The sequence below is a fragment of the Chiloscyllium punctatum genome, chromosome 43 (genome assembly GCF_047496795.1).
Source record: "Chiloscyllium punctatum isolate Juve2018m chromosome 43, sChiPun1.3, whole genome shotgun sequence".
Classification (NCBI taxonomy): Eukaryota; Metazoa; Chordata; class Chondrichthyes; order Orectolobiformes; family Hemiscylliidae; genus Chiloscyllium; species Chiloscyllium punctatum.
In genome coordinates this window covers 32,545,681-32,617,769 of record NC_092781.1, presented here as the reverse complement: position 1 = coordinate 32,617,769, position 72,089 = coordinate 32,545,681, and positions in this window count along the sequence as shown.

Genomic DNA, 72,089 nt, shown 5'->3' with positions numbered 1-72,089 from the left:
CGTGCAAAATTCTGTTTTTAGTACTGAATGACGTAGTTATAGCTGGGGGCAGGGAAATTATGATGCGGTGAGGAATGACTTAGGATGTGTGGATTCGAAAAATAGGCTTCAAGGGAAGGACACAAATGATATGTGGAGCTTTTTCAACGAGCAGCTATTGGGTGTCCTTGATAAGTATGTACCAGTCAGGCAGGGAGGAAAGGGTCTTGTGAGGTAGCCGTGGTTTAATAAGGAATTGGAATCCCTTGTAAAAGGGAAGAGGGCGGCCTATATAAAGATGAGGCATGAAGGTTCAGTTGGGGCGATTGAGAGTTATAAGCTAGCCAGGAAGGATCTAAAGAGAGGGGTAAGCGCATCGAGAAGGGGACATGAAAAGTCCTTGGTTGGTAGTATTAGGGAAAACCCTAAGGCTTTCTATAGGTATGTCAGGAATAAAAGGATTACTATTGTAGGTATCGGTCCAGTCAAAGATAGTAGTGGGAAGTTGTGCGTGGAGGCAGACGAGATTGGAGAGACACTAAATCAATATCTTTCGTCAGTATTCACTCAGGAACAGGACGTTGTTGCTGATGTGAATATTGAGTCACAAGTGATTAGAATGGATGGCTTTGAGGTATGTAGGGAAGAGGTCCCGGGAATACTGGAAAGGGAGAAAATAGATAAGTCCCCTGGGCCTGATGGCATTTACCTTGGATCCTCTGGGAAGCTAGCGAGGAGATAGCGGAGCCATTGGCCTTGATTTTTATGTCGTCGTTGTCTGCAGGAATAGTGCCAGCAGACTGGAGGATAGCGAATGTGGTCCCCTTGTTCAAGAAGGGGAGCAGGGACAGCCCTAGTAACTATAGGCCAGTGAGTCTCACTTCTGTTGTGGGCAAAGTCTTAGAGAGAATTGTAAGGGATAGGATTTATGAACATCTGGATAGGAAAAATGTGATCAAAGACAGTCAGCATGGTTTTGTGAAGGGCAGGTCGTGCCTCACAAACCTTATTCAGTTCTTTGAGAAGGTGACCAAGGAAGTGGACGAGGGTAAAGCAGTAGATGTGGTGTATATGGATTTTAGCAAGGCGTTCGATAAGGTACCCCATGGCAGGGTACTGCAAAAATTACGGAGGTATGGCATTGAGGGTGCATTAGAGGTTTGGATTAGGAACTGGCTGCCTGGAAGGAGACAGAGGGTAGTAGTTGATGGTAAAGTTTCATCTTGGAGTGCAGTTACTCGTGGTTTTCCACAAGGATCTGTTTTGGGACCATTGCTGTTTGTAATTTTTATAAATGACCTGGAGGAGGGGCTTGAAGGCTGGGTGAGCAAGTTTGCAGATGATACGAAGGTCGGTGGAGTGGTGGACTGCGCAGAAGGATGTGACAGGTTACAGCGGGATATAGATAAGTTGCAGATCTGGGCAGAAAGGTGGCAAATGGAGTTCAATGTAGCTAAGTGTGAAGTCATTCACTTTGGTAGGAGTAACAAGAAGATGGATTACTGGGCTAATTGTAGGCTACTTGGTAGTGTGGATGAGCAGAGGGATCTTGGTGTCCATGTACACAAATCTCTGAAAGTTGCCACCCAGGTAAATAGTGCTGTGAAGAAGGCATATGGCGTATTGGGCTTTATTGGTCGAGGAATTGAGTTCCGGAGTCCTGAGGTCATGCTGCAGTTGTATAAGACTCTGGTGTGGCCTTATCTGGAGAATTGTGTACAGTTTTGGTCGCCATACTATCGGAAGGATGTGGAGGCATTGGAACGGGTGCAGAGGAGGTTTACCAGGATGTTCCCTGGCATGGTAGGAAGATCGTATGAGGAAAGGCTGAGGCACTTGGGGGGGGCTGTTCTCATTGGAGAAAAGAAGGTTTAGGGGAGATTTGATAGAGGTGTACAAGATGATTAGGGGTTGAGATAGGGTTGACAGTGAGAACCTTTTTCCGCGTATGGAGTCAGCTGTTACTAGGGGACACAGCTTTGAATTAAGGGGAGCTTCGTATAGGACACATGTTAGGGGTAGATTCTTTACTCAGCGAGTCGTGAGTTGATGGAATGCCCTGCCAGTAGCAGTGGTGGACTCTCCCTCTTTATGGTCATTTAAGCGGGCAATGGATAAGCATATGGAGGTTATTGTACTCGTGTAGGTAAGTTAGGCTTCGGTCGGCGCAACATCGAGGGCTGAAGGGCCTGTACTGCGCTGTATTTTTCTATGTTCTATGTTCTATGTTCTAAGTATCAAATTATTCATATTTCTCAACAGAATGTGCACGTACAGATATCGGACCAGCAACAAACCTGGATAATCTCCATGAGTCAGATAACAGAGGAATAATGATATTTTGAGTTCTCCAAACTTGACTACAAACAAATACCAATTTGGAGGCACATTTTCTTTGCAATTTTAAAACCTTACACCACTGGAAATGGGTGCTCCCTCTGGGTCTCTGTAATTTCTCACAGCTCCCTATGTTCACCTGATTTTGGCGGCTGAGGTAGATGCAAGATTGATATGATAGTTACTTTGCCGATTAGATTCCATCCAGTATGCAAACAGGCCCTCCAGCCCAACAAGTCCATACTGACCCATTCCCCGACCTTGCATTTATCCCTGAGTAATGCACCTAACATGACCAACTCAACTGACCTGCACACCTCAGGATTGTGGGAGGAGCCCCACGCAGACACAGGGGGAATTTGCCAGTCTGTCTAATGCAGGAATCAAACCCGGGGGCCGTGGCACTGTGAGGCAGCTGTGCTCACCACTGAGGTACCATGCTGCCGTTGTTCAGATAGCGATAATCATGCCATTGAATGAGGAAGGAAGGCAAAAAAAAATCTGGCTCTTATTGCAGAAACTATTCATTTGCTAATTCTGTGCCAGGAGTATTACTTCCCATTTGTCAAACCAATCCTGACTGTCATCCAGGGCTTTCTCACATGGTTGAACACAACTGTTCACAGGAAACAATGCTAGGAAACTGTTACAATCATAGTCTGGAGTTGAAATCAGTGTCCTCCAATACAATGACCATGAGCCTTTGCGCAAGGTGTGAGGCAACAAGTAAAATATTTTCCAGTAAAAACGACTGTCATTGAAATAAACCACAACTTTGAATGATGAACAAATTCGGCTCGAAGACCACTTCTGTTCTTCACTGTATCCCTCCTGTTCAAAATGGCACAAAAACTGCTTGTTGTGCACAAAACAGCTCGGAGCGATCGTTAAGGACAGATCATGTGAAAGGGCGAAATGGCCTATTTTGGGTCATATCTTTCCAGAAGACGTTTACTCATCCACACTCATTGTAGATCAGGATACGGTAGTGTGACCGCTTTCCGGATTCAAAATACTGGGAATCCCATTTCTAAGGAGATCGTTGCCTTCTCATTCTCAATGTTTATCTTCCATTCAACACTCCGATCGGTATTCTTTATGAAAACTCACTAAGCTCATGGAGAAGGGAACCGGGGTGTATGGTTCCAAATATCTCCTAAAACCGTTGATGGACAAAGGCCCTCAGGCCCAACAGGCGATATGGGAATCCTGTGTCAAAATATGTCATGGGTTATCAAATTTGGTAAAATACAGAAAGAGATACAGGAACAGGATACAGTAAAGCCACATGTAATATAATTCCAGTTTGGGACATTTCATGCTGACTGTAGTTTTACACAGGTCTGGATTAATAAAATTCAAATAATCTGAACTGGTTTTGATCCAATTCATTTACTGGTTCCATCCGAAGTTTGTTTAAAACAGGCAGTCACCTGCAAACTAATTAACATTGCGGAAATCTTAATAAAATTAATTTCAGTTATGTAAATCAGAATGTTTGGTTTCAGCCATTTATTTGGAATTTTATCTTGTGATAAACTAAAGTTCTGAATCTGGGGAACACGATTCACAATTTATTGGATTATTCTTCAATTAGATTACTTTATGCGTGGAAACAGGCCCTTCGGCCCAACAAGTCCACACCACCCCACCGAATCGCAACCCACCCATACCCCTACCCCTACATCTACCCCTTACTGAACACCACGGGCAATTTAGCATGGCCAATTCACCTGACCTGCACATCTTGGACTGTGGGAGGAAACCGGAGCATGCAGAGGAAAACCACGCAGACACGGGGAGAATGTGCAAACTCCGCACAGTCAGTCGCCTGAGGCGGGAATTGAACCCGGGTCTCTGGCGCTGTAACGCAGCAGAGCTCACCACTGTGCCACCGTGCCGCCCCCCAAGTATCCTCAAGTATTTTATGTATAATCGACATAAGATTCATGCAGTATCTCTTGTTTGCCCGAAATACGTGGGAGTTTAATTATTTCATCAAATGAACCCGCTGATCATTGTTGCGTGTCAATTTTAGACAGAGAATCCGAATATCATGTGTTACTCTCTGCACATTTTGGCAGGACCCTCATATATATGAAAAACATATGTCTGTGCATCTGCTATTTCAAAGTGACAAAACTTTGGGTCAGATATATTTGGTCCTGCCCTTCGGATAAAGGGGGGAGATGTCAAAATAGAGAATTGCAACAATTTTTTTATTCACTTCCAGAATGTGAGTTTCTCTAGCCATGCCAGCATTTATTGCACATCTGTATTTGCCCAGAGATTGAGTCAATTGGCAACAACATTTTTGTGGGTCTGCAATTACATGCAGAACAAACCAGGTAAAGGATGACAGATTTCCTTTCCGAAAGGGCATGGGTAAATCAGATGAGTTCTTTTTCCAAATTTCTACAACGAATTCATCTTTGTCAATCGGCTCTCAATTGCAGGTTCGTTATTGAACACAAAACTAGCCATCTGCCATGGCGGGATATGAACCCACATCCCAACAACATCAGCTGAGTTTCGAGATTAATAGTCTAGCGATAATACCACTCGGTTATGGACTTCTTGAATTGACATTAGGTCTGCGCCATGGATATTGGTGATTCAGCTCAAAATTTCTTCGTGTAGCTGTATTTGAACCATACAGATGTACAGCACAGACACAGACACTTCTGTCTAACTTATCCATGTTGACGAGATATCTTGAATAAATCTCAACCCGTTTGCCAGCATTTGACCCATATCCCTCTTAACCACCATTTCAATTCAGATTTCCGTTCAGATGCCTATTAAATGTTGCAATTGTACCAGCCTCCACCACTTCCTCTGGCAGCTCATTCTATACATGCATGAAAAAGGGACCTCTGATGTCCTTTTTAAATTCTTCCAGTCTCATCTCAAATCTATGCCCCCTATATCTGGATTGCCCCACCCCAGGGAGAATACTTTGGTTATTTATCCCATCCATGCCTCTCATGATTTTATAAACCTCCACATGGTCATCCCTCAACCTTCGCCATTCCAGGGAAAACCGCCCCAGTCTATCCAAACACTCCAGATAGCACAGACCCACCATTCATAGCAATGTCCTTGTATTTTTTTTTCTGAACTCTTTCAAGTTTCACAACATCCTTCCTCGAGCAGGGAGAACAGAATTGCACCCAGTATTCCAAAAGAGGCATAACAAACGTCCTGTACAGCCGCAAGATGACCTCCCAATTCCTATACTCAATGCACTGACCAATAAAGGCAAGCATACAGAGCACCTTCTTCAATATCTTGTCTATCTGCCACTCTTCTTTCAAGGAGCGAAGAAACTGCACTCCAACATCACTTAGTTCAGGAGCATGTCCCAGGAAGTTAGAATATTCCCATGGAGCCAACTTTCATCCATGTATTCATCTGACCAATTCCATTCGGAGTAATTTCCACATTCTAAATCTCTCTGGGTAAAGATGTTTCACCTGCATTGTCTATAGTTTTCATTTCTGACCACCACTGTTTCCAAATAAATGTCAATACAACTCCACTCTCCCATCTCATCAGTGCAGTAAGATATTCATGATTTGAAATAGCTTTAGTATGTGAAACTTTCCCTTATTTCTTCTGGAGTCAGATTATTCCTGGCCTATTGAGTCTTCCATGATGTTGTAACGTCCACTTACGCTCGTATGTTTTGGACCATATTTCTTTTGTGCTCATTCAATGGAAACTGGAACGTTATTGTAATCCATTTCAACTCTTTTCTAATCTAATAATTTATTAACAGTAAGAGGGACAGTAACATTTTTGTAGAAATTTCCATGTTCAGAAATGCCAAAATTGGAAGAATTGATTTTATTTTCAAATGTTCTTCACTTTCAAGTTGCAATTTCACGAAGATGTTTAGTTTATACACCAACCTATATTGGATCGGTGCACTCAACGCCAAATTACACTGTCTAATGAAAGCTGATTTAGACTTAAATTTATTTTTCTTCGACATTTCTGTAAGTAACTTTGAGAACCACTGTCTATCCGTTCCAATTGGAAATGTTCAGCACGGACAGAAGGAGATGAGTGTCCAAGCTGAAACACTTAGAGCATTATCCGAATAAAGGAGAAAGTGAAGGTTTTCCAGTTGATTCATCGACATTCTGAAAGAGCGATCAATTCTACTGTCCAAGAGTGGACACTTGTCGAACATAACTGCTGGCAACAGGAGGAGGTCTTGAAGACTGGGGAGGGAAACATATCTGTCATCAACTAGAGAAAAATAATCCGAACTGATCAATTTTTTTTTTGTAACTTTTCTCACACAAAATCTAAGTCTGGGAGATCAGTAGCAGTGAATGGAATACTGGGGATTTCAAAAACAACAATTGGACAAAATATAGCTCGAACTGGACGACTGGAAAAATGCACCCGCAGTTTCTGTTTGTTTCCAGTTTTAAATCCAGGGATTTAAACGCGACTAAATAGCGAATAAAACTGAAAAAGCCTAATACTGGATCATTGGCCTCGCTTTGGGATTGTTCTTGGGGAAATCTGCAAATAAAATAACATACTGTTTATATGCCAATGGTTTGAATGAATTCAAACGTAGTATTGATTTTGCTTTTCATCAGAGGAATACAGACCCTCATGTCACGTACCCGATCCTGAACGCTTGTGTGCAGTGTCTGATTTTGTGTGCAGTTTAATCCAGCACAAGCTGCTCCCAGGATGCTCAGTGCAGGTGAGAAGCTGTTCCGCTGCTGCATTCCATTCACTGGAAAAGGCTGGTATCAGTGTCTGGAAAAATATCCTGGGATGTGTTGGCGATGAATGGAGGAGCATTCTAACAGGTTCCTTGAGAGTCGGAAAGTGGCAGCAGCTGTTTTCAAACACGTGGAGGGGAACGAGACACTGTACACCATGTGATACCACGCTTCGTATTCCTGGGTCCACTTTCTGTCACTGGGCCCCTTTTTCACGAAAAAAGACAGAAAACAGCAGCAAGCTCCCAAGACCACCCCTCCAGCTGTATTCCTACTATATCTATAACATTGTGAAAAACCATGGCTGAGAGTTTGAAGACCTCCTTGATGTTTTACGAAAACTTGGTGAGCTGGCTTTAATGGAGTCTCTAAGAAGAGGATTATGATTTGGAATGGAGATTTACTTCTGAGCTTTACCTCTGTTGTAGGAAAGGTTTTGTAAAGAGATATATGATTTCGTCAAGAACCGGTCGTGTCTCACAAACCACCTTGAGTTTTTTTGAGAAGGTTAGCATGTAGATGAGGGTAGGGCAGTTGAGGTGGTTTACATGAACTCTACTAAAGCCTTTGATCAGATTCCACATGGTAGGCTGTTGGAGAAAATGCAGAATCATGGATTGAGGGTGATTTCGCAGTTTGGATTAGAACCTAGCTTTCTGAAAAAAGGCAGCGAGTGGTGGTTGATGGTGAATATTCAGCTTGGAGTCCGATGACGAGCGCTATTCCACAATGATCTGTTTTGGGACCACTGTTGTTTGTCATTTTTATAAATGACGTGGACAGAGCGGAGGCGGATTGAAATTACATTTGCAGATGACACTAAAGTCGGTGAAGTCAGTGGACAGTGTGGGAGAATGTTACATGTTTCAGGCGGTTTTGGATAAACTGCGGAACTGGGCTGAGAGGTGGCAAATGGAGTTCAATGCAGCTATTTGTGAGGTGATGTACTTTGGGAAGAATAAGAGGAAGGCACAGTGCTGGGGCAATGGAAAGATTACTGGTAGTGTGGAGAAACAGAGGGAACTTGGAAGCCATGTACATTGATCCCAGAAAGTTGCCACCCAGATTGATAATGTTGTTAAGAAGGCATACATTATGTCAGGTTTCATTGGTAATGGAATTGAGTTCTGGAGTCGCAATACCATGCTGCAAACATACAAAAAGCTAATGCAGCCACACTTAGAATAAGGTGTACAGTTCTGTACGCTATATTTCGGGACGGAGGTGAAAGTATTGGAAAAAGGTGCAGAGGAAATTTACGAGGATGTTGCCTGGTCTGGAGTGAGAATCTCATGAGGGAAGGCTGAGAGACTTAGGTCTGTACGCATTGGAAAGAAGCAGGCGACGAGGGGATTTGATAGGCATAAAAAGGTGATCAGATGATTAGATAGGGTTGGCAATGAGGTCTATTCCGAGGATGATGACGTCAGCTTATACGAGTGGGCATGACTACAAATTAAGGGATGATGGATTTAAGAAAGCTGACAGAAGCAAGTTCTTTACTCAGAGAATGGTAAAGGCGTGGAATTCGCTAACTGCCAATGTAGTTAACTCAGCCACATTTGGGAGAGTTTCACAATCCTTTGGTAAGCACATGGATGATGATAGGATAGTGAAGTTGGACGAGCTGAGAATAGTTCACAGGTTGGCGCAACATCGAGGGCTGCAGGGCCCGTTCTGTTTTGTATTAGTCTATGTTCTATTTCTGGCGGCTGATTTTTGTTGGTGACGTGATGCACTGGATGTGGGCAGGGACCTTCAGCTTTTGTAGATAAGTTTGTCATGTGGTGCTGATTATTAGTTGTAGCATTTTGACGATGAGTGTGACGTCTTCTGTGATACGGGGTGTTGAGTTGGTGTCATTGTATGGTATGATGTTCAGTGTGAGCTATTGCGTTTCTGATTGTATGTGTGATATAGTTCTGGTTGGAGGCTGCTTAATTTAGTTAATGTGAGTGTTATACCATGGAAAAAAATACGCTATTTTTCCTGTCAATTTATCTACCTGTTCTTCATGATTTGCTAAGGCTGACCATACTTCTTGTTACTGTCCTGTTTGGAAAATGTAATCCCCACGTTACCAATAATCAGGATTCACTTTTCTTAATCTATTCCATCACTTGAAGCAGCTTTGACTTTCATTAGTTTATTGAGGGTAACGTGAAACCTTCGTTTTCTTCACTCTCTTCATGGTCATTTCGAATATGAAATTGAAATTACTTAGACTGCTGAAAAGTCATACCGATATTTTCTTGTGTCAGTACTGTCCAAACAAAACAATGTCGGGGTCAACATAACGCATTATGTGGGAAAACACCAGGGAACTAATAACAGGGAACGATGAACATCCTTGAACCAAAAGCAGACAAGTGAGCAACAGTGACAAAGACCTCAATCAATCCTGTAAAAAGACAGGAGCTGCAGAAAGGTAGTCAAACATCTGAGAGTGTAACTAATGCCTGACAGATCAGAAAATTAAATTTATAGAGATGTTTTCAAGGACATGCTAAATTGCTGTGAAAAGTATTTTATTGTAAAAAGCAACAAACGTTATCGAAATATCTGAAGAGAAGGTTGCAATTAATGTTGTGTTATCTGACTTATTTTGAAGTAAACAAGCTATTTAAGTTGTTGTTCTCTTTGTGTCTTTTTGCGTTCAGTGAACTGTGAGCGATGTGGAGAACGACTTAACTCAAAGGAGCTTCGAAGTTCCCGTTCTTGTGTAAGGACGAAATGTCTTTGGACGTGTAAAACCGTGTGTGTCAACAGTCATAAGGCACCTTCAGAGAAGATGGCACAAGCTACAATAATACAAATTCGAAAGATTTCTAATATTCTTTCATCGTTTTCGGTAAACCAGGTGAGGTGTTACTTATTGTGTTCGCTTTTAGAAATATATTTAGTTTGGAGCTAGCAATCACCTTTATTTCATCCAACCAAAGTTCCCAGAATGTTGATATTTATTCAAGAAAAGAAAGTGTCACCTTTTCCTCAATTACGCTGCTGTCCAGTTTTACTTGTCCTCAAGTGTCTACATTCTATTTTACCATCACGTCTGCGAGTACCAGTCGTCATTAGGTTTTACTACATTAAAACAAAATCATCATGCCGTACATATTTCAGGATTGGTTTGGTGTTTGAGTTATCCAGGGTATCTGAGATTGTCATGATTTGAGCGATTGGTTGTGTTGCAGTGTGTTGAAATTCCACAGACAACATCTTTCAAATACCTGCCATGTACCGTCGTATCTATCTACATCACATATCATAAGGATCGTTTGAAGAATGCACCTTAGTTAAAAATCCTTACAAGCCGGTAATCTGAAATCTCTACATTGACCTTATTGGGCAATATCGTCTGCTTTCTGGTCCCATCATGGATTTGAAAAGACATTACCTGTGAAGGATGCAATTATTTATTTTGTGTTACGTGTTCCTTCCCATTAGAGTTTCTCATGGCCCAGGTACATTTTGCTACATTTCTGAAAGAATCGGAACAGCAAAGATTTGGACAGAAAAACCTTAATTCCACGTTCAAAAAGGATGCAAGAAATGCAATCCAAATGTAAGACAAAGAGGTAAAAACAATGACTGCAGATGCTGGAAACCAGATTCTGGATTAGTGGTGCTGGAAGAGCACAGCAGTTCAGGCAGCATCCAAGTAGCTTCGAAATCGACGTTTTGGGCAAAAGCTCTTCATCAGGAATAAAGGCAGTGAGCCTGAAGCGTGGCGAGATAAGCTCGAGGAGGGTGGGGGTGGGGAGAAAGTAGCATTGAGTAAATGACCAAGGAGTTGAAGTGGGAGAGGGACTCCCTGAGATTCTTGTAGAGAGAGGAGGAAAACCTCTTAAAGGCAGGCATCCTTGCAAGAGGATTCGCAGTAGGGTTAAAATCAACGAGGTAAAAACAACGACTGCAGATGCTGGAAACCAGATTCTGGATTAGTGGTGCTGGAAGAGCACAGCAGTTTTTACCTCGTTGATTTTAACCCGACTGCGAATCCTCTTGTAAAGATGCCTGCCTTGAAGAGGTTTTCCTCCTCTCTCTACAAGAATCTCAGGGAATCCCTCTCCCACTGCAACTCCCTGGTCATTTACTCTATGCTACTTTCTCCCCACCCCCACCCACGTCGAGCTTATCTCTCCACGCTTCAGGCTCACTGTCTTTATTCCTGATGAAGGGCTTTTGCCCGAAACGTCGATTTCGAAGCTACTTAGATGCTGCCTGAACTGCTGTGCTCTTCCAGCACCACTCATCCAGAGGCAGAGAATACAGTCTAGTTCCCGCCACTCGCAGACAGGAGAAAGTACAATCAGTGCGAATTAACTAATTTCAGTCGAAATATAGGGAAATGACGTACAAGGGATCATTAAAATCTGGTGTCACATGTAGAGGAGAAAGTGAGGACTGCAGATGCTGGAGATCAGAGCTGAAAATGTGTTGCTGGAAAAGCGCAGCAGGTCAGGCAGCATCCAAGGAGCAGGAGAATCGACGTTTCGGGCATAAGCCCTGAAGAAGATTCTCCTGCTCCTTGGATGCTGCCTGACCTGCTGCGCTTTTCCAGCAGCACATTTTCAGCTCACACGTAGATGCAATTGTACGCATAAGGAAGGCACAAACACGCTAATAGAGCATTGTTACCTCGATATTCATGAACACCGCACACATTGCAATCGAATTTAATTCTGTGAGCTTATTATTTTTAAACCAATAAGAGTGAGTTGCTTTTTTGAACGTTTCCAGCCCACCTGGGGATTGGATACACCGGTGATGCTGCATTGGAAGGAGTCGGAAAATTCTGAAACAGTATAGAGTGGAGCAGTTGTGAAGTGTTTGCAGGATGGTGTGCATTCAGTGATGGGAGTCGTGGTCCTCCGAATCACCTTCGGACCTGTTCATCAGGGGATTCGAGCTTGTGGGCTTTGTTCATACACTTGAAAAGGACTGATGAGTTTTTGGAAGACACCTGAAACCTGGTCCACACTGTTGTATCATTCTGCGTTAGCAGTGGCTGAATTGCATTTCCCAACTGTTGAATGGGATGCGAAAGGAAGCACGCTGCTGTTTCTATAACGGTTTGAACTCTCTGTCTGCCACTGTATGACAAAGTACACATGGATGGATTCCAACTCTAAAACATTCTGCTCCATCAACCAACGATTTGCTTTGTTCAGTCACATGAAGTTCCAAGGTTGAAACTACACAAACACTCATCTATTTTCCCCTACATTGACTGCTGATCTCAACAGGGGTTAATGTGCGGCACAGAGAATGCATGGTCATTCTGGCTCAGGACGAAGGTATTTTGCGATTGCAAACGGAGGACTGGCAATGATGGATTTTATAAACCTGTATTACATGGTATTACTAGTGGACATACAGGTGTGAACCTCAACAATTGAAACGCCAAATTCTGAACGAATTACTGGATTCATCAGGACTTCCATATTTGCATTGTATATGAGTATTGTGTTCCAGGTCATACCCATTTCCGACATGAAATTACTCCTTTGCATCACTCCATTCTCTCAACAGATCTCCTGCAAAACCTGGAATCATTTTATGTTCAGCTGATGAGTGTACTTTTCATTACCCCAACATATACATTTTGCAACCAGGTCTATCACAGCTCTCCTCTGTTTCCTTTGCAACAAGGAGAACAATCTCAGTTTCTCTAAATGACTGACATCTTAATATCTGATTGCTATCGATAAGGTAAACATCTTGCTGGTCATGTGACGTTGTCAACCTTCCTGCATCAATGCAGCCCTCAACAATATTAAAGGAAGTGAACATCTTTCAGGACAAAGCACTGTTCCTGATTGATGTTCCATGCACCACCTTCAACTTGCATTCTTTCCTCCCCCGAGGCAGAGTGGCTTCATTTTGTTCAAACAATATCCTTCCAGACCATAGCGCTGCTCTCTCATTAGGGAGAGATGACTGCAGCTGGTTTAAGCCGAAGGTTACCACAACACTAGCAATGGAAGAGGTTGAGCAGGAGGATCATGTGTTCGGAATTGATATTCTTGATGTGTATCAGCACCACCCATGTCTATTGAAAAAATGCTGTTTTTAAAAACCTCATCATGAACAAAAATCATGCATTACAGAGATTGGTAAGGTCGTTACTCTGGATGGGGATTACAGAAATGTGTTGGCTTGTGAGGCTGGAGGCGCATTACTGTTCTTGGGAGAGTTGTGATGCTGCAGGGAATTAAACTAATGCAGAAGGCTGGTAGGGACTTCATAAGTAGGGTTATTTGGCTGGAGGGACATTGCACATTCTGAGGGCGTTGAGAACTGGAGGGGGGTTACAAAGATAGTGAGCTTTAAGATTGTAGTGTAAGAACAAAAATAAGGAGGATTGTGAAGTTGAAGTGGGATTTCAGAGATCGGACAGTTTGACAGGCTGGAGGAGGATTACGTAGATATGGAGGGTGGTTTGTCTGGAGTACATTACACAGACTGGGGGGGTCCATAGGCTTCCGCGGATCACAGACATAGGCAGGATTGTGAGGTTGGAGAGAGATGACAGAGATGGCAAGAGCTGCGAGGCTGGAGAAGGATTACAGAAAATGGAGAGTTATTACTGATATAGAGAGGGTTCTCAGGCTGAAGGGATATTGCACTGACGGGGAGGGTTGTGAGACTGGAGGAGAATTCCAGAGGTAGAGAAGGATCTGAGCCTGGAAGTGAAGTATAGGGATAGAGAGGGGTGCGAGGCTGGAGGTTGTTACAGAGATAGGGAAGATCATCAGGCTGCAGATGTATTAAAGAGATAAGGAGAGTTGTTATGCTGGAGGGGAACATCAATAGGGAGATTGATGTGGATGGACGGGCATTACACAGACTGGGAGCGTTGAGTGGCTTGATGGGGATTACAGAGATGGAGCATTTAGGGCCGAGACGGGGATTACACAGACACTGAGCATTGAGAAGCTGGTGCAGGATTGCAGAGATAGGAAGGGTTTTGAGGGGAGAGGGTGATCCTGGGATGGGAACTGTTGTGAGTTTGGGGGAATTCAGAGATAGAGCTGGTTTTGGGGCGAGAGCAGGAATACAAGGAAAGGGAGTTTTTTGAAACTCTATGGAGGTAAGTGACATCAGGAGTTTGGTGAAGCTGAAGGGGCATTACAGAGATTTGGAGATTTGTTCTGTAGCAGCGGGATTAGATGATCTGTGCTTCGTCATTAATGGTACAACATAGACTGGGAGGTTTCAGAGGCTGAAGGAGGATTACAGATGTAGGAATGGTTGTGAGGCTGGATGGTGATACCGAGAGGAAAGGTTGTGAGGCTGGAGGATTATGACAGAAGGAGGCATGGTGTGAGGCTGGAGGGAGAAGACAGATATCGGAAGGTTTGTGATTACGAGGTTAGATTCCCTACAGCGTGGAAACAGGCCGGTCGGCCCAACAAGGCCACAAAATCCTTCCAAAGAGTAACCAGCCTAGACCCATTTTCCTCTGACTATGGGCAATTTTTCATGTTCAATTCAGCTGTGCTGAACATCTTTGGACTGTGCGAGGGAACCGGAGCCCGCGGGGGAAACGCAAGCAGAAACAGGGAAAATGTGCAAACACCACACAGACAGTTACCCAAGGCTGGAATAGAACCTTTGTCGCCTTCGTTCTGAGGCAGCAGTACTAACCACTGATTCACATTGGTGTCAGGTCTGCATTGAATTTACACATGTACCAAACGTGTTCCCTCCTGAGGGTGCGCTTCAAGAGAAGCGTAATTGCCTGTTCTTTGACCATTGTTTTTCTCTCTCTCTCTCACTCACTCAACACAAGCACACACAGTCCTTTAGTTAGAAGTTTTGAATATAGTAAGTTGACTAGTTCACACAAATGATTTACGAAAATATCCAATTTCTCAGAAGGGATTTTAATCTCTATTTCTCGGAGGGTCCTCTGGACCCTATTTCCTTAACTCTTGATTCTCAAGTTCATCTGTTTTTGTGGATCCTGAGGTTTGGCATATAAGTCTTGCTATTGATGCACCAAAAGTACCCCAGTTCTCTTGGTTTTTCTTTCTTCTGTCCTAAGAAACAACTTCATTGTTGTTTCAGGACTGTCCACCCTTTTCTCATCTGTTTAATCAGTGCATACATATCTGTCCTGTACTGGTTAATGAGAGACCACGGGGCAGCCCTTTGACCTAATGAGAAATTAAATCGTATAACATTTTGCCAATTGTATAAAGCCTTTCGCTAAATTTCAGCATGTTTTTTTCATTATAGCCCTGGTCCAATTTTGCCAACAAAACATGTTTAAATTGATGAAAAGAGTCATTGTTTTCAGAACAGAAAATTGTATTTGGTCAACATTTGCATTGTAACAAACCAAATGCCTCGAAAAATCCATGAATTAAGTTTTAGCTGTACGGGAAAATTTAGGGAAAGAACAAACAACAAATGGGGATGGATGGAAATGGCACTTGAAGTTATCATGAATTTTAGTGATAATAAAATTTAAATGAGATTTCTGAACTGATACTTTTTTGTTGGTGATGTTTGTGCTGTTGTCTTTCCTTGGTGAACTTTGTGATCAAGCCACTATACGACGCAGAGAGACTATACATCGAGAGATAAGTCAAAGCTCAGTTTTCGTTTTGATAAGATCATATGGGATTCAAGATTACATGGCAGCCTTAGGATGTCAATGTAAGTGTGCAGAAGCGATTTATACCTCGGAAGGAACGAACATTGGTGAATGCTGAGAAAAAAAATTGTTGCGCTGTCGAACAGGCCTTAGACATGTACACCTACTTGACAAATGGATTGGCGTGGCTTGGGAGGACACAAGGGAATAGTTTAAAAGATAATACATTGGCACATAATCCACAGAGCGTGTGATTTTAAAAGAGTAATACTGAGCAGTGGTGATATGGAGAAAACAAGAACGATCATCCCGATGGAAACAGAACCATCTGGCCCTTGAAAAATTGCAAACGGCACAGTGTGGCAACTGCTTTGTTATTGGCCCCGAATGTTGCACCTGCATTCAGAACACATCGTACACTATAATTAATCTAGACGGCCTCATATGTTTGGAGGCAGATAAGGTTTGTCAGGTATTGAAGCAATTTCATGATTACAATTCTCTGGGTGGCTAGAATGGCCACTAAGCGTTTCTTTGGTCGTTTACGTTCTGTATTCATTGTTTGCTCATGTTTATATTGTCATTGTTTCCTGTGCCTTTATGGCACTTTTCCATTCATGTTGTAGAATCTTAACTAGCCGTGAGTCTCCATACTGATGTTACTTTCCAGCATTCTCGACAGGGGAACAGGGACTCACTTGAGCTTTGGTTTCAACTGGTCTCGAGTCCACGGCGCTCCTGAGGTGCCTTTGACCAGAAGGGTGTATTGAAGTAGGCTATCATTGGAGCAATATTAATGTCACGAGTGTATGCTGAGATATTTGGCCAAAACTTGTTTGCTGACAGAACCTGCTGCGCTTTCCTCTGTAACTGTCAGGACCGAGAATGTTAGCAAAAGTAACCACAGGCAGGAAACATCTGCTGTACAAGACAATGGACAAGTACTCTGATAAGTGAAGAGAGATATTACCTGTTATTGTGCAAACCTATATTCTACAGGTTGTTGCAGAAACTATTTATGTTATTGCAAAATAATGATCATGTTCTTCAGAACTGAGGTGTGGTAAAATCGAAACATCTTGCTGCAGCCTCTGGCCTATGGAAACAGTTGCGATGGACCAGGAACCACAACCGCCTTGGAACCTTCAAGAGGAAAATAATTTACGTCCTCGAAACAACGTGCTTTTTCTTGAATCAAAGTCACAAAAAGGCCAATGATTGTTGTATTCGATGACATTACATGGTTGGAATCCCACACTTAGGGCGACCTCTCATCTCCCAGAAGGTTTTCTGTAATAAACTGTAATTTACCTTGCTCTAAATTTGAATCTTGAGGTTTTTTTTTAATCTACAAGAATTTGTTTGTTTAAAATCAGGATGTTTATTCTTGATTCAACTTGGCAGTTACTTGCAGTGAAGTGTGAGGGATTCTCACCGAAAAATAGTACAAATCTGGGAATTCCGTTTCCACTAATACCATTGATGTCTGAACATCCTTGTTCTGGAATTCGCGCAAATTAATTTTCAAATAATATAATTGATTAAAAAAAACTGCCAGGAGTCTGACCCAAAAAAGGGAATGATACTGCTCAACAATTTCAGCGAGACTAGCAGCATCTCTGCATACACTTCTGATTTATCAGGCTTAAAACGTCAACTCTCTTTATGCATATTCGCTGCCAGAAGGCCTTAGTTTTCTGTTTGCATGTTTTTATGAAGATAGCTTAATCGCTGCTATACTCTATGTTCCTCTCTTATAGAATGGCCATATTATTCATCTTGAATTAATTTCATCAACTGGAAATTGTTTCCACTCTCTGAAAATCCAACAGCATATCTTTATTTTTGTCCTGAATCTAAAACAAGCCTCTTTAAGTGCAATGCTTGTCAAAAACCATGAACGGATGTACCAACTTCCAGCACACAAGGCTCACATATCCTGGTGTTGAGCACCATTCCAGTAGCTTTGAAACCCGTGAGAAATTTGGGAAAGCTCATGTGCAATTTTCAAATAAAACAATCACAGCTGAAATATGTAAAACAAAAAGGGGAGGAGAGAGAGAGATTATTCATAAATACTAGCATCAGGTTGGCATAAATGAATGAATGAATAACGAATTCCCACCCTCCTTGGTAAATTATCACTTCTGAGTATTTTGCCATGTCATGTGGAAATGCATACTTGAAACCAGTTATTCAGGAGATGCAATTGGTTTAGATCTGCTAACTAACACATAGAATTGCATGGGAAGAGTTGCCTTCCAGTGCAATATTGGAGGACTGACATCACTGTGGTCCTGTTATCTTCTGCCACGAACAAGGCTGTTCTATCAACGCTGATGGATTGGTTGTGCACACTGACTACATTGCATTAGAATAATAACAATTTCCAAAACCATCTCCTGGATGGATTCAGGACAGACAAGTGGCAACGTCCCCAGTGAGGTCAATCATTTCAATTTTGCTTCTGATCACACATGTTGAAAACGCATGTCTGACTACTAGACACAAATGCACTGAACAACTCTTCCAACAACTCTTTCAAGAACACTGCCAAAAATACTCAACCCCACTGCAATGAAGGTGTAGAAGTGTACTGTTACTTCAAGGAAGTTTAAAGCTCACAGAACTACCACACACCAAGTGTTCTGAACAGGGTAACAATGCAACATTTGGTCGAACAGCTCGTTATCTGGGTTGCCTGGAGACAACAAAACCGATTAAAATTCTGCCAATCAGTTTAAATAATACCCCAGAACTACCAAACTCAAATCAAGTTTGAATTAAGCGGATTCATAATCCACAAAGCGAATACACAATCGAGTGCTTTGGAAGGATATGAACGAGAAACGCAGAACAAATCAGAGAGAACTGTCAAGCGAGCAATTTACGTAAAGTACCCTCGAAATAGATGTCTGACAGGGACATTTATCCATCAACGACCTGTGGATATAAATCTTAATATAAGAAAATGAACAGAGGGAGATACAAAGAGAAGATTTACCAGCTAATTTGAAATTTGAATTTTTGGGAAATCTTAATCAACCGTTTTATCAGATGACTATTATAACAGGAAAATAAACGATAAGTTCGAGGATGGAGTTGTAAATAATTGTTATTCAAACATCCTCTGCTATATTTCAAAGAAATAAATTTGATACGTTTGGACCTTTTGTGCTTCCCATCAACCGCTCGATTCTCTAACTGTTTTAGCACACAGTCACCAATCCCGTGTGTCCACAGAAACTCGCCCAAAATCAACATATGCCCCAACTGAGAAACAAGCTTCATTCGACAATCCTTCCACTGACATTGTCACAGGGTTGTGCTTCGCCCTGTTGTTAAAATTTTAAGGGTTCAGAAAAGATTTGCAAGAATTTTGCCGGGGTTTAGAGAGTTTGAAATTTGAATCGATTGTGGGCTATTTTCCCTTGAGCATCAGAAGCTTAATTGGAAGATTATAGACGTTAGCAAAATCATACCGGCATGAATTAAGAGATCAGCCAAGGATTTTTTCCAAGGTTAGGAGAAACAGAAACAAGAGGTGAGAGGGAAAAATGTAAAACGTTTTCTGAAATGCATCAGATTCACGCAGAGGGTGGCGTGTATGTGGAAGATGCAGCCAAAGGGGGTTTCACGAGTGGGTACAATGACAACATTTAAAACGTGTCCAGGTGAACAGGAAGGGTTTAGAAGGATATGAACAAGTTGCTGGCAAAGGACACGAGATCAGTTTCGGATATGTGGTCAGCGTGAATGAGTTGGACTGAACAGTCGGTTTCCATGCTGTATGACACTATCATTATGAGGCAACAACTTGATAACTGCACTCCCTGGGGTTCCGGTACTAAACAATATTTCTGGTGCATATCAAAATGAGTGTAAACACAGTGGTTCAGTGAACACAGATGAAGAGACGCTTATTGGGAAATGCACAGGAATAATTGAGTGTAAGATTGAGATTTGATGCTGGGTCATGCCTCGTGCTTGAAATGTCTCAGTAGGTTAAAAATTCGAATGAAAGGGAAGATCACCATATTCTTTACCTGTTCTCTGAACCTAGCCTGGGTCACAGCGTAGATCGCAGTATTTGTGCAGCAACTCAGCATCTGGAGAATGAAGCCAATTTCTTGGAAGTGAGGAAGCAGAGGAGGAGCATCAGACAGGTCACGTATGCGCTGAACTAAAGCGTTCACAGTAAACACTGCCCACAGCAGAATGAAATTGACAGAAATAGAAAACAGTAAAATGATGGATTTCCTCCGGCTCTCCATTTCAGTGTCTCTGGGATTTTCCTCATTACTGTGAGCCCGGAGTCTCCTACGGGCTCTGCTGCTCACTAAAATATGCCTGACGGTGAAAATGTTGAGGAGCAGAATCAGAGCAAAAGGGACACATGGTGTGAGAATGTAATGAACAACTTCAATTGTGACCCATAACAGCAATTCAAGATCAGAGATGGCCATACCGCAAAACATAGGATAATTCCCTAAACGATACCTATTGTTACACATAAAATACCAGGATGAGTTATTTAAACAACTCAGCACAGTCACTGTTCCAAGAACCAAAGCCACCGTTTTCTCTCTGCAATATCTCGTTTTCAGCTTCTGGCAGGCAATGGCCACAAACCGATCGAAGGTGAACGCCACGGTGAACCAGACAGAACAGTCAGTGACTGCAAAAAGTAGGACAGCGTGAATGTTACACACATGTATATAATCCAGGAAAATAAAGTCTTCTGGATAAAGAGCAGGGATATGTCTCCAGATTAGATCGAGGATCACCACCAGGAGGTCTGCCGCTGCCATGGCCACGAGGTAGAGAGTTACAGATCTGGAGAGTCCGCATTTTGCACGGGACAGGATTACAATGGTCACTAAATTAACTGGAAAAAAAATCGCATGTTTATAATGCACCAGCATGCATGATACTGCTAAATCCAACATTCACCCCTGGTAAACTGTAACAGCGTTGTACATCATCTGCAAGATACACTGTGACCTACCCCAACAACAACTTTCAAACTGCCTCCGCCATGACCTTGAAGGAAAGGTGCAGTGGATGAAGGAAGCGAAACCCCTGCACGTTCCCCACTGAGCCATGCAGCCACCAATCAGATAGAAAATAAAGTTTTCATTTCTTCGGTGCTAAAGGATCAAAATCCAGGAACCCCTTTCCAAAAGACACAGTCGGGGGCTCTACACCAGAGGGATTGCACCATTCAAAGAAGGAAGCTCATCCCCATTTTGTCTGCGACAGTTGGTGTTAGGTAACAAATTCTGCATAATGAGAGGGGATCAGTGAACATGTGTACGTGTCTGACATAACGTGGTCAAGTGAGCGAGTGGATTAGTAGGTGTGATGAATGTGTGTGAATGCGTGTGTAGATGAGTGAGTGTGTATTTCTAAGATCATGAGTATCTGCATGAGGCTTGATGTGCAAGTGTAAACAAGCTGAAGGAAGAGTTTGAGAGCGAGCGTAAGAGTGCAGATGTGTGAGTAACAACGTGTACAAAAGTGAAGTTATGTCACTGTGTGTGTGAGTGCGTGTGTGTGAGACACAGAGAGAGGAGTCTGTGAGTGTGTGCGTGTGGAACTGTGAGCGAGAGAGTGTGTCATGAAACTGTGCATGGGACAGAGTGTCTGTAAGAGTGTGTGTGTGTGTGTGTGTGTGTGTGTGTGTGTCCAATGAATTGAAACGAGTGTGTGAGAGGCGGAAAGGGTGGGTGCGAGATAGAGCATGTGTGACAATGTATGTGTCAGAAAGTCTGTACATGGCAGGCAGAGGATATGTCTGTGACCGAGAGTATGTCTTCGAGAGAGAGTACTGTGTGCATAAGATTATGAGAGAGAGATCAAGGGAGTGTATATGAGGGTGTGAGCGAGTTGGTGCATATGAGAGAGAATTTACGGGAATAAGAGATTCCCTATGTGATAGAGAGAGAGTCCTTAAGGAAGAGTGAGTGAGTGAGTGGATGTCTAATTATGTATATGTATCGCTGAGTATGTAACATTTCTGAAACACAATGTCAAATGTTGCTAAGTTTTCTAAATTAATTATATTTGGTCTCGCATAATAACAAAAAATGCGAAATGGATGCAGCGGATTTCAGCGGATTCATCTTCACAGTAATTCGAACATGGGCCAGCTACCTTGAAATAACCTTAACAATCTCTGCTAACTACAGTGTAGACTGGTCGAACATGGGGTTACAATACACCACGTAAACGAAAAGAGTGAAGGTGAACAGCAGTTCATGCACAAGTCACAATTGAGCAATCTGGAAAGCAGAAATTAGAAATCTAACAATGTAGAAACAGGCCATTTTGACCTAACAAGTCCACATTGACCCTCTGCAGAGTAATCCACCCAATCCCATTCTCCTCACCGATTGCTCTAGCTTTCCCTTACCCTTGCCTAACTTTAACACCTTCGAAATTATGGGAATTAAACATGGCCAACTCATGCAAACTGCGCATTCTTGGACTCCCTCAGGGGATTCACACAGACATAGGGAGAGTTTGCAAACGACCCACAGGCAATTGCCCAATGCTGGGCTCGAACCCAACAAGTCAAATGCTCTGAAGCAGCAATGCTAACCACTGAGACACCACGCCATCACGACCCCAGAAGCCAAATCAGGAGAATAAGAAAAGAATGGAACACAATTTGTTGAATTGATATCAGAGATTATCATTTACTAGGGATACTGATAACAGCAAGTAGCGGGAAGTATATCCTCTCGATCTTCTGAAATATCCGTTGTATCTTGGCTCTTTCATGATGTAATGAAACTACAATATTCAAATTCATACTGCCTCATCCGTCAAAGGATAGAAGGTAATTATGTGTAATGCAGACAGTACATGTTCATACCAGTAAAGGGGAATCTTTAAATAGAGCAGAAAGGGCAGATCCTTAGAGACATATTCTGTTTTTTTTTGTTGAGCTGGCACCGAGTCAGGATGAACACCTGAGCTGTGTTGATAGATTTATGTATTGCATTTCCAGTCACCGCGCAAGTGATTCCAATTAACTTCTCAATCCCAGGAGTATTTTTGTTTTATTTTTGAAACTGAAATCCTCTGCTGAAAAAGAATTCTGAAACTTTTAGAGTATACGAACCACTATTTTAACAAACACTAAAGTGTGACGCTAGTTGTAGGATGTTTTATAAAAGTATACGTAATTCATATTTTAGCTCATGCGTTGGAATCGGAGGAAACGAAATATTTTTAAATACCAAATATTATTGAAGGTACATTTGACAAATAAGTTATCTCACACTCATTGTAAGTGTTGTTTGAACTGCTGCTGGCTCATCAATTGCCAAGGAGCTGCCGCAATGGTTGTTTGAGGGTTAGAACATAGAACATAGAACAGTACAGCACAGAACAGGCCCTTCGGCCCACGATGTTGTGCCAAACGTCTATCCTAGATTAAGCACCCATCCATGTACCTATCCAAATGCCAGTTAAAGGTCGCCAATGATTCTGACTCTACCACTCCCACAGGCAGCGCATTCCATGCCCCCACCACTCTCTGGGTAAAGAACCCACCCCTGACATCTCCCCTATACCTTCCACCCTTCACCTTAAATTTATGTCCCCTTGTAACACTCTGTTGTACCCGGGGAAAAAAGTTTCTGAATGTCTACTCTGTCTATTTCCCTGATCATCTTATAAACCTGTATCAGGTCACCCCTCATCCTTCGCCGTTCCAACGAGAAAAGTCCGAGAACTCTCAACCTATCCTCGTACGACCTATTCTCCATTCCAGGCAAAATCCAGGTAAATCTTCTCTGCACCCTCTCCAAACATTCCACATCTTTCCTAAAGTGAGGCGACCAGAACTGCACACAGTACTCCAAATGTGGCCTAACCAAAGTCCTGTACAGCTGCAACATCACTTCACGACTCTTGAATTCAACCCCTCTGCTAGTGAACGATAATACACCAGAGGCCTTCTTACAAACTCTATCCACCTGAGTGGCAACTTTCAAAGATCTATGTACATAGGCCCCAAGATCCCTCTGCTGCTCCACCTGACTAAGAACCCTACCATTAACCCTGTATTCCGCAAATTCTGAAATAATTCGAGCTGTGTCCAGCGGAATGTTAAACATTGCAATTAATGCCAGAGGGATATGCAGCACAGAAGAAATGCCCATTAGCGTCCGGCCTCTGTCATGATCGAAGCCAGCCAACAATTTAGACGAATCCAATTTTCCAGTACTGAGCCATTGTGCGGCATGTCTTGTCGCATTTCAGGTCGCATTTCACAACAGTGCCTTCCAGTTTCCTCCCACTCTCTGGATGGTTTAATTTTGTCTCGGTATCTCCTTGAAATCTCCGAACCCTGACCTTTCATCAAGACCCCATGTTCACTGATTACTTCATCGCAGAGATAACTCTCCCTGTCTACGCTCCTTGTGTCTTTCTCAGATGGTGAGAGCTGGTGCTCATAACGCCAAGGTCGTGGGTTCAATTCCCAAACTAACCAAGCGTGTTGCTGAAGTTTGTCCGTGAGCAATGCTCGCAGTGTCAAAGTTGGTGCTCGTTTCGAGTCGGCACGGTTGCTCAGTGGTTAGGACTGCTTCCTCAACGCCCCAGTTTCCTCAGAATCATTTCCAGCCTCGGGCGACTGTCTGTGTGGCGTTTGCACATTTTCGTTATGTCTTGTGTGGGTTTCCTCCGGGTGTTCCAGTTACCTCCAAGAGTCCAATGATGCGCAGGTCTGGTCAAGTGGCCATGCTAAACTGCCCATAGTGTTAGGTGCATTATTCAGAGGACAAGGGGGTCTGGGTGGGTTATTCGTCAGTGGGTCATTGTGGACTGGTTGTGCCGAAGGGCCTTTTTCCACGCTGTAGGCAAACCAATCATCCCAATCATGCCCCCACCAACCCTAATATCCTCTGCTATGCAATAAACAACGTCAGTCTATTCCGTCTTACTTAATAAAGAAATGTCTTCAATGCAGGCAACATTCTGGTAACTCTCTTCAGCAACATACTTTTAAATACAGAATGCATCACAGCTGCAGAAAAGGAGGTTGCTGAAGAAGTCAGTATCGGTGGAATTCAGCAACAGATTTTTTTTCAAGTGTGTTCAGGAGGTATTGTTGACTCAATATGCACATCGGCCAACTATGGTGGAGGCCATTTTGGATTTGGGGAAAGCACCGAGTCGAGCCAGTTGTCAGATCACTCAGTCGGAGAGCATTTTCATTCAACTGACCACAAATGCAACAGCTTTACCTTAGCCACGGAGAGGGATATGAGTAGGTCGTGCAGCCAGGTATTGAATTGTGGGAGGGGACATTATACTGGTATTAGACAAGCCTTGAATAATAAATTAGGAAACAGGTGTTCTAACGGAAATGTGCAACAGAAATGTTTGTGGAGCACTTGTTGTGAGTGTTGGATATTTTAGTCCAACGGAGGCACTTAAGTTGAAGTGTTCAGTTGAAGAGGCCTTGGATAAAAAGAACAGAGTAGCCTTTCATCAAGAGGAAGAAGGAAACCTACTTATGTTTGAGGAAGCAAGGATCTCGCGCAGCTTTAGAGAAACACATGGTAGTTGGAAATAACTCACAAATAGATTGAGGAGTGCTAGACGGGGGCACTGAAAAGCCTTGGCGGGAAGCCAAAAGCATTTTACACATAAGGAATTAGGAAATGATGAGAGATAGAGTAGGCCAATGAGCGATAGCGGAGGGAATGTTTGCCTCGATTATGAACAGGGAGCGGAGTCCCTAAACGAGTGTTTTGCTAACATTACAGTGTGGAAACAGGCCCTTCGGCCGACAAGTCCACACCGAGCTGCCGAAGCACAACCCACCCACACCCGTACATTTACCCCTTGCCTAACACGACGGGCAATTTAGCATGGACAATTCACCTGACCTGCACATCTTTGGAGCACACCCACGCAGACACGGGAAAAGCGTGCAAACTCCACACAGTCGGTCGCCTGAGGTGGGAATTGTCTCAGGCGCTGTGAGGCAGCAGTGCTAACCACTATGCCACCTTGCCCCCCATCAAATTTGCTTTTGAGACAGAGACTTTGTTGTTATGAAATTGAAGGTGTGTAATGCGCTTCTAAGAGAGAGTGAAAGCTGGCAAGCACCTGTCATGTGACTGACAATTGAAACATAACGTTAAGTTGTAAACTTTGGTTGTAACCTAGAAACCTCAATTGTTTTCACATCATTTCGAATTTAGACAATCAGTGTAAATTATGCCCCAAGAAACACAAAACCAAATTGCATTCGAATTTTACTATTTTGAATCAATCGACTGTCCAATATTTGGAGTATAAGAAGCAGGCGTTTTGGACAGTTAACCAGAAAGATCAGTAAACCCACTTGAAAGTATGCTTTCACCGCATATAAAACACCCATGCATCAGATGACCGAAGCCGACCCAGGAAGTTACACAAACAGACGAAGATCGACAGTGGGAATGTCAGCCCTAGTCTGGTTTTGAAAATTGGGCTTCTATAAATTTAACAGGGGTTTTATTGTATCAGTATATAGTTATAGCTTGGAAGGTCCATACGTACTCTTTCAGCAGAAGGAGACATAGAGTTGTAAATACTTCTTGTTTCATGTTCACTTTTCTCGTGACAGAATAAAATCTTTTTTTTGTTAAGTGGTGGAAATCTGGACAGCTCTTTGTCATTCATACTTCAGCAGAATATGAGGCGAAGTGAGGATTTTTCTGTGCATTTGCTCGAACTAGCAGAAGGGATAATTAGCAGAAGGGTTTACTGCCGTGTCGGATGAGTTTGAGGGCTTGAGTACTTCAACTGGACAGGTTTACACAGATCCTGTCAGAGACTTGGACAGATTTGAACAAATTTGTGGCAGGAAAGATCCCAGCAGATTTAAACAGATTTAAATTAGTTTTCGAGATCTTAAATAAAACGTAGGTGAGACAATTTCCTAAATTTCAGTTACTTCTGATTGGTTAAATTAAAAGTGAGAGAAATTGGCTCTTCAAATTGCGAAAGAAGTTCTGGGATTTCAAAATGGTTCCCTAATTTGCCAAGAAAGTTTCGAAACAAAAGAAAAGAGCATACTGTTAGAATTAGTGAAGAGGATAGAATTCTGCTTAATCAAGGACAGAAGTAAAACTGAAATTACAAGTGGGGTACTCAAACACTTATATGTGTCAGAGAAACGCACAGGTGCAGTAAAGTTAGAAAAAGAAACTTAAATTACAATTGAGGAAAATGAAGTTAATAGATGATTAAAGAAAGAGAGGGGAAACGAAAAGAAGAGAAGATTCTGAGCTGAGTAACGAGAGAGAGAGAAGAAAGCGACGGGCAAAAAGAGAGAGAAGCAAGGGAAAGGAGAGTGAAATGGGACTTCACAAATTACGACTTATTCAGGAAAGTCAAGTAACAGGATGGAGATGAAGAGACAAGTTAGTGACAGATACGAATATGTTAAAATTCTGCAACGTCTTGATGAGAAAGATGTCGAAGCCTAATTTATTTTATTTGAACTATTGGCGAGGCAAATAGAGAGGTCAGTGGAATTGTGGGTCATGCTAGTTCCATCTAAAGTCGTAGGCAGAGTCAGTGAGGTTTATGCAGTGCTGTCAGTTGAGCGGTGAAGAGATAACGAAGAGGGCTTATGCATTGGGACAAAAAGCGTATAGACAGCTGTTCAGAAACATAATGAAGAACCCAGGACAGGCTTATGTTGTGGTCGAAAGACTTAAAATAATTATCTTGATAGATAGATGCAATTCTTAAAAAGTAGATAAGACCTTTGAGACTCAAGGTGAGATTATACCCCTGGAAGAGTTTAAAATCCCATATCCAAAGACAAGAAGAATTCATGTCGATGAACAGAAAGTTCAAGAAGTGAGACGAAGTGACAGATTGGTGCAGAAGACTTTCATCCTGTGAGGGATATAAATTGGGAGAACTGGAAATCCTACACGCAGAAACAAAGAGCAGGGAATCCTGGAAATTGTTTACCGCAGGTTAAAAATGGAACCTAACAGTGTTGAAGGAAAACGAAAGGCCTCAGTTTTCCACTGTGCTAAAGTATTACACGCACACTCACAGCAGTTGTCGTGAAAGAAAAGCACGGTAGGAATAGATGTGGTAAAAGAAGCTAAGCTAATGGCATTAGTTAAAGTAGTAAAGGAAACCCAAGAAAAGTCGACAAGTTGCAGGAGAGTGCGCAACCACGAAAATTTGGAGTTCATGTCTAACCTTTTTCAAGAATTCGTCTCTGTTGGTAAATTTAACGCATAAAATACAGAGCGAGAAGGGAAGGAAATTATAATTTTGAGAGATAAAGAATCGAATCAGTTTCCAATAGTAAGAGATGAATGCATTTGCACTCTTTCTGATCTGTTACCCAAGAGAGTGGTAATTTCTGGGAGAGACGGACAGAAATTCAGAATTGGTCGGGTTAGCGTGACCACTCAAGACTGGTGAAGTAACCGTGATACTGATCGACAGAGTGTCAGTTCCAGAAAGTCAATTTGTTCTTGGAAATGATTTGGCAGGATCCAAGGTGGGAGTGGCACCCCGTTTTGGGGAGATGCCCAAGGAAGACCAGGTAACTGAGGACTTAAAAAAATACACTTGAATTTTCCAATACAGTGTGGGAACCAGATCCCACAGTCATAACTCATAGAGCAAAGCAAAAACTAAACAGGAAGAAAAAAGGAGCTGAGTTCAGTTAGCCTGCATGTTGTTTGACATAATAGTGTTGGAAAAACCTGAACTAGAAGAGAGTCAGGCGGAAGTGCTCAGTCCTGAAAGCCTCAAGAGCTTACAATCAAAAGATGAAACAATAACAGATATATATGTTGATGCGTACTCGGAAAAGAAGGCAGAGAATATTCCTGAGGGCTATTATCTTAAAGATGGAATCCTCAGAAGAAAATGGAGAGCACAACATGTTAGTGCAGAGTTTTCGGCACACTGTCCCAGCTGATCAAGGTCCTGCAGCAGTTTCTGATAACCATCATCACATTCCAACTGCTGCCTTTTTTTTCAGAGGATTGGCAAAGTTAATAATTATGCCATGCACTTTCTCATCCAAGTCTTTGAAAGTGAACACAAACAGCAATATGTATAACACTGAGCCCAAGGCCCAAGGTGCAGTACTAATCACAGGCCTCCAGTCTGACAAGGATCCTTCCATTGTTGCCATCTGCTTCCGAACATCAAACTGTATACATAGTTGCTAAGGATGTACTGTTAAGCTTGTGTAAACATCAGGTCAGACGGCATGTTTGTAATATGGTGAGCAGTTCTAGGGCGCCTGTATCTCATGTAAGATGTACTGCCTTGGAGGCAGATGCAGTAAACGCTCTGATAAACGAGAAGCTTACCATAAGAGGAGTGTGAGAGGCCTCTGACACTGTACTCAGTATGGTTTTAAAAGGATGAGAAAGCATCCGATTGGAACTATCAACATGCTGAGAGGCCTGGATATAGTGGACTTGGAGAAGATGTCTCCATTCTTCAGAGAGATTAGGATTCTAGGACAATGCCTCAGATGAAGTGACAACACCTCACAAGTGAGATGAGGAAGAATATATTCAGCCAGCGGGTGTTATGTCTGTGGAACTCATTGCGCGCTGATATTTATGTAGGCCAAGCTGTTGACTGTAAGTCACATATAAATAGATCATATCTTAATTGTTAAGCGAATCAAGGGTTCCGGGGAGAAGGCAAGAGAACGGATTCGAGAAATATACCGGTAACAGTGGAATGGTGGAACAGATTCATTGGGGTGAACAGCTGAAACCTGTTGTGATATCTTATGATTATGGCAGACATCGGCTGTGTGTCAATAACTCCTGCTCTGATTTGGCCGTCAGTGTTGAAGCAGACAAGAAGCAGTTAGAGCCAGTGCTACAAAAGGGAGATGAGAAATATATCCCTTCGAAAAAACTGGAGCCAGATCAAAGCATCAACCCCTTCCACATTTCCAATCAAGTAATGGAATCGAGACTGACATTCAACTTAGTTTCTGCTCTATCTATCACCATTGCCATCCCTGTAGAACTAGATTCTTCTGTGGAGCATACAATTTATTGGCCTCCGGCTCAAATTTCATTGGATGATAATATAGATTCACACCTCCCCCACCCCTCTGCCCCTACAGAAGAAATGTCCTTTCAACTCAGGTCTATAACATCTCATTCGTCTGTGGCTCTTCGATTTTGGAAAGTTTCCGAGTCGTTGTGAATATCCTTCATGTCTTGCCCCATCTTTTCCAATATTATCAGTGTCCGTGCGATGTTCTATCTCCCCAATACGACTTAACTTCCAGTGAATCTTGCCAGACTGATACAGTCACTGCATGATCCCCACAACTCACTGTCCCACATAACATCGTGTCAACGGTCGACTTGGCGATCTTACATTTGCTTCCCTCGTCAAAAGATATGTCGTGAGTAGCTGGCGTCTAAACAGGTGTCTCTGAAGCACTCCACTCGTCGCTCTCAGCCATTCAGAAAGAAAAACGCTTAGAACTACAATTTTATTCCCACCTGTTAACCACTTGCCATCTCTGGATGATTCCTCCAATTCCACACAGTTTACGTTGACAGTCTCTATCCTTGTTTGGGACCTTATTGAAATTCCTCCTGTAATTCCACGTATACCGCATTCATTGTTGCCTCTCACCAATTACAGCAGTTATGTCTTCCAAGAATGCCAGTAGATTTATCAAACACGATTTCGATGTCTGCACCTAAAACTATCGGTATTTGCAGATCAAATCTAACATCACTGTGTCTTCAACGTCTGGGCTAATACAATCATCTTTGCTTTATTACTCCAATTATCTACCAGCCCTGCTGCTTCCAAATATCTTTGGATATTATGTAGGCTGATATAGATAAAGAACAACAAATCGATGCACACGCCGTCAATTAGATAAATAGTTGTATCGCTGGATAGCTTGGCAAATAGTTAGACAGACAGATATATAGAACACACATGTTTGGAGATCTAGATATACATACTCATGTACAGGCAGACGGACAGATAGGCCGGCAGACAGATGGATAGTTAGATTGATAGACAGACAAGTACACAGATATTTAGATAAACCAATATTTGGGAGAGGGATAAACATAGACAGTCAGATACATAGACATGAATAGATGGAGAGACAGACTGAGAGGTGAATAGACATATAGACAGTTAGATTAATGGATATTTCGAGGACAGATATTTGGAGAGTAAGAGAAATATAGAAATATAGAAATCAGCTGGAATGGTGAATAGACAATCAAACAGGCATAAAAGTATCGACATAGATGGACAGATGGACAAATGGACAAACAGTAGATTGTTAGATAATTTGAGAGAAATATGGATCTACAGACTGACTGATAAACAAATAGATGGATAAATAAGTAGACAGACAGATGGATATTGGGAGAGGGAGGTTTCGAGATAGAGAGTTATTTGGAGAGACAGACAGATAAACCGAGGAACTGATGCAAACGTATGCTTACAAATGGAAAGATAGATAGACAGAAGAATCGATAAGCAAATGAATAAATATTTATTTAGGGAGACAGATATTTAGAAAGAAACATATTTAGGTGCACAGATATGAGGAGAGATAAACAGATCAATAGTTAGACTGACAGATATTTTGAAAGATGTGTCAGCACCTATTATCTTAGACAAAGAACCATTATTCAGCAGAATCAGTGTCAAAGCCATTACTATTCACGCCCTTCACTTGCGACGCTCATAGTCAGCAGGTCGTACCAACTCCAGAATACTTTGCATAAATTCAGACGATTGATTCCATTCCATTCACTCTTAATGTAACAAATCATTATCCAATACTACCCGGTGAGTGGATATGTACGCACGTTCTCGCCTCGAGCTCAATACCACTGCAACGAACCATATCTCGTCCATGCATGATCCTGTCCACAACCTTCTTATATTCCACCCACGTCATCCTGACATTGACAGTGCCTCAAAAAGTATATACCAAGGGCATGAATGAAGGCATAAAATACTAAATACATGCAGTAGTTTGATGTTCAATAGTTTATGCACCATTCATTAGCGAAAGCAGGAAGAAATCAGTGCTTTCACTGTTTCATCATTGTAGGTTTTAGACTGAAGGTATAGATGGATACATTTTAGAATCGTCCTTTGAACGCAGCCTGGGTCACAGTGTTGATCCCAGTGTTTGTGCAGCAACTTTGGAGCTGGGGACTGAAGCCTAATTCTTAGATGCACGCGGGCACGTACATCAAAAGCACGGGCAGCACGGTGGCCCAGTGGTTAGCCCTGCTGCCTCACAGCGCCAGAGATCCGGGTTCAATTCCCGCCTCAGGCGACTGACTGTGAGGAGTTTGCACGTTCTCCCCGTGTCTGCGTGGGTTTCCTCCGGGTGCTCCGGTTTCCTCCCACAATCCAAAGATGTGCAGGTCAGGTGAATGGGCCATGCTAAATTGCCCGTAGTGTTCGGTTAGGGGTATGGTTGGGTGGCCGATTGGTGTGGAGTTGTTGGGCCGAAGGGCCTGTTTCCACACTGTAAGTAATCTAAAACAAAATCACCCAGATTATCCTTTCACTCAAATATCGCAGTCACTGTAAAGACTGCCCACAACAGAATGAAATTTGCAGTAGTAACAAACAGTAAAATCATGGTATTCCTTCGAATCTTGGACTCTCCCCATTGCTGTGAGTACTGAGTCTCTTGTGAGCTTTGCTACTCACTGAAATGTGACTTACACTAAAAATATTGAGCAACAGTAACAGGACGAATGGAACACAAGGTGAGAGAATGTAGTGAAAAAATCAATTGCATCACTATATTCTGTACCACAAAACACGGGACTACTCGAGAAACCATAATTACAGTTATACATTAAATATCTGGAGCAATTATTTAAATACCTCAGCACAGTCAGTGTTCCGAATACTGAAGCCTACAATAATCCACTGCAATAATTAGGTTTCAGATTTTGGCATCTAATGGCCACACATCAATCGAGGTGAATGCAACGGTGAACCATACTGAGCAGGCAGATGGTTCATAAAGGAGGATAGCGAGAATGTTCCACACATCCATGTCGGTCAGGAAAGGAATTGTTCTGAAAAAAAGAGTAAGAATATGTCACAATCTCAGGTCAAGGATCACCACCAGCAGATCTGACATCGCCATGGCCACGAGGTACGGAATCACACGTCTGGTAAGACCCCTTTTCCACCACATAGGATCCTAATCGTTGCTATATTAACAGCAGGAAACGAAAATTCGATGTATCAGGACACATGAGGGAAGTAACCCTTACGTTCATCATCCAATGCATCCATCAATGATGTGCAGTTGTGGCGGTTGTACCATCCAGAAGGTACATTGCAGCCTCCTTTAAACTCTCATTTTCCACATGCTCTGAGAAAGTTAGAGTTTGTATCATCGGACAATGTGTGAGCATGTGATTGAGCAAATATGTGACAGATTGGGAAAGTGTGTGTGCGAGTTTGCATTGCGCTCCAGTTTCAGTTTCCAGTGCAAGAGATTGTATGTGGGAGCGAAAATGAGTCAGTGCCATTGTATGGGCATGCGAGGACAGCGTCGATGTGGGTGACAGGAATTGTTCATGTCTGTCAGCAACTGTACGTAGGAAATGGTGTGTGAGTAGTTGTGTTGTGTCCAATGACTGCAGTAAGCATATAACTGAATGTGCGTGTTAGGAAATGAGAGAGACTGGGTGTGCGAGTTTGAGTCAGTATATTGGATGCAGAGATAACATCTGAGAAAACTTTTGCGAGAATATTTTAGAACGAATGTCTGTGTGAGAGACAGAGACAGTGTCTGTGAGAGAGTGCCTGCATTCCTGTGCGTTTAACATGACACCTTTATGTGCAACATAAGGAGCTAATCAGCATTATGTACAAACCCTTGATGGTCATGGAAACAAATATTGCCAACATGTTGTTTCCATGTGGTTCTTCTGCATTTTTCTCAGGAACATAGATCAGTAACAACAACGTGAGCAGCTCTCAATGAATTCAAATTATTTCCAGTCGTTACTGTGTCGATAATGTAACGTCTATCATTTGCTTACAATTATCCATGTGCGTTAAAACATTGAGGAGGAACTAATAGCCCAGATATAGGCAAAGAAGGACCAAATTGCATATGGTGGCATTTGTTAATCTTACGGAACCATGGATCTCCGCTTGGGAAGGCTTGCTTCAATCTTTGTTGGTAGCACAGCGTCTGTTCTGGCTGGAGAGACCGGCAAGGGGGCGCCTTCTCGCCTGTAGAGACTGCACTGGAAGGTGCTGTCCACCGGTGTTGTCTTGGTGTTGTTTTTGGCTTTTTATTTGCACAAGTGCTCTTTTCTTCAGCAGCAAGCCTCAGCTTCTCTTCTCCTCGTTTTAGACCTCTGTGTAATTTCAGGGCTCCAGTGAGAGTGAGCACTTGCAATGTCCTCCCAAATCTCTAAGTTGATGTTCACTGACTTCGTGTCCATCTTGCAGACGTCTTTGAAATGAAGATGAGCCCGCCCTTGTGCTCACTTGCCAGAGGCCAGATCCTAATACAGCAGGTCATTCGGGATCCTTCCCTCTGACCTGATGTGTCCATGGCCCAGCCAGTAGATATGGCATTGTAGAAGTTGGCGAAAGACGCTCGGTATCTCAGCATGGGTGAGAACCTCATTGTTGATGACTTGATTCACGATGCATCTCAGGCTGCGAAGTTGGAAGGCGTAGAGGTTCCACTTTTGTCTGTTTCAGATTAGATTCGATCAGTGTGGAAACAGTCCCTTCGGCCCAACGAGTCCACCCCACCCCACCGAAGCACAACCCACCCATACCCCGACACGGGGAGAACGTCAAACTCCACACAGTCATGATATTGTCTCGATGGCCTTTCGCAAGGCTTTCAACCAAGTGCCCCATGTCAGGCTGATATCAAAAGTGTAGTCACATGGAATCAGAGGCAGCCTGGTAAAATGGATTTCAAAGCATGAGATGTCTCCAACGGTACCCAGAGATCTCCTAAACAGCCTGACATCCATCTCATCAGATCTGGGGATTTCTGCACGTTTATGTCTCCTGCCTCTTCCTCATTAATCTTTGCATTCTCTCGAATCTCAACATTCGGTTCAAATTTTTCAGTTGTAATATCTTCCTCCATTTTGAATGTGGATGAGAAGCATTCATTGAAGCCCTCACACACATCCTCTGGCTCCCTGCACTGACTGATTCTTTATCTGTAATAAGCCCCATTCGTTCCCTGGTAACGCTTTTGTTCCATCGAAATTTATAAATGCTCTGTGGTTTTGCATCATCTTACCTGCCAGATATATCTCACAGCGACTTTTGACATCCTGATCCCTTTAATTAGCATCTCTATCACTTCTGTATACTCTTGAAGTTTCTCCCGTGTGTTCGATGACTAATACCGAATTGGTACTTCAGCCGTTTTCTTTGTCAAACTCTGAGAATCTCTTCAGAGGTGACGGCTGCAGATGCTGGAAATCAGAGTCGAGAGTGTGGTGCTGGAAAACGCAGCATCTGGGGAGCAGGAGATTTTACGTTTCGGCTATAAGGCCTCATCAGGAATAAGGCTTGTGGGAGGGGAAGAGATAAATAGAATGAAGTGAGCTGGGGGGAAAGTCACTGAGAATGCAGTAGGTAGATAAATATGGGGAGAAGGTGATAGGTGAGAGGGGAGAGTGGATCAGATAGATGGGAAAGACGATGAATATGTCAGGACAGCGATGATGAGTTGAAGGCTTGGGACTTTGATAAGGTGGGGGAAGGGAAATGAAGAAATTGGTGAAATGCACATCCATCCCGCGTGGTCGCAGGGTCCCAAGTTGGAAGGTGAGGTGTTCTTTCTCCAGACATTGGATGGTCAAGGTTTGGCGCTGGAGAAGACCCAGGACCTGCATGTCCTTGGTGGAGTGGGAAGGCGAGTTCATGTGTTCAGCTATGTGGCAGTGGGAATGGTTGGTGAGGGTGTTCCAGAGATATTCTCAGAAACCGTTCACAAGTTCATGTCCTGTCTCCCCGATGGAGAAGTTACCACATCGGATGCAATGCTCGATAACAAGTGTGCAAATACAAGTAAAATTATTTCAAATGAGGATGGATCCTTTGGAGCCTTGGTTGGAGTTGAGCGGAGGGGTGTGGGCGCAGGTTTTGCCCTTGTTGAGGTAGCAGGTAAAGATGCCGGGAGTGGGCTGTGGGCTGGTGAGGGATGTGCATCTGACAAGGAGCCGTGGAGGGAAAGGTCTCTGATAGGGTTGGAGAGGAAATATATTCCTCATGGTGTGGGCTGCTTTAGGTGGTGTAAACGGCGGAGGAATATAGCATCTTCCGACCTGAGACCCTGCAACCACATATAATTATTGTGGATTTCAACAAGTTCCTCATTTCCACTCGCTCCACATTATCACCATCCCAAGCTTCCGACTCGGCTCCGTCCTCTTGACCTGTTCATCGTCTTTCCCGTCTATCCATTCCACTCTCCGATCTCACTTTAAACCTTCTCCCATACATTCATCTGTCCATTGCATTCTAAGCGACATTCTCCTCAATCCTAACCCCTCCCCTCCCATTTATCTCTCATCCACTCAGTCCAGAAGCTTCATTCCTGATTAAGGGCATTAGCGCAAACCATCAATCCTCCTGCTTCTTGGCTGCTGTGTGACCTGCAGTGCTATCCCAGCACAGCAAACCCGTCTCAGAAAATCTTGACATCCAGAGCAACCTGTGTTTGTCGATCTCTCCCTGCACTCTGAGGAAAAATTATGCCCTTGAATTGTCACAATGCTACTTTTAAAAGATGGTGTTGTTGGAAAAGCAGAGCCAGTCAGGCAGCATCTGAGGAACAGGGCCATCGCTGCTTGGAGCTCAAGCTCTTCATCTGGAACAGCTGAAGCTCGACACGGTGATTCTCCAGCTACAGGAAAGCTGCCTGACTGGTTGTGCTGTTCCAGCGCCACAACCTTTAAATCTGATCTCCAGATGCACAGTGCTCACTTTCTCCTACTTCTAAATGATTAAGAATTTGCATAAAATGGATTTACAGAAAGCAGCTGCTCCCAGTCCGTTTGTCAGATCCTCTGTAAAGATATTGAAATTCACCTTCCTCCAATTTATGCACTTCAAAATTAATCAACACCCTACACTCTGTGGAAACTGAAAGAAAGGGTGAGCTTGAAACAGACACGTGCAGGCTTACAAAACAAAAATATATCGATGCATTACGGGGGAGGGAGCAATGCAGATTTATGAGAAGATGGGCGGCCCTTTCGATCAAGAAATAGCTCGAACAGGCCTGTTTACTTGTCGCCCGCCTGACTGCGGGGGTGTTTCCATCTTTCAGCAAGCCTGTTCACTTCCACCTTCTCAATAACACCAAAGCTGAAGGAGCAAAGAACGATGCCATAAAATAATTGTAAAAGACAATCAATCACAATAATATATTTGTGAACAGGCTAAAAGAACACCGAGTGGGATAAGAAAGGGCAGATTTTGCAAAAGTATATGAGGTAAAATGAGAAATAAATGATAAAAAGACAACATTAATAGTTCTTTTCTGGAAAATGTGTAGTATTCAGAGCCAAATGGATGATTCAACAACATAGGTTAATGGACAGACCTTCTAGTCTTTATAACGGGGGCAAGACGAACAAAACTGGTAAATTAACTTTCCTCTTTGATTTCTCTGGAAAGGGCAAGTCGGAAGAAAACGTTGGTGGAGTACTCATGGAGCATAGGATGGACGAAGTAGATTAGCAATGATCTTGGGTGGGAATAAACAGAAGTCATATGAGTAGAGATAAGGAATAAGAAGGGGATGATGACATTGCCAATAATGATATAAAGTTTCCATTACGGCAGTTATATGTTAGAGGAGAGTTAAATCGGTAGATACTGCAGGCATGTAACGAAATTCTGGGTAACATTAATGTTCATGTTGATTAGGAAGTACAGATTGCCTAAAATGGTCTTAAGGAAAAAAATCGTAGAGTATGTTTGAGACATTTTCTGAGAACAGCGTGTTTTGGTTCCAGCCAGGGAACAAACTACGTTGGATCTGGTGATACGTAATAAGGCAGGTTTAAGAAATGATCTATCACTGAAAGATCTCCTTGGTAACAATGTGACTAACATGGTAAATAAAGGATTATGCGGAAAAGGCAGGAAAGTAAAGTTGAAAAGGATTATAAACCATGATCTAATTAAATGGCGAAGCAGAAGCAATTGGCTGAAAGGCCTGCTTCTGCATCTGTGTTTTCCAGTGACAACTTTCTTCCTCACTCTGCGCTGGTCCAGTCTCATCATCATTCTCTGACCTCGCCAACAATATCCACCAGTTCCTCCTCAGCATTTGTGCAGCGCCTAAATTCAGGAATGCCTTCTTGTCGTCGGCAATGTGTATCTCCTTGCCCTCTGTCATCAACTGTGCCGCTCGTGGCCGCCCGAATTGTATCTCCCTCTCTTTGTCTGCAGTGATCCCCATGACACATGCAAGCCTCTTATTCACACGTTTCATCCAGGCATGCATGCAAGGCAAACCTATCAATTGTTGGCCTAAAATACCGTGTAATGTTCAGAATAATTTTGTATTCACTTTTCGGGGACAGCTGCTAACTGAGGAAATGTGCATGCTGACAGCATGAGACCGTGACATTCAAACTGACAGGAAATTGATCCACTTCCTACGCTGGATTGACAGGTGGCCTGTGAGCGTCATTTCCCTCACTTGCTGCCTCCCGCTTGTCCAACTTGGTCTTGTTGACTGTACCTGCAAGTGGAACACATTTCTGAAGGCCTGCAGCAGAACATGTGGAGAGGCATGGCTTATTCATGGCGCTGGATTCCTTTGACAGTCCACTCAAATAACAAGGCTGTCGCAAACAGTGATCGTTGTTGTTTAACTGGGCCGTTCTTTAACGGATGCTGTTTTGTCAGCTGATGCTCGGTATCAACAATGAAATCCTCTCGCCTAGAACTCATGTGTTTCCAGTGTGCACCACTACCAGTTAGAATTTCAAGATATGCAAGTGAGAATTTGTAAAAATCAAGAAAGCCCAATTGTGAACATATCTGGTTATGACATCGGGATTGATGCACATGATAAATTCAGGCCAGTTTGCTTCTGTGTATCTTAATGTTTCCGTCCGTGTCAATGTCGCACTGTGTTTGCGTGAGCTTATCAATATTTACTTACTTAATATTTAATATTACTGTATATGTGTCTCTGCTTTGTTATCGCCAGGCTCTTTTCTACTTGATCATTCATCCTATGTTTCTCTGAGCTTGTTTATAAACTGCTCCTATTCATGTTTGATGCGTGAATTGGGAGATGGCGGCATGTCCATTTTGTTCATTTAATAAAGTTTTTATTGTACTTGACTAAGTCCGTTGATGTTTAACAGGACTTTGCATGACTGTGTGTAAAGGCTAACTTAATATCCATTTACGTTTGATCACATTCAAAGTAGTAATGTTTGAAATTTGAGCAGATAACTTTTTGGAGGAAATTCAAACATTCTTGCTGGGTGGGTCAGTTGCCAAAGTGTTTTACAGTGGGACACGTAAAGTCAAGTGCTCGTCAATAAAGAAAGGCACTGTGGGAAAATATGTGGTAGAAGCAGCTAAGCCTGTGGTACGAGGGAAAGCAGTAAAGGAAACCACAAGAAGAGCAGAGGAATTGCAGGAGAGTGTGCAGACAAGGCAAGGGCTGGGTACGGACTTAGTATCTGATCTCTACAAATACTTTGCCTCTGTGGGTAAAGGCAATTCAGAAGGAACAGGGGGAGAAGACAAGAAGAAATATTTTTTCAGAGACAGATGATCTAACCAGTCGCTGATATAAGGCTTGAGCGATTTGCACTTTTTCTGTTCTGTTGCCCGAGATAATAGTAATTGGTCGAACAGATGGACAGAAATTTAGCGTTTCCCTGTGTCAGATCAGGTTAAAGTGCATAATCAAGACTGGGGGAGGAAAACTGAGAATGATTGACAGAGTGTCAGTTTCAGAAATTCAGGTTGTTCTTAGGAATGACTTGGCAGGGTCCGGATTGGAAGTGACACGTTTTGTTGTGGAGCACCAGAAGGAAGACCAGAAAACAGAGGAGTGAAAACAGAAATATCCTGGTATTTTCCCAGACTGTGTAGTATCCAAATTCCAAATCATAAGTCAAAGCAGGAAGCAAAATCATAAGAGAATGATAAAGGAGTTGAGTTACAGTTAGCAGACACCCTGTTGGATGTAATAATGCAGGAGAATCCTGAACATTCAGAGGGTCAGACTGAACTGTTTTGTCCTGAATGGCTAAGGGAATCACAACAGCAAGGCAAGGCGAGAAAACATATATATGTCAATGTGTACTCGGAAACGGAGTTAGAGGATATTCATGAAGACTATTATCTGAAAGATAGAAGCCTAAGATGGAAATGGAGACCACAGCAGCTTAGTGCAGAGGAGAAATGTGCCGAACATTGTGTTGCTGGTAGCACGTAGACTGGAGGTGTTATGGATAGCACATGAAATACCTATAGGTGGTCACCTAAGGTACGAAGGACACAGGCTCACTTGCAAAAACATTTTTGTTGGCCTGGAATGCACAAGGATGTGTTTAACCTTTGACAGAGCGGCGAGGAGAGAAGGTGGAGTGAATCGATGGCTGCCGGAGAGGGTAAGTTTTTCCAATTAAAAAGGGACTTACCACAGGAGTCGGGGCTCCATTTTGACAGAGCGGCGTAGAGAGAAGGTGGAGTGATGTGAAGGCAGCCAGGAAGGGAAGGACTTAATTAATATTTGGGCAGTGGCTACACCCCAGATACGAGACGTGTTGAATCTCCCTCCCTAGCCCTGCTCTAACTGGAAGAAAAAGACTCTGTAAGATATGTCCTTTATTTTTTCTTTATCTTTATTTTTCACACATTGAAGTGCATTGTTTGGTTTTTGGTCAGTTCACATAAAGTTAGGATTACAATGGCAGGGCACCTCAGACCAGTGGCATGTGCCTCTTGCTTGGTGTGAGAGCTTCGGAACGTGTCTGACATTCCTGACTCTGACACTTGCAAGAAGTGTGACCAGCTGCAGCTGTTGTTTGACGCATGACGGCTCTGGAGCTGCGGATGGAATCACTGCAGAGCATTCGTGATGCTGAGGAGGTCGTGGATAGCACATTTAGTCACACCACGCAGGGTGGAATTGCTGAGGGAGACTGTGAATGGGTGACCAAAAGGCAGAAGAAGATTAAGAAGGCAGTGCCGGTGCCCCCTGCGGTCATCTCCCTCCAAAACTGGTATACCGTTTTGGATACTGTTAGGGGAGATGGTTCACCAGGAGAGGGCAGCATTTGCCAGGATTATGGCACTGTGGAGGGCACTAATGTTCAGAAGGGCGGGAAAAAGATGTGTCGTGTCATTGTCATGGGAGATTCTATTGTGTGGGATGTAGATATGCGGCTCTGTGGCCGAAACAGGGACTCCTGGATGGTATGTTGGCTCCCAGGTTCTCGGGTCATGGATGTCACTGATGGGCTGCAGAGCATTCTGAAAGGGAAGGGTAAACAGGCAGTTGTCGTGTTGCATTTAGGCACCAACGATATAAGGAGAAAACGAGATGAGGTCCTCAAAGAAGAGTTCAGGGAGCTAGGAGAGGAGTTAAAGAGGAGGACGTCAAAGGTTGTGATCTCTGGACTGCTACCAGTGCCACGTGCTAGCCAGCGTAGAAATGAAAAAGAAATAGGCACAATGAACACATGTCTTGAGAAAGGGTGTATGAGGGAGGGTTTCAGATTTGTTGGATATTGGGATCGGTTCTGGGGAAGATGGGACTATTACAAAATGATAGTCTACTTCGAAAACAATCCGGAACCCATGTCCTTGGGGTAGATTTTGCTACTGCTGTTGTGGAGGTGCCATACAATATGTCAGGGGTCAGGGAACCACAAGAGACAACAAGTAGGCAGCAAGGAGGAGACTGGAGACTGTAAAAAAAATTGAAGATTGCATTAATGAAGGGAAAAGTAGGCAGAGAGCAAATGAGCGCAAAAAAGAACTGATAGCCTGAAATGTATCTACAGAAATGCAAGAAGTAGAGTGTGTAAGGCAGATTAACTTGGGCTTGAATTGGTGCCTGGGAGTATGACGTTATTGCAATGACAGAGACTTGGTTGCCCATGATGATTGGCAATTAAATTTTCTTGGTTATAGACACTTCAGACAGGAATGGGAGGGAAGCAAAAGGGCGGGGTCGGAGGTGTGGGGTTGCATTGCTGGTCAAGGACGATATCACGGCTGTGCTAAAGAAGCACATTATGGAGGTCTTGGGTAGTGAGGCATTATGGGTGGAGCTGAGAAATAAGAAGGGTGCAGTTACACTGTGGAGCTGTATTGCAGGCCTCCCAAAAGTGAGCGTGAGGGAGAAGAACAAATAGGTAAACAGATTATGCAAAGATGGAGAGGCCATAGGGTAGCGTGATGGGAGATTTTAATTTTCCCAACATTGACCGGGATACATTTAATGTCAGAGGTCTGGATGGGGTAGAATTTGTAAGAAAAGTCCAAGAGAATCTTCTAGAGCAGTATGTGAACAGTCCAACGTCGTGCTGAGGAAGGAGCCAGGTCAGGTGGTAGAAGTGCGATTTATTTGAGAACAGTGACCACAATTCTGTAAGTTTTAGAATACCTGGAGATAAAGAAGAGAGTGGGACTAAGGGGAAAGTACTAAACTGGGCCATAGGCCAATTATATCAAAATTAGTCAGGAGCTCAAAAATGTCAATTTGACACAGCTATTTGAGGGGAAGCCCACAGTTGAGATATGGCAGGCTTTCAAAGTTAGATTAAATTACTTACAGTCTGGAAACATGCCCTTTGGTCCCACAAACCCACGCCCCTAACACTATGGGCAATTGAGCATGGCCAGCTTCCCTGACCTGCACATCTTCGGACTGTGGGAGGAAACCGGAGCACCCGCAGATCCGGGGAGAATATGCAAACTCCACACAGACAGTCGCCTGAGGCAGGAATTGAACCCAGGCCTCTGGCGCTGTGAGGCCTGCTACTGTCGAGACAATGCCCCCTAGCCAGAGGAGGTAGTGGGTCTAACATCCATGGCCCGACAGGAATTCAGAAATAATGTAGTCCATGTGTTCAAATCACAACCGGAAAGATAAAAGGAAGCTGGCTGATCAACAAAACAAGTTGCGAAGAAATGTGACCCAAATGCAGTTCAGGAAAGCGAAAGACAGAGAAAGCGAAAACGAAGATGATGTTGCTATCGACTACCGGGTTGATTGGCGCTAATGAAATAAATAACATTCAGAGACAAGGTCAAAGAGGTGGGGAGTTGAACGGTACGGTGAGAAGTCAGATTCAGAGAGAATGAGTAATAATGCTCATTCGGGGGTGTTTTCAACTCGGCCATTTCAGGGAAATTGCCATATTGGCCCTGACCCTCAAGGTCTCAGTGTGCCCCGATGAGTCGGGAACGTCCGGCTGTCCCGCCACAAATCCAAACAGACCCAACTAGGTCTGTAAATGTGTATAGGATGCGTTGGGGGTGCCCAGAGAATCCAAGTGGAAAGGGGTTATACACAACGATGACACGGGAGGCTGAACAGGAACCATTTTGACAGGTTAATGTCGAAGGGCGGTTAATGCTTATGATAATAAATGCTGTGGCTAAATATTCTTGCGTCCAACCGCACATGTGCCACCCACCTTCCCCGCCAGGTAAATTTACGACGGCTGTAGAGTTCTCGGGTCGACCGCTGTTGACTCGGTTTACAGCTCGTGCCAGTTTCTAAATGAATAATAAAATAGTCGTCTTGCCTTTATTAGTCTCTAAGTGGACACCAATTAATTTGCTCAGTAGGGACACTTTATTGGAGTCAGAATTGGTATTGGAATGAAATCAAAAGCAATTGAGTGTTGATAGAGCGAATTCCCGGTTGGTGTTGCAGTACGCCAGGAAGGCCGAATACATAATGGAGAGGCGACATAGATTGTTATATTTGGGAAACTTGGGAAAAATGGTTGAAAGATGATTTTACCTTTCCTGCTTTTGGCTGAGCCACCCTAGTCTGAGCTGCATTGTACAGTGATTTTTGACGATATTCAGAGTAAAGTCCTGTGGAGTGTTAGACTGTGAGGTTGTCATCCCACAGCATTTACAGGGTATAGCGATACTGATAAGGAAGCAATGGTGTTTCCAGAAGAGCAAAGGGGATCGCATCCAACATTGTCAGCGGATTGGGGGTTGACAACTGCATTGATGATGCCTCCAGCTTGAGCTATTGTACAGTGTCAGTTCCACAAGGTTGGTGGTGATTTGATGGTCAAGGGTAATCAGGAAGCAGATGAAGGGACTGGGTTTACTTCTGGCACCCGTCAGCTGTCATTACACCCCAGGTGTGTTTGCATCTGGAACTCTCCATAGCCAACATCACAGCCATGCAAGTTGAGGCAACCTGAGCTGAGCAGCTGTTGTGGGGGCAAAGTGGGCCCAGTCATAACCAGAAAGGCCTGTAGTGCACAGAGGAACGTTTATTCGTGGCATCTACCCCTTTGTTGACCATTCTTATTCTCAGAGGCACGTAAATTAGATCTCTATGCTAGAGGCGCAGTACTGCGGAAGATAAAGTGGGATGGCATTTATTCACCTTATTTGCAGGATTCAGTGGACAACATCTTATCATAATATAATGTTTGTGCTCAACCTAATGTCAGAATGGTGATAACGAACACTCTTGGACATATACCCTGAGGCTTTATTTAAGTATTTGTTGGTTGAATATGTGGATAAGATAAGGATGGTGAGAAAGCCGAGATAAGTGTTGGTGGTCATTGACAGGTTTAGTAGATGGGTAGAAGTGGCCGCCGTCAAAAGATTCAGGGGCAGGCACTGTGGAAAATTTTCTAACAACTGACGTTATCCCAAGGTTTGTCATATCATCTGAAATCATATCGGATAATGGATCGACCTTTATCCAGAAGGTGGTTAATTTTGCTTCTGGGAACCTTGTGGGTTAAATAGAAGTTTGGATATATGTATCATGGTATGTTGGAACAGATTATTAGTATTTTGGAAACTGAGTTGAATCTACTTTGTTCTGGTACTTATCGTGGAGAAAGTGAGGACTGCAGATGCTGGAGATCAGAGCTGAAAATGTAATGCTGGAAAAGCGCAGCAGGTCAGGCAGCATCCAAGGAACTGGAGAATCGACGTTTCGGACATAAGCCCTTCTTCAGGAAGGGCTTCTTCAGGGCTTATGCCCGAAACGTCGATTCTCCTGTTCCTTGGATGCTGCCTGACCTGCGGTGCTTTTCCAGCAACACATTTTCAGCTCCAGTACTTATCGTACCTGGGTCAATGCGCCAATGCTGGCATTAATGGACTACCGTATTACAGACTAACTGCCTGGCTAACTGACGCTGCCTGAAATGCTAACTGGTAGACACGTGCCAGTACCTGAGTGGAAGAGTTAATTTGATGGGACTAGCTTAGAACGATTGGATCTTACGATTAAGGAGTACATGCAACAGCTAACTATGATTCATGAATCTATTCACACAGAGGAAATGCTAAGGGAGCCAGTGTCTGGTAACAGGAAGCCCCCTCCCCAGTCCTAAACCTTTCTGCTCCTGTGCTGACTGAGGGTCCATTGTTTTTGAGGACCTGGCGGATCTCGCTTGGTAGTGGCCATACGCTATCACAATCGCAAGTATGTCCCTGATCCGGCAATACACGTTGTGGGTATAGGTTAGGACAGGGGTTTCCTCAAAGTGTTCAAGGTCAGGAATGCGATTGTCCCGGGCTGGAAGTTGCTTATTCCTGCCATTGGTGTTACCAGGACTGCTGAGTGGATTAGTTATATCTATTAAAATCAGCAGAGATTTGTTAAATACTCTGATGATGTCTCCTCTGTGTTAGGTGAGCAATTGGATGCGAGCAGTTGGATGGCATGGCGGACTCAGTAGGCCTTGGGCTGGTTGTCGGCTGATAAAAATGGGGTCTGTGTACTGTTTGAGGAACATTGCAGTACCATCATTTCCCATAACACTAGCCCAGAGGGATGTATTAACCTGGCAATGGGCAAGCTGTGGACTTTACAGGAGGAGCTTAAGGAGAATGTGGGGTCTGGCCATCGGGTATTTGGCTGTTTGGATGGTGTTTTGGGTAGATCGCGGGCTTGATTCGCTATGATTAGGAGTGTTCCTGGTATCGCTTGTTGTCGTTTACTTTTGCTGTGCTCACATCTTGTTAAGTCTTTTTTAAGTGTGCCTTGATGCACGATTATTCCATATTGTTCCAGTGGACTCTGACCAGCCCCCTCTTCCACCTCGGGTTCGCTGCTCTACTTCAATGATCTGACGTCAGCTGTGATGCTGAAGCTTTGTTTGGATGGCGACGCCGTACTTGCATGTGTTGTGTTCGCATTTAGATTGTACAGGATCTTTGGCTCTTTTTTAACCTGTTCCAGTGAATTATGGACGGTTCTTTTGGGGCCGTGGCTCCAGGTGCACAGAGAGAATACTTTGAGGTTTAGACCCTGAAAATTGTTATTGACCTTGTTACTTTCACTTCGTGCGTTGTGATCGGCTCGCTAAATCACTGGGAGATGTACTAATGCCGAAGATGATGGCGTTGTAATGTGATAGGTTAAGTGTGATGGATGGATCCAGTGTGGTAGATGATGACTAGGTTAGAAAGACAACACAAGCCAGCATGATTGGCTGTGGTCAGAACCAATAATTGTATCGAGTGCAGATGAACAAACCGATTGCGTGGCGTCAGGGAAAAACTGCTGCTGGCTCCCACAGCTTTGATTTGGCAAGACTAAAGTTTAATTTTCTGAAGGAATTTCTGCATCTCCTGGTATTTTTTTTTAAAGAATAATGAGTGATTCTTCCACCGCTCTTCCTGACCCACTCTCTTCCCAAAGCTCTCTCTCTGACTCTATTATTCTGAGAATCTTTCTCTCTGTCACTCGAACACAACTCTCACACTCCCTCCTGACTCCCGCTCTCTCTGAACAGCTCACGCTCTCCCTGACTCTCACTCTCCCTGTTTCCCAGTCTATCTGAAAATCTCGCTCTCTCCCCCCGCCTCTCTCTCCCTGTAACTCACTCTCTACGAATATCACACTCTCCTCAACATTCTCCTTCTTTTCCATCTCTCGGTCTCTCTCCTTGACCTGGGTTTATATCATAGACTCTTGGGCTCTCTCCCAGACTCTCACGCGCTCCCTCTCTCTCTCAGACTCTCTCTCCACCCCAGGCCCGACTTTGCCTTTCTGTCACTCTGGCCAACATTCTCACTGTCTTCGAGTATCTTTCTCTGTGTCTCGCTTTCCCCGACTCTCTCTCTCCCCCAGATGCTCTGTCTCTCTCTCCCTGACACTCAATCTCTCCCTCCTCGACTCCAGGTCTCTCTCTCTCATCGACTCCCGCTCTCTATCTCTCTCACTTCCCCCTTATTCTCGTTCTTTCTCCAATTCTTTCCCTCCCTCATTTTATATCTAATTCTCTCCCCGACTCTCTCTCCTCCCGACTTTGTCTCTTTCCCCGACTCTCGCTCTCGCCCCGAATCTCTCTCTCTCCCTCTCCATCTCTCTCTCTCTCCATGACTGTCTCTTTCTGTCTATCTCCATAACCTTGTTTCTCTATCTCTCTATACTTGATACTGTCTTTCTCTATTCCCAAATCACCCTCACTCACTTTCTCTGCCTGATCATCTCTCTCTCACTGACAGAATATCTCTCTCTTTCTCTGTCTCTGTTTGTACCTTACTTTCATTCACTGCCTTACTGACTAACTATCTCTCCCCGACTCTCTCTAAACGACTCTGTCTCTCTCTAAATGACTCTCGCTCCACTCTCTGACTAAAGTTTGTGAGAAGATTTGTAGCTCTGGTGCTCGTTGTTGTGGTTCTGTTCGCCGAGCTGGGATTTTGTGTTGCAGACGTTCCGCCCCCTGTCTAGGTGAAATCCTTCGTGCTTGGGTGCCTCCAGTGAAGCTTCGCAGGAGGCTCCAAATCACTGAGGATGTCACGTGGACAGGGGACGAAACGTCTGCAACACAAATTTCCAGCTTGGTGAACAGAGACACAACTCTCTGAACAGCTCTCTCCATCGTTCACCCTGTCTCTCCGCCTCTCTGTCACCATCACTATCCCTCTCGTTCTCTCCCTGACACAGTCTCCTTCTCCCTGACTCTGTCTCTCTCCTGATCTCCGTCTCCTTGAATCTTGCTCTCCCGGATGTTTTTTCTCTCTCTTCCTGATTGTCATATTCTCCCTGACATCTCTCTCCCTCACTCACTTTCCCGCGCCCTCCGTGAAACAATCTGTCTCAGTGATTTTGTCTCTCCAACTCTCACTCAACCTCCCTGAATCTGTCTCTCGTTCTCTCCCCGACTCTGTCTCTCCCCACGAGTCTCTCTTCCGACTCTCTCTCGCTCTCACAAACTATCATTCGTTCTCACCGACTCTCGATCTCTCTCTCCGATTCTCACGCTCACTCTCCCTCTGTCTGTCCCTGTCTCGCTCTCCCTCTCCCCACTCTTTCTGTCTCTCTCCCAAACTTCCTCTCTTCTTTTCTCTCTCTATCTCTCGCTACCCGACTCTCTCTCCCCAACATTGTTCTCTTTGTCCCTAACAACCTTTTCCTATCTTCTGATCCTCTCTCTTCCTGACTCTCTCTCCTTCTTTCTCTCTCTGTCAACTCTCTATCCCCCTCTGACTCTCTCTCATTTCCGATTTTCTCCTGTTTTCTCCATGACTCTCTCTCTTACAAACTATCTCTCTTCCTCCCTGTAATTGCTCTCTCTCTCTCCATGACTGACTGTCTCACTTCCTGATAATCTCTCACTGCCTCTAATTCTCCCTCTCCCTGACTCTCTGCCTCACTCCTCGCCTTTCCTCCCACTCTATCCCACATTTTCTTTCTTTCTCTCTCTGTCCCTGACTAGCTTTCTCCCTGATCCCCTCTCTCCGATTATCTCTTTACCCCTCACTCCCTCACTCCCTCATTCTCTCTCTCTCTCTCTCTCTCTCTCTGTCTCTCTCTCTCTCTCTCTCTCTCTCTCTCTCTGCCCCCGACTTCCTTTCTCTTTGTCCCCAAATCTGTCACTGGAACTCTCGCCTTCTCCATGTAGAGTTCCCCCCCCCCCTCTCTCCCACCCTAACTGTCTCTCTCCCCCCGCGAGTCTATCTTTATCTGCTGGACTCTCGCTGTCTCTGCCTAAATCTCGACCTCCCTATCTCTCCCCTTGACTATCTATCTCTTTCTCCCACATTTTCTCTTTCCCCCCTGACTCTCTCTCTACCTCACTGATTTTGGTTGTGTCCGGGACTCCGTCTCTCTCTCCCCGACTCTCTTTATTTCCCTGAGGTTGCTCTCTCTCTCTCTCTAACCCTGACTTTCCCTCTCTCTCAACAGGTCTCTCCCTCTACTTGAATCTCTCTCCGATTCTCTCACAGTTATTTACGTTCGCACTCCACGTGACACTCTTGCTCTCCATGAATCTGTCCCTCTCCTACTATCTGTATAAGAATTTATCTCTCTCTTCATGAATCTCTCTCTGTCCCCACGAATCTCTGCCTCTCTCTCTCGCCCTGTCTCTCGTTCCCTCTGAACGACTCTAGATCTCTCTCCCCGTCTGTTGCTCTCTCTCCCTCTCTCCCTGACTCACTCTCTCCCACACACTCTCTCCCTGAACCCCTCTCTCCCCTCTTCCTTGTAACCTCTCTCTCCGTAATCCTCTCTCTCCCTCCCCATTTCTCTCACAGCTCACCCTCTCTCGTAGCGTCATACATACAGTCTCTCTCTCTAGCTCCCCCCCCCCCCCCCCCCCCGCCACCACGATTATATCGCTCTGTCTTCGGCTCTCTCTCAACGAGACTCGCTCTCTCTTTCTCTCTCTGTCTCTCTCTCAACGGCTCTACCTCCCTCCCACTGATTCTCACTCTGCCTCCGATTCTTTCTCTCGCTCATTTCGCTCTCTCTCCGGCTGCGTCTCTCTTCCTAAATCGTTCTCTCTTTCTTTCTCTCATTCTCTCTCTCTTTCTCTCTCTCTCTTCCTCCCCCTCCCTGACTTTGTGAAATTCGCACTGACTCTCGGTCTTTCTCTCTGAGTTTCGCCCTCTCCCTGACATACACTCTCTCTCTCTCTCGCTGAATCTCTCTTTCAATCCCTAGCCTTGATACTCTTTTCCCCCCACTCTCGCCCTGTCTCTCTATGCTTGTCTCCCTCTCTACTCGAATCGCTCTCCTTACCTGACATCTGTCTCTCACTCTCTGATTATCTTTCTCTGTCCGACGCTGTCTCTCCCTCACTCTCTAGTTGTCTGACCAACTCAATCTCTCACTCTCAGATATTGCTGTCCCTCTACTCAAGTCTCGCTCCGTTTTCTCTCTGAACAGCTTGTTGATCCCCAATTCTCCCTCTCTTTCTGACTCTCTGTCTCAATCACTCTCCCTCTTGCTCTCTCCCTGACACTCACTTTTCTCCCCAACTCTTTCTCTCTCTCGACTCTCTCCTCGAATCTCTCTCTTTCCACGACTCTCTCCATGTCTCCGCGAATATATCTCTCTCCATTTCTCTTTCACAGCGATGCTCTCTCTCTCCCCGGCTCGCGTTCATTCTCACCAACTCTTTGTCTCTCTCCCCAATTCTCGCTCTCTCTCTCCCCTCTCTTTCTCTCGCCCTGTCCGTGACTTTCTCTTGCAATCTCCCCGAATTTGCTCACTCTCCCTCCCCGTCTCTCCCTCTCGCTCACTCCCTATTTCTCTCTCTTTCTGCCCAACTCTGTCTCTCTCTCCGACTCTCTCGCCTTGAATCTCTCTCTATCCCTGACTCTCCCTTTCTCCCTGAAACTGCCTTCGTCTATTTCTCTCTCTCTTGCCCCGACTCTGTCTGTCTCCGCGTCTCTCATTCTTCCTCACCAAGTCTCGCTCTCTCTTGCAACTCTCGCACCCCCTCTCTCCGTGACTCTCTTTCTCTCTGTCCCCATGACTCTCCCTTTCTATCTCTCTCACTAACTCCGTCTCTCCCTCTCTCTCTCTGTTCTCACTCTCTCTTCGAGTCTCTCGTACTCTCTTTTTGTCTCCCTCCCGATCCTGTCTCCCAACTCTCTCTAGCTCTGTCCGTCACCCGCTTTTGCTCTCTCCCCCTGACCATCACTGTCTCTCCGTGATACTGTCTGTCCCCGACTGTGTCTCCCTCAATCTGATTTCATTCTCTTCCTGATTTTCTCTCTCTCTGTGTGTGTGTGTGTGTGTGTGTGTTATACGCTTCCTCTCTCACCCGACAATCTCTCTTTCTCTCTCCTGATACTTGCTAATTCTCTCTCCCGGAATCTCTCTCTCTCTCTCGATCATAACGAATCTCTTTCTTTCTCCCGGATTTTGCTCTCTATCTCGCCGAATCTTGCTCTCTCTCTCCTTCCCTCAGCATTAATCTCTCTTTCTATCTGATAGTCTTTCTCCTTCTCTCTCTGATTCTCTATCTTCCCATCTCTCTCTATCTACCCGACTCTCACTCTCTCTCTGATTCACTCTCTCTCCCTATACATCTGCCTTTCTCTGATTATCTGTTTCTCCTCAGACTCTGTCTCCCACACTCACTCTCCCACTGTCTCACTGACTCACTCTCTCTCTCCCCGACTTTAGTCACACTTTCTTCATGACGATCTCTCTGAACAGTACTTTCTCTCCCTTATTATCTCTCCATCTCTCCGATTCTCTCTCCCTGACTCGCTCTCGCTCGCTCTTGACAGTTCCACTCTCCCCAATCTCACTCTCTCACCGACACTCCCCCTCCTCCTGACTCTCTGTATCTCTCCTTGAGCCTCGTTGTTTCACACCGAGTCTCGTTCTTCTCTCTGACTCTCGTGAACTTTCTCGTTCCTGACTCTCTTTTCCCCGACTGTCTTTTTCTTACACTCTCCCTCACCCTGTCTCTCTGTCCGAATCCCCCTCTGTCTGTCACTCTCCCCTACTCTCACCCCTTCCCTCTCTTGCTCTCATCCATTCTTCTTTCTCCCGACTCTCGCCCTCTGCCCAACTTTGCTCTCTTTCTCTCCCCGAGTCTCTCTCTTTCTCTCTCCTTGAGTATCCTCTCTCTCTCCAAAACTCTTTCACTATATCACTGACCATGTTTCTCCCTGTCTGATCCTCTCTGTCTTTCTCGCACACTTTCTCTCTCCTACTCTGTCTCTCCCTCATTTTCTCTCGCTGTCTCACCAACTCTCTCTGTCCCTCTCTCCCCGAATTTGTCTCCCTCTGATCCTCTCTCACCCACCCAATGTCTGTCTCTCCCAGACTTCCTCTCTTGTTTCCCGAATATCCATCTCACTTGTCTCTCTTTCTCTCCGACTCTCTCTCTCCTAACGTATCTCTCTTCAAATCTGTCTCTCTCTTTCTCTCTTACTCACTCTTTCTCTGCCTGAACTTAGTTTATTTTCCAGCGACTCTCTCTCTCCCCGTCTGTGTCACTATCTCCCGAGTCTCTGTCTCTCTCTCGCTGACTCTGTCTCTCTCTCCCCAACTACCGATTTTTTCATCGACTCAGAGTGTTTCTCCCCGACTCTCAAGCTCTCTCTGTCTCCCTGACACTCTTTTCCTTCCCATGACTCTCATTCTGTCTCTCTCCCTGATTCTCTCTCTCTATCTCTCGATTTGAGTCTCCCGCTCACTGTCGATCTCTCTGTCCTCGACTGTCTATCTCACCCACCCCCGCCACCTTCCCCCGGAAACTTATCTCCTCCTACCTCTCCCCTCGGACTCTCGGCCTATCTCGCTGACTCAAGATTAGTGTGGTGCTGGAAAAGCATGGCAGGTAATGCAGCATTCGAGGAGCAGGAAAATAGACGTTTCGGGCAGGAGCCCTTCATCAGGAATGGCAGAGGAGATGACCTGGGAGTTGCAGTGAGAGGGAGAGACTTGCTGAGATCTTCTTCAAGAAACGAAGAGAACCTCTTCAAGGTAGGCGACCTTGCAAGAGGATTCACAGTAAGTCTGAAATCAACTAGGCAAAAGTGGGGTCCGCAGATGCTGGAGATCGAGTCAAGCTTTGAGTGGTGCTGCAAATGCACAGAGGGTCAGGCAGCATTAGAGGAGTAGGAAAATCGACTTCGGGGCAGGAGCCATTCATTCACTTTCGCCTTTCTCATCGACTCTGTGTCTTTCTCCCCATTTTCTCTCTCTCTACCTCTCTACCTCCGCGTCTCTCCGCCCCCACCGACACTCTTTCTGTCTCTCTAACTGACTCTCGCGCTTTCACTATCTCTCCTCCTGATTCCTACTCTCCCGACTCTCTCTCGCCCTGAATCTCTCTCTCTCCCTTTTCTCCTGACTCTCTCTCTTCTTGTTACACACTCTCTTTCTCTCCCTGACTCTCTCGCCCTCTCTCCCTCTCACACCATCTGACTCTCTCTGTTGGGATTTCCTCATTTCTTCTCTGCCCTCTGATTAACATCCTTTCATGCATCAGTTCAACTGTCAGACTTTTCCTCTCCTCTGTCTACTTCTCCCCCTGTCTGACTCTTTCTTAATCTCTCTACTTCCCTCCCACCTTCTCTGTCTGTTTCTCTATTTCACTTCTGTCCTGTCTGTGAGTCGAGAGGGACAGAGTGAAGATAAAAGCAGGGTGGCTCCGTGGTTATAATTGCTGCCTTACAGCAACAAGGACCTGATTACAGCCTCAGCGAACTGCCCATGTGGAGTTTGCGTATTCTCCACGTGTCTGCGTGGGTTTCCTCTGAGTGCTCCAGTTTCGTCCCGCAATCAAAAGATGTACAGGCGAGGTGAAGAGGCCATGTTACATTGCCCATAGTGTTCAAGGATATGTAGGTTAGGTGCATTAGTCAGTGTAATCAGTGAGAGGAATGGGTCTTGGTGGGTTTCTCTTCAGAGGTTCGTGTGGACTTGTTGGGCAAAAGGGCCTTATTCCACACTGCAGTCATTCCGTGATGATTCTCACTCTCCTTCCCACTGCCTCTCTCGCTCATTCAACCTTTCCCTCTCCCAATCTGTTTCTCTCCTTCGCACCCCCCCCCCTCTGTCTCACTCAGTCTGACACTCTCTCTATGCACTTCGCTCAATACTTGACTCCCTATCCCTCTGTCTGTCTTTCTCAATCTCTTTTGTTCCCTTCCTCCCTCTCCCTCCATGTCTCGCCCTCTTCCTCTGTCTAACAATTCTCGCTCGACCTCTCTCTGTCTGACTATCTCTCTCCCCCTCCATCTCTCCCTCACTCCATACTTCTGACTCTGTCTTGGGTTCATTCGTTCTCTCTACCTCCGTCAGTCCATTTGTCACTCTTTCTCTCTCAAACACACTCCCTTCTTTTCCCTCTGTCCAACTTTCTATCTGTCTCACTCTTTCTCACCAGTTCCTTCCAGCTCCTCCGATCTGCATCCCACCCACCTTCCCCCTGTCTGATTCTCTCCCTATCTGACTCATTTTCTCCCCCTCCCAATTTGTTTCTCTCCCCTGACTCCCTCTGCATCTGTCTGTCTTCCTCGATATTCCTCCCTCCTTTACTCCCTCTCCTTGTTTGTCTTTCCCTATAGCTCGATCTCTCCCTTCCTCACCCATTGTCTGACTCTTGTTCTCTCCCTCCCTCCTCTCTTCTCCCTCTCTCTGACTCTTCATCTGTTTCTCGTTTACTCGATCCGTCTCCCTCTGTCTGACAGTCTGTCTCTCCATTTCTCTATTGCTCTCTCCCTTCCTCTCCCTCTGTATGACTTTTCCCTATCTCCCCTCCTCCATCCGCATCTCTCACTGTCTGACTCACTCTCTCTTGCTCCCTCCTGCTCCCGCTGTCTGACGCTGTCTCTTTCTTTCTCAGACTCTCACTCCCTGCCTTCCTCTGTCTGATTCGCTCTCTCCCTCACTCTCTCTCTCCCTCTCCCACACTTTGACTCTCTTGCTCTCCCCGTCTCTCTTTTTCTCTCTCCGTCTTTCCCTCCATTTCCTCTGTCTGTCTCCCCCTCGCTCTCTCTTCCTTCCACTATCTCCGTCTGTGTGACTCTCTCTCCCTCTTTTTATAACTGCCACTCTCTCTCTCTGCTTCCCTCTCCTCTCCCTGACTAACTCATTCCCTCTCGCTCTCACTCGATCACTCCCTCCCTCTCACTGACACTCTATGCCCCTTACTCTGTCTCTCTCTCCCTTTGTCTGACTCTCCCTCTTCCTCACTCTGTCCCTTCCGCTCCATAGTCTAACTCTCTGTCACTCCCATCACCAATAACAGAGACATTAACCTCTTGACATTCAACGGTTTTACCATCACTGAATTCCCCACTGTCAACATTCTTGCAGTTAACGTTAATCAGAGACTCAACTGGACTCACCACACAAGAGCTACAAGAGCAGCAGGTCAGAGACTACCAGGGATAGCACAGGGAGTTACTCACCTCCTGTCACTCAAAAGTCTATCTAGCCTCTGCAAGATATAATTCAGGAGTTTGTAGTAATACTCTCACTTCCCTGGATGGGTGCAGCTCCAACAACACTCCATAAACTTGCTACGTTCCAGGGCAAAGCAACCCACTTGTCTGGCACCACATCTACAAACATTCAATCCCTCTACCACCCGTGCTCAGTATCAGCAGCTGTGTAGTATCTACAAGAGGCACTGCAGAAATTAACGGAAGATCCTTAGACAGCACCTTCCAAACCCACGAACACTTCCACCTAGAAGGACAAGGGCAGCAGGTACTTGGCAACACCAGTACCTGCAAGTTCGCCTCCAAGCCGCTGAGCACAGTGACTTGGAAATATACCACTGTTCCATCACAATGGTTGAATTCACATTCTGGAATTACCTCTGCGCTGGCATTATGGGTCAACCTACAGACAGTGGACTGCAGCGTTTGAATAAGGCAGCTCACAACCTCCTTTTCAAGAGCAAATAGGAATGGGCTGTCAAGGCTGGCCAGTCAGTGACGTCCAAGTCCCACAACTGAACTAAAATAATATCTCGTTCCATACCAATGCTTCTGTCTGTCTCTCTCTCTCTTTCTTTCCCTTCCCCCATCTTCATGTTTTTTCTCTCTCTCTGAGTCCCTCCATATCCCTCCGCCTGACTCTCTCTTTCCCTTGGGCCCTCGCTTCCTCTCGTCTGTCTGACTCCCACTTTCTCTCACTCATTTCCTATCATTGGCTGTCTGACTCTTTCCCTCTCCATCACCCTGTCCCTGAAACTTACCCACTCCTACCCTTTCCCTCTCCCTGTTTCTGTCCCTCTTCCTTTCCCTCTGCCTGAAAGTCTCCTTCTCCCTGTTCCTCTTTATCTCCCCTTTCCTCTGTCTGACCATCTCTGTCTTCCTCACCTCATTTCTTAATATCACCCTCTCATTTTCCTGCCCACATGCCTCTCCGTCTCTCTCTGTCTGATCCTCTCCCTCTCATTCGGTTTCACGCTCTCTCACCCTCCCTCCCTCTGTCTGCTTCTCTTTTTCTCCGTATGTTTGACACTGTCTCTCTCGCTACCTTCCTCCCAATCGCCCGATGAGACTCTCGATCTCGCTCGGCTCTCTTTTCCCCCTGTGTGATAAACTCTTTCGCGCTAACTCCCTCCCTTCTTTTCCATTTATCTGATACCTCCTCTCCCTTGCTGCCTGCTTCCTGCTCCCTGAATCTGACTTTCTCTATCTTCCTCCCTCCTCCCATCTCTCTCCTACACTCCGACTCACTCTCTCACTCCCTGTCCCACTCTCTGTCGGGCGGATTCTCTCTATCTCTCCGTCCTCTCCCATGTCTCTCCCTCTGTCTGCCTCTTTCTCTCCTCCCACTCTCACGTTCAGTCTTTCTGATTCGCTTGATCTTTCTCTCCCTCTGTCTGAGTCACGCTGGTTATCTCCTTCCCTTCTTCTCTCGTTGTCTGATTCTTTCTCTGTCTGTCTCCCTCCGTCTCCGTCTGTCTGACTCTCCTTTTCACTCCCCCACCCCCCACCACCACCTTCTGTCTCTTCAGAAATATTCTCTAACTCTCTCTGATTCACCCTCTTCCTCGCTGCCTCCTTCCTCTGCATCAGTCTTGCTCTGGCTCCCTCTCCCTTTCTCCAATTCGCTGTCCCTCTGTCTGACTCATCTATCGCTTTCCCAATATTCCTATCCCTCTGTCTGATTCTTCCTCCATCTCGGCCCCTCCATTCCTCTCCCTCTGCCTGACTCTGAAATTCTCTCACCCCTTTCTTAGTATTGGCCGTCTAATTCTCTCTTTGTCTCCCTCTCTCTTTCTCTCCGTCTCCCACCTTCCCCCTCTCTGAATCACTCTCAGTGTCTCACTTCCTCTCTGCACTAATTCCATACGTCTGGCTCTCTCCCTCGTTCCTTCTCTCCACACCTTTTGACTTCATCTCTCCAAACTTCTCCGTGCCTCTCTCTGACTCTCCCTTCTTCCTATACTTTCTCTCCGTCTGTCTGACTCTCTCGCTCTCACGTTCCCTTCCTCGCATTCCCTTTCTCCCTCCTTCCCTCTTCCACTATCTAATCTCCCTATTCCTCGCTCTGTCCCTCCTTATCCATTTGTCTGACCCTCTTTTTCTGTCTCCTTCCCTCTCCCTATATCTAACAACTTCCCTCTCTGTCTGTCCGAAGCTTTCCATCTCTGTCCCTGTCAGTCTGACTCTCTCAATCTATCTTGCTCCTTCTACCCTTTTCCTGTCTGTCTTCCCTCTCACTCCCTTCCTGTTGGTCTGTCTGACTGTCTCCCTCTCATTCCCCGTCTCTCTCCATCCCTCCTTTTCTGTCTGTCTGACTTGCTCTTTTTCTCTCGCTCGGTCCCATTCTTCAATTCCCTCTGTTTGACTCTCTCTCTCCCCTTTTCTCACTATCTCCTTCTCCCACTGTCTGACTTTCCATCTCAGAGTGACTCCCTCCCTTCCTCTGTCCGTCTCTTTCTCCCTGTCTGGCTGTTTTTCTCTCTCTCTGTCTCACTCACTATCTATTTATCTATCATTGTCTTTCTTGTCTGTCTCTCATTCCTGTATTCTCATTATACCTGACTCTCTTTCAGTCCCCCTTTTTCCACCCTCCCACTTGCTCTGTCTGGCTAGATCCCTTTCTCTCCCGCCACCTTTTCTTCATTTCCCGATGACTGAACCTCTTTCCCTCCCGCCCTCCTCCTCTATCTGACACACACTGTCTCCCTCCTTCCCTCTACTTCGGATGCAGAAGCAGCAAGGGATGGAGGGCTGGGGATTAGAGAGGTTGGGGGTGTTGGAGCTCACAAAAGGATGCACGGGATGAGAGAGGGGAAGATGGGTGTAACGTAGAAAGTTAGGAGAGAGACAAAGACAGCAGGAGAACGGACGAGAAGTTGGGAGATAGATCGAAGAGTGAAAGTGTTTAGAGTAACAGTGTGAGTGTGAAAGAGAGAAGAGAGGAAAATGGTGAGGGTAGCAGAAAGGGAAATTGCACAGAGCGAGCGAGGGATATTAGGAGAAAGAGGGTGAGGAGGTAGAATGAGGGATGGAAAGTAACAGAGAGAGAGAGAGGGATGTGGTTGAGTGGCAATGGAGGGAACGGGTTAGAGAGAAGAATTTTGCCGGATCGGAATGGGGACCCCAGAGGTTAAAGCAAGGACAGGGTAAATGAAACCCTACTCCTGAGCTCAGGCCCATCACTGAATACCAGGACTTGGGGCTGAGTTTGTATCTCTCCAACACAGCTTGTTCAACACATATTCAAACATTAATATTGTTCACTCTGCTTCTTGACAGTCTTGAATGAACATTTTTATTTTATACAAATTGAAGTGATAGACACAGTCAATTGGATGGTGCCTTTTCTCTCTTGCACCTGAGTTGACAGAAACACTGACCTGAAATGAGAAAATCCCTGAAAGATTGATTAATGAGTGCATCCGATTGATTGATGATTTTGGGTAAAGGGACATTTCAACACATTCTTCAACTGCTGTCTGAACTTAGTCTGGGTAACGGCATAAATCACAGTATTTGTACAACAACTAAGGAGCTGCAGCATGAAGCCCAATTCCCGCACAAATGGACTTAGATGCACAGGGGAATCTACAACAACACATATTCGGAGCCATACAAAATACACCATTAACATTGACCATAACAGGATGAAATTGGACGAGATAACGAACAGTAAAATGATGGATTTTTTTCGATTTCTCATTTCTGTGTCACACTTAGTGTCCCCAGTGATGTGAGTCCGGAGTCTCTTGCGGGCTCTGGTGGTCACTAAAATGTGTCTGACAATGAAACCATTGAGCAACAGAATCAGTACAAATGGGAGAGCCGGGGTTAAAATGTAGTGGAGGAACTCGATTGTGGCCCAGACGCGGGACTGATGAAGACCAGGTGTTCGATTACAAATCCAGGGGCGGTTCGACAGCCAATACCGAGGTGTTAGCGTAAAATACCAGAAAATATTCTTCAAACAACTGAGCACAATTACTGTTCCCAGAACCACAGCCGCTGTTTTCTCACTGCAATATTTACTTTTCAGATTCTGGCAACATATGGCCACAAAGCGATCAAAAGTAAAAGTGACAGTGAACCAGACAGAGCAGTCAGTGGCTGCATACGCGAGGACGGCGTGGATATTACACACGGGAATGGACTTCAGGAAAAAAAACTGTCTCTTATAAAGAATGGGAATACGTCTCAATATCAGGTCGAGGATAATGACCAGTAGATCCGCTACTGCCATGGCGCCCAGGTAACGTCTTACACATGGAGATAATCCACAATCTTTATAAAGTAGGATGTAGATCGTCACTACGTTAACTGTGAGGATGGAAAACAAGCAAGTTATGCAAAAGCATAGGAACAGGCAGTTTCAAAAACATTTCCACACACTTGATCACTCGAGAGCAGAGACAGGTCACTTCTCTCTACTTCTTAAAATGGAGGGAGAAAACGTTGACGTCTGGAAGAATTCTCTCTCTCCCAATTCCTTGAGGACAACAGGAGGTTGGAAATTTCTGTCTATTCGTCTAAATTGTGCTCGACCCTTTGTCGTGAAAACAACGAAAACGAAGGGAAGGTGTATTCACGACTTTAATTGCCTGAGAGAATTTCGGAACATTGTCTCCTACTACCGAGAATGGAATATATTCTTAGTGAAATGAGTTCATTTCACCGATGTAGAGTCGTCTACAAATAATGGCAGTTATTGAATGGTCTGCAGAATGTCAGTTATAAAATCTTCCGTGGAACATCTGGGTACAGAAGATTACGGAGAACACCGGGTACAGAATGCTCCAGAGAATGTCAGTTGTGGAATATTCTGGAGAATGTCAGTTACACAATTTTCATGGGGATATCGGTAATAGAATGTTCCAGGGAATGACGGTTACAGAACGTTCTGAGAAAAGTCAAATACATACTTTTCTGAGAAATGTCGGGAACAGAATGGTCAGGAGACTTTTAGTAACAAAATGTTCTGGAGGACGTCAGTTACAGAATATTTCAGGAATGACGGGTGCAAAACATTCGGTGGAACGTCGAGTGAAGAATGTTCTAGGGAATGTCCGGTCTGGAATGTTCTGTTGAATGTCAGGAATAGAAAGTCCTGGAGAATGTATTTTATAAAATATTGCAGGGAAGGTGCGTCTGTCATGCTCCAAACAATGTCGGTTACAGAATGTTCCGGGGAATATCAGGTATGGAATATTCCAGAGAATGTTGTGTCCAGAATATTTCGGTGAATTTTCGAAAGGTAATGTTCCAGGGAATGTCAATTCCACAATGTACTGGAGAGTGTTGGTTACAGAATGTTCCAGAGAATGCCGGTTGTAAAGTGATCCAGTGAATGTCTGTTACAGAATGTTCTGGAGAATGTCGGTTATAGAATGTGATGGTGTCATAAAGATCCACATCACAAAGGCCCCACTACCCATTAAATTTGGTAAGACCCACTTAGCCGTCATGGTACGAATCTCTCTCCAAACTCAAATCAACACGCCCTTTGTTCACAAAATGAATAAGATAAAGATCATAGTTCAAACATTTCATGTAAGATCCACTTACATGATTAAGCAGATGTAACCCGTTATTCAGGTATCCCCTCCACCTCTTTCTTCAGTTCTATCCAACACTCCCAGCTCTAAAATATATTTGATATCCAGTTCCCAAAATCATTTACCATTTGTCATGTCTCTCTAATGTCATTAAATCATCAACCTTTCCCTCAATGCATGCACTGATTTCCTCAGTGTGGTTTGAGAATACGACACACATTCAGACGGAGCACCTTTCATTCAACTTTTTAATCCATTATTCCATGCTCCATTGTTCCTTTATTTCTCACATTGAACCGGTCAAAAGCAGTCTGACATTGTCATACTCATAGAATCTGATGTGATAGGGAATGTCTCATTCAGCCCAATCACCACACCTGGGTATATTCTGTTCCACCAGTGGTGGGCGCACCCTGGGTTTTCAATTCGGAAAGGAGTTCCCCTGGAATTCCTCACCATGGATTCCATAACCCAGAAAATGTCATAGTAACAGGTCAGAGATGGTCAAGAACATCGCCTGATAATGTACATCTACTGCCGTCCACACCACCTCGCCGTAATAAATCAGATCCCCTCGTGGTTGAAAACAAATTGAAGGAAGCACTGAGGGTGACACTGACAAAGTACGTACACTGGATGTGGGACTTCCATGTCCATGATCAAGAGTATCTCCACATGCCCACCACTCGGAGCATGTCGGGGCCTCAAATGAACAGCAGCCAGACTCTGGGACGTGATCGGGAAACTAGCCAGAGGGAAACAATCTCACCAAACAATTTGCCACATAAAGTCCTGGCGGAGTGAAAGTCAAAGCCAGGTATTGAAGATACCGCCCACTGTGTTATGTGAAGGAGGGAGTACTTTGAAAGGACGGAGCAAACGGAAACCAGGCATTTCTGAGGCATCATGGACCATCAGCAGCTGCAGCATCAATGGCCTGCCGTCCACTTGACTTTGCTGACTAAGTCGATTTCAAGTCACCACTCTCTTTCTTTCTCTCTCTTCTCTCTTTTTCTCTCTCCCTTTCTTCTCTCTCTCTCTCTCTTTGCTCATTTAAGAACCTTCTCTCACTCCTTTTCCTGTTGCTCTCTTCTCTCGCTTTCTCTTTGTCTCTCCCTTTCTCTTTTTTTCTCTCTCTTTGCTTATCTTCGAACTCCAGTTTCCTCAATTGAACTTGCGTTTTTTCTACCCGACTGCTCCTGTCCATTTCTCAGTCACACCAAAATTTTTGAATAACTCTCTTACAAATTCAGATTCACTTTTGTCCTTAATTAAATCCAAACCTAAATTAGTTGCTACATCTAAAAGTATGGTCTTGTCCTTTCTTTTTAAACTTTCTGGGCGAATTTGAAAACCATCCACAAATCCCAGAATCTCTTTCGACACTTTATAATTCAGTTTAACGAAGAATTCTTAACGTCTTTGCTAATTCTGAAAGAACGGCCTTGTGCTTTCCTTCCAAACTTTCTTGGCAAGGGTGAGAATCATCTCCAAACCCCAGAACCTCATCAGCAATTTGGAGAGGCATTTCTCTCACTTTTAATTTAACCAACCGCTATTCATCTAAACTAAACAGATAGTCGCACTGATATTTTATTTAAAGACCTAGGACACTCACGAGCAAGTTGGTCATATCTACTGGTACTTCTCCTACCCCAAATCTATTCACTGCTGCCCAAATCTAAGACTGGATCTGTCTAAACATGTTCACAACACGGAATAAAGCTCCCAAACTGTTATGAGAAGGGGGTAAACCAGCAGCACAGAAAAGATTCACCCTGTGTGGTAGTTTGTTCAACTTCGACAGGCAAAGAACTATCCCAGACGTCACTACTTAAAGTAAAAATTAACGACTCTATTTTAAATTCAAACAGAGAATAGATAAATCAACAACTATTTACAACTCCTTTCCTTTAACCTTGTCTATTACCTCCCAGTCAATGGTCAAATGGAAAAGTCCTGATTCAGATTTACAAAAAAAATACTCGTTTCAAAACTAGGCAGCTCTTTGGAATCTCCATTGCAGATTTTCCTCTGTAGATTCTCACGAGGTCGATTTCGGTGTTCTGCTTGCAGACTCATTTCACAGACAGGTACCCTAAAGACAGCCCGAAAACTAGCTGTCTGTTCCTGCTGGTCTTTGGCCAATTCTCCATGCACCTGATCAAAATGACCGGTTTTAAAGCCCAAAACGTGGGATCGTTTCATTGGCTTAATAATACCAAAGTAAGAAATTAAAATTTGATTGGATTCTGATATCTTGGGGCATAATCTAAACTGTTTGGCCGAATTTGAATTTGTTCGTTTATCCATGGCAACACACCTGCTGCGCTCAGCTATGACCAACTGTTGCATCGTACATTGTTCCAGACTCCCCGTGCTTTGTCCTAGCTAGCTTTTCAAGGTACAGCACCTCTACACTTTCACAACAAATGCCGTCAGATTAGTCTGAAGATGCCGCAAGTGATTTGGAATTGATTGTAGCTGATCCTTTCACAGGGTATTGGGTACGAGCTCAATAACATTTTTCTGCATCTGAGCAGGTGATGTCTGAGACGCCATATGATATATAGTAGTTATGTGTAGTTATGATGCCCTAAAATGAGAAAAATGAAACAATCTTGCATTTCAAACTTTTCAAATATGTTTTACTCTCTTTAAGGAGAAAGGCATTCTGTTTTTAGGATTACCAGTTTAGGCCTGAGAAGGAGAGGTGCTCTTTTTTAATATATAATATCTTGTGAGGAGTGTATTTGGAGAATACCTGATGGATATTCCCTCTTATATGGGAAAATAATACTGGGGAAGTAATTTACGAATAAGGCAGATTCTGAGGAAGTATCACTGGATCTGAAGCGTAAACTATTATTTCTCTTTCTTCGCTGCTACCAGACCTGCTGACCATTACCAACAATTCCTGCATTTGTTTAAGAATAATACACGTTTATTTTAAAGTCAGATATTGCGAAGACATGTTTTATGTTTAAATTCCGCAGGCACATATAAACACTTCTTCAAAAAAGTGGGACCATGTTAAGGAAACGGTTCCGTGTATGACAGCAACAACGATGTATCCACAAGAGCAGAAAATGTGATGGACTCATGAAGTTTAGACAATATTCAATGAGATCTCACGTGGTCGAATACGTGTCTGATAACGTTACTGTTTCAACTCAGAGGGACAAAAAGTTAACCTTCCTGAAAAGGACTATTATATTGGTCGCTCACTCTTCCCTTTTCTCCACACACAGCAATGTGAGTGAGCTTAAAAAAAACAACAAAGTACCAGTCTTCCGTGCCACTCATGGGGGAATACTGATGAGTATTCATTGGAAACAAAAGGTATTCAGACAAATCCAATTATTCTGAGAAACATCCCCATTGCCAGCAGTTTGTGTGTGCAGAATATCTTCGAAGGAGAGTAACATTTGAGACAAACTCTCCGTTTTTTTTTCAAGAGTTCAACTGATATTTGGGCAAAGTTCTTTCAAATGATATCATGTCTCACGAACTTTCTTGAGTTTTCTGAAGAAGTGCGAAGAGGATTGATGAAGGTAGATCCAAACAGACTTCAGTAAGGCGTGCAACAAGTTTCTACATGGGAGATTTAAACAAGGCGAGATCACAAGAAGAGTGCATAGGCTTTGGGTGAGAGGGGAAAATTTTAAAAGCAACTGTAGAGGAAACTGCTCCATGCAGAGGGTGGACCGTCTGTAAAATGAACTTACAAAAGAATGTGGTAGAGGCTGGTAGAATTACAACATTTGAAAGGTATCTGGATGGGCACCTGAATGAAAATGATTGATGGGGATATTGATTAAATGCTGGCAAATGGAAAAGATTAGGATAGAGTATGTGTTCTGCATGGATGAGTAGGACGAAAGGGTCTGCTTCCATGCTGTCCATCTTAGTGACTCTAAGTTAACATCGCACTGTTTTTGTCTTTTTTTCAATTTGTTGTCGTGTGTGTGCACGTGTGTGTGTGTGTGTGTGTGTGTGTGTGTGTGTGTGTGTGTGTACATGTGATCGCGGGCGCGTGCATGCTCCTACATAGTTTTAGAAAGGGAAATATCGATGTCCATATTAGCAATATCCAGACTGCTTGTCATTCAATTTTCTAACATAGTTTTAGCAATTTAGTATTGTTCATAAGCGTCTTACTTTCGTAGATTAAGAAAATCTGACTGACTTGTTCCTAGCACTGACGCTGACTCAGTTTGAGATCGAGATTATTGACCATATCACCAAACTGATGACACTTAAATTTTGATATGATCAGTGGAGGTATGGGGCTAGAAAAGGAAACCGTGACTCGAACACTCAGGCCGCTAAAGAGCAATGAGTCTTTCATCAGTAGTGGTTAAGTTGTTGGAGGGGATTTTGACGGATATTGTCTTCATTCAATTCGAAAGGCAATGTCTGATTAGGGTTAGACAACATGACTTTGTGAGGTGGAAATCATGTCTCATTAATTGATTGAGAAATGTGAAGAGGTGGTAAAGAAGATTGCTGAAAGCAGTGTGGTGCACATTGTCGATATAGACATCAGCAAGGCCTTTCATATGGTTCCTCATGTAGTCAGATTTTTAAGGTTAGGTCACTTGGGATCCGTTGGAATATAAGGAATTGGATACAAAATTGTCTTGAAGGTAAATTATTGTTTTCCAGACTGAAGGCCTGTAGCCAACGGTGTGCTGAAAAAAAAATTAGTGCGAAGTTCACTACTTGGAATAACCGGTATTAACAATTTGAATGCGAGCATCGAAGGCATGATTAGTAAGTTTGCAGATAACATTTGAAAAGTGATGCAATGGGCAGTAAACAAAATTATCGTCTGGTACAAAGGGATCCTTGATTCCCAATATGCCAAAGAATGGCAATTGGAGTGTAATTTAGATGTTTATGAGATTTTGCATTTTGTTAAGGTAAGGCAGGTTAGGGACATTCAGAATGTTGCTGAACAGAGAGACCTGGGTGTAGGTGCACAGTTTCGTGAAAGGGGAGTCACAGGCTGACAGGGTAGTGAAGAACACAGTTCGCACACTTGCCTATATTGCCCAGCACATTGGGTTTAGGAGGTGGAGTGGCATGCTTCATCTGTACAGGACATAGCTGAGGCCACTTTAGAAATGCTGTGTCCAATTCAGATTGCTGTACTAAAGGAAACATGGTGTTAAATTTGTGAAGGTGCAGCAAAAAGAATTACAAGGATATTCTGGAACTGTAGGGTTTGAGTTATAAGAAGTTGCTGAACAAGTTGAGGCTTTTGCCTGGGACTGTTGGAGGCCCGACTGCTGACGTGAAAAAGGTTTAGAAATTCATGAGGGGCATGGATCGTCAAAATAGCGAAAGTCTCCAGGTAGTGGAGTCCAAAAGGGACGCTCAGTTATACTTTTCATGCTGGCCGGGGGTGGATGGAGTGAACATTAATGGAAACTGTTGTCAGAGGAAGTGGTGTGGTGCCCGTCTGTTTCCATTTATTCAAAGTTGCATTAATAAAATGTTTGACAAATAAGTGAGTTTCGGATAATGGAATATAGACTGGAAAGTGGGGCTGAGATGAAAAACTGATGAGCCAATCTTAATGCTTAGAGGAGCAGTGACAACAAATCTCATGACGTACACTTGCTTATTTGTTCTTGGGTTCTTGTGTTCCTTTTCAACCACTCAGACTTGCTAGACAGGAGCATTTGTCGGCCATGTGCTCCAAAAGACTGGTGCACAGGAAGAAGGGAGACCATTCAGCCCCTCAAGCCCCTCAAATCACACGGTTTCGAGTGGTTTCGAAAATGCAATTGGAAATACAGGCTGTGTATGAAAGGTACCCTTCATCTCAGTTTACAGAGCTTCCCCGCTCTGTAAATTGTGATTCATTTCTTAGTTACATATTAGGCCCAAATTCACGAGGAAAACAGACCCTGACCTCATTCAGAGATGCCTCACAAAATACTCAGGTCACCCTGACTGCAACATTCAATCACAGCACCTTCAGGAAAATAGCACCCACGAACTTTCCAATAACATAAAGTGAGAACATCGGAAGCAGGAGCTAGTCAACCTCTGCTAAGACCCCAGACGCTACTGATGTTACTGAGAAAACAAAACCTCGAAATCCCAATCTGTGAGAGCTGGTCACTATCATTCAGGCTGCCGTAAAATAAACCCAAGGCCTCCCAATGTATTTCCCCCGACTCTCGAACAAAGGATTTAACTGATGTTCCAACACAAGAAACAATCTAAAAAAAAACAAATGGAGTAGAAGTTGCACAGGCAGGCTGTTCCTCGTGGCTGCATTGCTCACGGTACACTTGGGAGTTTACCATCACTAAATACTCAAAGATTAGATTAGATTACTTACAGTGTGGAAACAGGCCCTTCGGACCAACAAGTCCACACCGCCCCACCGAAGCGCAACCCACCCATACCCCTAACCTAGCACTACGGGCAATTTAGCATGGCCAATTCACCTGACCTGCACATCTTTGGACTGTGGGAGGAAACCGGAGAACCCGGGGGAAACCCACGCAGACACGGGGAGGACGTGCAAACTCCACACAGTTAGTCACCTGAGGCGGGAATTGAACCCGGGTCTCGGGCGCTGTGAGGCAGCAGTGCTAACCACTGTGCCATCGTGCCACCCACGTGGAAGATGCATCTTCCATGTCCGAGAAGACAGACTGGTCTTCTGTATGGAGGTCAGAAGCCGAGGGGAAAGTCTAAGTGCTTCAGAATGATTGTATTATGGCTGCTGTCAGGGCTTGTGCACAACATGATACTCAGTGCATGGTCACACACAGCGAGTGCATATTAATGTGGGGAGAGTTCATTCAGACCTGCCCTTCTCGGTCATTCACTGTGGGGTTCCGAAGTGCCACATCAATGATAAGGAATGCCCTGTTAGTCTGAAGAATGGACTCTCCAACTGCAAATAAAGTTCACCTTGTTTATGTTGTTCATTTCTAGTGAACTTAATCTGTACGCCTTACTCTGTTAAGTTTTATTTCGTGCTGTGATCAGTCTGCCCTTGCATAATATGTTCAGCCAGTACTACGCACAAACAAATCTTTTTTACTCTCCTTAGGTTCATGTGACAATACATTAAATCAAACAATCCGGGCAAAGTATGAAATTTCTCACCCTATCAATCTGTCTTTTGGAAATAACTAATCCCTGCCTACCCTCATGTTTCAACGCACTCATCTCTTTTTTCTCTCACGGCGCTACAGATTGAATAGTCATTTTCTTCACCATCTCCCCATGACAGCACCGCCTGTGTCGGTCATAAGGAAATCTTTCCTGGCCAAAACGATCAAATTTGTACAGTGTCCTAAATGCTTTCTCAGCAAGGGTCTATAATTGCAGAAGTCTGCTTTACTTATGGACGTTTATCACCATATAATGAAGGGTAACATACCGTTTACTGCTGCCATTACTTACAACACCGTGTGTACTAGTTTTGGTCACTCATGATCAAGGGCATGTCAGTCCTTTTGGCCAGCGGCATTTCCCAAATTTACAACCATTAATCAACACAAATTCCGATATACGCTATTGTTTTGCACATTCAAACTAATTGAATGCCTTGCAAGTTGATGTGGCGCAAACACTGATGCGTGTAATACCTCATGAGCAACGGACATTCACCCAGAAAATACTGTTACTCTCTGCACTGTCTCTAATAACTGATTATCAATCCATGTAGTACATTCCCCAATTACGCATTGACTATCTCTCACCTGCCAACAACCTCGTCAAAAGTATTCTACAAATTCATACACACTGCTTCCACTTGTTCCTTTGTGTGGCCATTTTGACTCATACAAGTTCCACATCTTTTGCAAAAATGATTTCCTTTTCCTGAAGCTAATCTCAGCCTGCTAAGTTTGATCATGATTCCCCAAATGTCGAGTTATCACATCCGGTTTAATAGATTCTAATATTACCTGAGTACTGAAGTGAAGTTGTCCTTAATTTTGTTTTCTTTGATGTCCCTCTCCCTCCTTTTCAAAAAAGAATTTAGGTTGTTGTGGTTCTGTTCGCCGAGCTGGGAATTTGTGTTGCAGATGTTTCGTCCCCTGTCTAGGTGATATCCTCAGTGCTTGGGAGCCTCCTGTGAAGCGTTTCTGTGATGTTTCCTCCGGCATTTATACCACTATAAATGCCGGAGGAAACATCACAGAAGCGCTTCACAGGAGGCTCCCAAGTACTGAGGATATCACCGAGACCGGGGAGGAAACGTCTGCAACACAAATTCCCAGCTCGGCGAACAGAACCACAACAACGAGCACCCGAGCTACAAATCTTCCCACAAACATTGAGTATTTAGGTTGACAGATGTTACTTTCCAGGCAGCAGGCAACAGATTTTCGAGTGACCAAAGAACGATATTCAGTCAGGGTTTTTTTTTGAGGTCACAATATTTAGAATACATGAACGGGAAAGGTATTGAGGGATATGAGTCAAGCAAAGGGTATTTGGACGAGGTTAGCTAGGAATTATGTTAGGTGTGCACTGTATGACCCGAAGGGTATGATCTGATGCTGAATGACAAGATAACTCTTTCACTGTCTCTGTTGCCACCTCCCTGAATACTTTGTGAAGGAACACATCTGATGCAACAACTTACCACAATTCAAATCAATTAGTTGGTGAGTAATTGCTCTTTATTGATTCTAATTTCTCACAATTTCGAATTTCCACCAGTTAACTTGTCCCGTAGTATTTCAAAATACTTTCTGCTGTAATTCATTCCCCTCAGCAGTGGGGGAGAGGTGGGGAGGGCAGAGAATGTGTGTGCTAATGAATGAATACATCGGAGCACTACACTCGGGAGATGATAGAGATATGAGACAATCCGCTCGGAAAGCTCCAGAATAAAAACAATTCAGTGAAACTCTCACTGTCACTTCACAGCCTCTGACAAAACACTCATTTCCGTAGTGCTTCAATGCTTCACATGATTACTAAATGGATAGCGATAGACTTACCAGGAACACCAACAATCGCGAGAATAGGGTAGTAACCTGCCTGAATAATTACCAGTACACATTTTATCCGTAATGTTAAATCTATCGAATCCTTATTAAAGTTGAGAAGATGCCATGATAAACTCCTGCCAAGTTGTCTCACATTCCAGTCTGATGCTCTCAGATTGTGTTCCGTTGTTGAAACATTCCACTCAAATGTTCTCTGATTCTGATCCATTGTGGAAACGTTCCATTCTAATTTTCTGACATACTCATCCATTGTTGGAATATTCCAGTCTAATGTTCTCAGATTCTGATCTCTCCCTCTGTGTGGAGCTACTGATCCCAGTCGTGTTGAGGATGCTGCTGCTGCCGATACTGTGGAATAACACATTGAAAGTTGTCCCTAATTAATAGAAGAGTGACACAGGTCGGGTTCCTGGAGACTGACATCAATCACGGTCAGTGAACAAACAAGACCTTCCACTGTAGCACTTTTAATTTATCAACATTACCTGTTCTAAGAGGAATGTTGACATCACCCGCTATTGGCCTTATCAACCATCTCTATTTCCTCGAACCACGTTATAGGTAAAGGAGAAAGGTGATGATTTCTCTTCACAGGCTCTTTGATTCTGCTGTGTTATCCACATAAATGTTCTATGCAACCACATTCCAAAAAGACAGTCGAGAGGTTTTTAGTAGACGGAGCTCTCATCCACCACAGTAACTCCCAATATGAACACTGTCTCCGAACCCAACTGCCCTGAGCAGGCACCAGAAGATCGGATTTCTCCCGACTATCTCATCACTGTTCTAATAAGTTAATATTTTATCTTTAATGCAATGGACTTGAATAATTTCTTTGTAAAGCTGTTATAGTATTTTGCACAGTTTACATGCAAATAAACTGTCCATTTACAAGCAGCTTCTTTGTTGAAACCATGAACTGAAGGTTCAGAGAGAGAATATATGTGTCAATGGTTAAAATCAAAGGAGTGGAAGACAGTGACTGTGATGACTCCCAGTCGCCAATTTTCTTTTCGTTTTGACAGATGCAATGAAGTAAAATACAGAGAAAGAAACGGAATATATTTGGAAGAAGTAATGAAAAATTGCAATGTCAATAGGACATGATGATTTGAATGGGGATTGCACTGCATAATCAATGTGTGCAGATAGAAATAACAACGAAGGTACAGTTAGCAAACACTGAATGCAATGTGCAACATTTATTGAACATTCTTTGATCTTCAGCTGAGGTGTTACATCCCCCTTCGTTTGGAGTAATCCTGTAGTAGTTGTTTCCACACGGTGTAAACCATCCTGCTTAATTTGAACTGGCAACATATAAAAGCTCTCTGCTGGACTGTCATCTGTGAATATTCGAGAGGAAGATAATTATTTAAAGTAAAAATTAACAACTTTAACTCGGAAAATAGAAAACAGAATAAATAATTAACAACAATTTTCAACTCCTTCCTCTAACCTATCTTTCACTTTCATGTCTCCAGTAAAAACTCCGTTAAAAGTAACGATAAAGTTTTATAAAACAAGATCTACATATCTCAAAACAAGACAGCTTTCGGATCTTCTCTAAGTTCCGATCCTATTTTCGTCTTCCTGGGGATTATGCTTCACAGGTTACTGGTCGATACAGATACCTTTAAGAGAGCTTTTCTTGGGCAATTTCTACATGTTGGTAGCTGAACATTTCACCTCTCAACCGTTCAGTTCTCCCCCGTCTTATACTTCTAAAGAATCAAATTGTGTCGTTGACTTTTAATATTGTCAATATGCTTAATTCAATCTGGATTGGAGTTTTTTTATTCTCTTCGGGGTATAACTTCAACTGATCGACCGAAATCGAATCTATGTTTGCCTCGGGTCAAAGACCTACTCTAACTGCTAGACCAAAAGGTTCCATTATATCTTTTGTCAGAACATTTTGAGCTGTAAGATAGTTGTGGTGCTTTTAACTTTCTTAGAGGTACAGTACACCCACAAAGTTTGCAAGATCATCAAAGGCATGGGTAGGGTGAATGCACTCAATGACATTGCAATTTTTCATTACTTCTTCCAAATATATTCCGTTTCTTTCTCTGTGTTTTACTTTATTGCAAATGGCAAAACGAAAAGAAAATTGGCGACTGGGAGTCATCACAGTCACTGTCATCCATTCCTTTGATTTTAACCATTGAGTGCTATGGAATCGAGGACTAAAGGGCATTGGTTTAAAGTTAAAGGCAACAGAATAAAAGGGAACCTAAGGGACACCGTTGTTACACAGAGGGTGGTCCACATGTGGAAGGCTAGATCACATGGAATCCAAGGGAAGCTGGCAAATTGAGTATACAGTTGGCTTGTTGGTGGGAGCCGAGTGTAATAATGGACAGATGCTTGTCGTACTAGAGGCCTGTGACGACTG